This window comes from Nanorana parkeri, unplaced genomic scaffold, assembly GCF_000935625.1.
Source record: "Nanorana parkeri isolate BGI_ZX_2015 unplaced genomic scaffold, ASM93562v1 scaffold2250, whole genome shotgun sequence".
Classification (NCBI taxonomy): domain Eukaryota; kingdom Metazoa; phylum Chordata; class Amphibia; order Anura; family Dicroglossidae; genus Nanorana; species Nanorana parkeri.
The window spans coordinates 108,015-180,103 of NW_017308518.1; the positions used below are offsets into that span (position 1 = coordinate 108,015).

The 72,089-nt window shown below is 43.4% G+C and overlaps 1 protein-coding gene across 1 annotated transcript; it reads left to right on the forward strand.

Moving 5' to 3' along the window:
• The first annotated feature begins 11,442 nt into the window (after window positions 1–11,442).
• On the forward strand, window positions 11,443–55,719 carry LOC108801209 (Niemann-Pick C1-like protein 1). The gene is made up of 22 exons (XM_018573141.1): window positions 11,443–11,612; window positions 13,369–13,504; window positions 13,742–13,780; window positions 25,987–27,315; window positions 30,674–30,888; window positions 31,514–31,614; window positions 32,629–32,801; window positions 33,022–33,150; window positions 34,356–34,538; window positions 36,274–36,388; window positions 37,643–37,770; window positions 37,912–38,049; window positions 38,880–38,969; window positions 41,346–41,536; window positions 45,722–45,837; window positions 48,005–48,131; window positions 49,598–49,653; window positions 49,736–49,886; window positions 51,600–51,831; window positions 52,733–52,846; window positions 54,112–54,274; window positions 55,577–55,719. Exons 1-22 carry the CDS (start codon window positions 11,443–11,445, stop codon window positions 55,717–55,719), a joined length of 4,239 nt encoding a protein of 1,412 aa, XP_018428643.1.
• The last annotated feature ends 16,370 nt before the right edge of the window (window positions 55,720–72,089 follow it).

Below are 72,089 nucleotides of genomic sequence, written 5' to 3' on the forward strand. Positions count from 1 at the left end.
CCCCTCTGGCTGAGAGTCCTGGGCGCCAAAGTTGCCATACTACACCGTGGCATTGCCACGCACTGCCACAGTATATATAAATTAAGTTGTAGTTTTAGGGCAGGTAGAGTTGAGAATTATTGAGAAGGGGGATTTTATTTCCCCAAAATGTTGTCTTCCTGTTCCACCTCCATCTGTTACCACTTGTCCTTGTGCTATTTACTTTGTGCATAATAAGTATACTTTCATGTACTCGAATTTTACAATTTTTGGCTTGTTTGCCTCCAAATTTTTATACAGTATAAGTGTGTGTTTTATCCAGCATCCATGTTCTGGTTCCTTTTATGAAGGCATGCGTCCCGCCTATTCACTATGAAAGCAAAGAATATGTTGCCTTAATGATAAAACATCTTTACAGCACGTATGACTTGATGACATATAGTAGATCAGTGGGAGTAATGACCTCATTAGAGATTAAATGAGAACAGTAATAAACTAAGACGTAACTATTGGTGCAGGGTGGACAGCTGCTCTAAGGCCCATGAATTTAGGGGACCCAGTCATGAATTATGTTTAGTTTTAATTGCCATTGGTTTATACACATGGAAGTATGTAGCATTTATGTTTTCTCCACATCCTTCAAGCAGAACTGCGGTCTATATGTTATACTTCTCACCCTGCATGCTGTGCAGCTTTCTTCCTTTATGTCTGAGGTTTTCCAACATAAAAATGAGAAATAATCAAGTCACATGACCACCCTTGGTCTTTGAATCTTGCTCTAGATTAGCCTGTGGAAAGAGCCAGCACAATGCTGTGGTAATGCCAACTTAATCTTGATTGACATTTAGTAGATATCATAGTAACATAGCATTTGAGGTTGAATAAAGACATACGTCCATCAAGTCCAAACTATTGCGTGCATGCATATGGTTCTGCTGATGTGTGCGTATGTATAAGTCCCTGTGTCATCTCATTCTTAAGAGTACCTGTACCCCTGTATATTACGGTCCCTCAGAAAATCGCCCAAAAGCTTCTTGAATGATTCCTTACTCGTAGCTGAAATCACTGCATGTGGCAACGAGTTCCAGACCCTAACCGCTCTAACTGGGAAAAACCCCTTCGCCCCTTGTGCTGAAATTTATTTTCCACCAATTTTTGGTGGTGGCCTCTAGTCTTTGTTATGGAGTTAATCGTAAAGAGTCTGTGGCTAATGTTGCTATCACCATTGAACATCTTGTACATGAAAATCATGTCCCCCCTTAATCTCATTACTTCCAACGTGAACATATTTAAATTTAGTAGCCTTGTCTCATAGCTCTGGTCCTCCATCTCCCTAATGAGGTTGGTTGCCCTCCGCTGGACTCTTTCCAGCTCAAGGACATCCTTTCTGTGGGCTGGTGACCAAAACTGGACCGCATACTCCAGATGAGGCCGAACCAGTGATGTGTAAAGTGGCAAAATTATTATAGACTTGTCCCTGCAGAACATTCCCTTCTTAATACAGGACAGGACTCTACTTGCTTTGCTTACAGCAGCCTGGCACTGCGAGCTATTATACAGTCTGTTGTCTACAATGACCCCCAAATCTTTTTCTATTTCTGACTTCCCCAGTGGCATACCCATAATTGTATAGCCCATTTGCCTATTTTTAATCCCAAAGTGCATTACTTTGCATTTATCGACATTAAACCTCATCTGCCATATATTTGCCCACTCCCCTATTTTATCCAGGTCCTTCTGCAATGTTATACTATCTAGGTCCGTTCTATTACCCTCCCGATTTTGGTGTCATCAGCAAACACTGAAACATTGCTATTCACACCCTCCCCGATGTTGTTAATAAACAGGTTGAATAGCATGGGTCCCAGCACAGAACCCTGAGGCACCCCGCTCATGACCCTAGCCCAGTCTGAAGAGACGCCATTTATCGATACTCTCTGTACACATTCTTTTAGCCAGTTCTCTATCCATGTACACACCATTCGATCTATGCCCATGAATCTCAGCTTGTGTAGTAAGCGTTTATGTGGTACCGTATCAAAAGCCTTTGAGAAATCCAGATATACCACATCCACCGGCCTCCCTCCATCCAGATCTCTATTTACCCCCTCGTAAAAAGTTAGCAGGTTAGTCTGGCAGGAACGGTCCTTGCTAAACCCATGCTGATTATCATTTACTATGCCATTATCCAGAACAAATTCTACTAAATAGTCCTTAATCATTCCCTCTAACAGTTTGCAAACTACCGATGTAAGACTAACTGGTCTGTAGTTCCCAGATTGGCATTTTGCCCCCTTTTTAAATATTGGTACTACCATAGCTTTCCGCCAATCACTGGGAACTCTACCAGTCATTAAAGAGTCCTTAAAAATGAGAAATAATGGTCTTGTTATTGTGACGATAAGGGGGTCTGAGTCTGAATATTAAAAATAGAATTTGTTTGTTCCCCCAGTTCAGAGCACCTGCAGGCCTTCATTTAGTGATGTGACAGGCCCCCACCACATTCCACATTCCACATAAGAGATGCTCTGGCTGTGATCTTTTATTGCCCAGTCTGAGTGGAATTCAAACATATCTCTGTAAGCTTTTATGGCGGTCATGGCCGTCGTTAATAAAAGGCATGGCACTAGGCCCTCCATATACTTTCTTATGTATATTAAACCTGTCTTTTTCCTGAGTGTATACTGAGGAGAAAAAAGTATTCAACGCCTCAGCCCTCTCCTTGTCATTTGTGACTAACTTCCCGTTTCATATCTGCATAGACACAATCAGTACCATGCTGGAACAAGCAGAAACATATCTGCATAGACACAATCAGTACCATGCTGGAACAAGCAGAAACATATCTGCATAGACACAATCAGTACCATGCTGGAACAAGCAGAAACATATCTGTAAAGACACAATCAGTACCATGCTGGAACAAGCAGAAACATATCTGTAAAGACACAATCAGTACCATGCTGGAACAAGCAGAAACATATCTGCAGAGACACAACCGGTACCATGCTGGAACACACAGAAACATATCCAAAAAGACACAATCAGTACCATGCTGGAGGAGCAGAAACACAGGCACTACAACACAATCAGTGCCATGCTGGACCAAGCAAAACATATCTGCAGAGACACAATCATTATAATGTCATTGATCAACGGATCAACTGAAAAATGCTCCGGTGTCAGTAGAAGGAAAAAATACCCCAATGTTAGTGATCATTAGCAGGGAAAATGCCTCAATGTCAGTGGTAGCCTGGAATCAGTGGTTGCTCTGGTGTCGGTGGTGGGCTTGCTGGAGCAATGCCCAGTGCTGAAACTCTCAGCATTCCAGAACAAGGTGCCCACAGATTCCAGGGCCCTTGAAAATTTTCTGTGCTGCCCTATGCCACAGGCTAAGTGGCTTAGGGACAAATGCAGCCCTGCTTGTAAAGACAGGTAAACGCATGTAAAGACAAAGGCAAAACACAAAGAGCAGAGGACATATACACTTCTACTCTGTTACTTCCTACAGCATTTTTCTAGCAATACACATGTTTGCGTCCATGTACCTCACGGGCAAATATTTTGCTTGTAGACGTACCATTTCTTATGACCTTAACATTAAACTTCATACTTCACGTGAATCAATAAGGTACATGCCAGCACTGCCAAACTACATTATTTTAAACTAAATTTACCTTTTGCTTGCCACAAATAGAAAACCTAAAGTCTAGGAAAAGATCACATGATCTCTGTCTAAGGCATTGTGGAAGTTTCAAGTCATTAGAGACGGCATTCTAATGTTTCTGCCACATATCCTCTGTATGTTAAACCAGCAATATAACAGGAGATGAGGAAAAGTGACAGGGCCAAAGAGAAGGTCATTTTGGAGCCGTGGAATTGTTCTATCTGTCAGGGTGCACATGTGAAGCTTTTGTACATCTGTCTCTATTGAATCTCACACAAAGCAGGCAGCCTTAGAGGGATCCCTCACCATACACACATCACATCATGGCCGGTTCTCTGCGTGAATGCTAATTATAGAAAGTAGAGGTCAATGTGCGCAATTCTTTTTACCTAATCTGAAGTGAAATGGGTTTATGAGATAACGGGATTGTGAATCAGCACTGTACGTGCTCAGCAGTCAGGGCCAGATTCCTGTGTTTCCGTGTTTTATCCCGGATAAGTGGTAGTAAATCTACTGACGCTGCACGAAGTTGGGGCAAACGTACGCACAGACTGCGCCACCATACTGTGCCATTAATAATAATAATAATAATAAGACATTATGTACAATGTACCTTCTTATGTGTAATGTATCTTCTTATGTACAATGTACCTTCCTATGTACAATGTATCTTCTTATGTATAATGTATCTTCCTATGTACAATGTACCTTCCTATGTACAATGTATCTTCCTATGTACAATGTACCTTCCTATGTACAATGTATCTTCCTATGTACAATGTATCTTCCTATGTACAATGTACCTTCCTATGTACAATGTCTCTTCCTATGTACAATGTCTCTTCCTATGTACAATGTCTCTACCTATGTACAATGTCTCTTCCTATGTATAATATACTGTATCTTCCTATGTATAATGTCTCTTCCTATGTATGTAAAATGTATCTTCTTATATATAATGTATCTTCCTATATATAATATATCTTCCTATGTATAATATATCTTTCTATGTACAATGTACCTTCCTTCCTATATATAATGTACCTTCCCATGTATAATGTACCTTCCTATGTATAAAGTATCTTCATATGTGTAATTATGTGAATGTAAATATGTCATTGTTACACCCCATTCAACCTTGCAGTGCCCAGAGCATGCTAATAGGAGGGGAGAGCAAAGTGACTAAGAAATTAACCCATCAGTCTGATACTTCTTCTTTGACTGTGCAGTCAAAGGCGGGGGGGGGGGGGCCTAAATGGGGCAAGACCTGTAAGTGTAATTAACTGCAGCAGAGAAAAATCAGGTCTCTTGCCCTTCCGGGTAGTGCTGTGCTGCATGGCAGAGCTTGTAAATCTCGGGACTGGATGGACAGACATGCAAATCATTTTGCAGGTAGACCACTTCTATATATGTATTTCATCTTTGTTTTAATAGCTGAATTTGACTTGATATCAGCTGCTTGTAATTCCCTGTGCAGCAGCGCTCAGAGAGGGGGGTCTGGAAGCAGCTCAAGGTGCCAAACATTTGTGCTGCAGTGCAAAGAGCATGCTAATAGGAGGAGAGAGCAAAGTGATCAAGAGATAAGCCCATCAGTCTGCAGCTTCTTCTTTCACTCTCCAGTCACAGCATGGGGAAGGGACAAGACCTATAAGTGTAATTTACCCTGCAGTGCCCAGAGCATGCTAATAGGAGGGAGTGCAAAGTGACCAATAAATGAGCCCATTAGTCTGCTGAAAAATAAGGTCTCCTGCCCTGCCAGACAGAGCTGTGCCTCAGGACTGGATGGACAGACTGGATGGACAGACATGCAAATCATTTGACAATATGTGTATTTTGCTGTTTGTCAGCTTAATGCTGTCCTTCCTACAGGTTACCTTGAGCATTCTTTGTGTATCTGAGGCTGGAGCTGGCAGAAATGATAAGGTGAAGTCTCTGCGTTGAGATAAGACAATGCAATAGATAGCCAGTGAGTGTTTGTGTGTGAGGAAGCCGTATCCATAGAGTGGAACATTTCCCTATCATTCCCATCGGCAATAACAGAATTCCTGGAACTGATAAGAGTCACCCCACATAGCGTCATCTTCCCAGACGGCCAATAACGTCTCCAAGATCGGAAAGCCTCATTGATTCCCCGCCCCGATCTGACACATCATAAAGAAAGGGCGAGCAATGCTGAGTAACAGTTCTTAAGGAAGGATGGTTTCTATTGACAATGTTGGTACTCGGTGCGGTGGTACCGACAATTGCACATAAAGAGCAATCAATAGCAGAAAGATGTCACCGGCCTTGACCTACAGCGCAATTCTTTATTACTAGAATTAATTTCACCTATAAGTATGACCAGCGAACGCGCGTCTATATCATTCATCAAATGTAACTGTGATATCCACAATGAAAGAATCCGAAAATCACACATCGTCCATCCAAATGTGTTCATCAACTCTTCTGCCAGTTTTTGCCCTTTTTTGCACACATGTTAAAATACAAATTTTAGGCCTGAAGATTACAGAAACCCCCCAGAATTCTATATTCCCTGAAAGCCGAGGCCATGGAGAATACAATGACGGCATTGAATATTAGCGCAGCTGTTTATCAAACCCAAAGTGTATAAAATACACCTAAAGTGACACTAAACTCAGCAGTTTAAGTAGTATTAAAGTCACTTTTTTTTTATTTTTACACATATCTACTGCTAGCAAGCAGCAGATATATGCAAAAACATCAAAATTAGGGATGCACCGTTTTTTTGGTATTCAGTACGAGTACCGATATTTTGCTTTCGGTGTTCGCCGATACTGAGTACCAACCGTTGCTTCCGCCGGCATGGAGCCGGCTTCCCTGGCAATCAGGAAGCCGTACGGTGGGTAATGACATGCCGGCTCGATTGTGATTGGCCAGGAAACCGGCTTCCCAGCCAATCAGCATCGAGCCAGCTTCCCGGCCAATCAGGAAGCCTGGCGACGAGTAAAAATTTACTTTTTTATTTATTTTAATTAGGGATGCATTGATACTAGTATCAGTATCGGTGCCAAATACTGATGCTCGCCCAAATGCTCCGATACCTTTCTCAGATACTGGAACTTCCGGTCAGAGGACAGTGCCATAGGGGAAGATAGAGCCGGCTTCCCGGGTAATCAGGAAGCCGGGTGGTGAGTAATGACCTGCCTCCAGGCTTCCTATATGCAAAATAGCATATTCATAGGGGAAGATAGAGCCGGCTTCCCGGGTAATCAGGAAGCCGGGTGGCGAGTAATGACCTGCCTCCAGGCTTCCTGATTGGCGGGGAAGCCGGCTCCATGCTGATTGGCTGGGAAACTGGCTTCCCAGCCAATCACCAAGGAGCTGGCTGTTTGGCCGGCTAGATGCTGATTGGCTGGGAAGCCGGGTTCCCAGCCAATGAGCATGCAGCCGCCTTCCCCGCCTATCAGGAAGCCGGGAGGCGGGTCATTACTCGCTGCCCAGCTTCCCGATTACCTGGGAAGCCAGCTCTATCTTCCCCTACGGTAGTGCCGGTCGGAGGAAATCTTCCTCTCACCGATATTACCGAGTGGCCATGCAGGATGATGGGGCAAGCGCATGCGTAGTAAAGATTATTGGAAGGGAGAAGAGGACAGACACAGTGGAGGTGAATGCACGCAGTCATGAGCGTGCACGTCGGACAGACACTGTGGGACCTGAGGAGTCTGCGCTGGATCAGAGACCAGCACCAGCGCTGGAGGGACTCTTGAAAACTAGTGTAAAGAAGAAGATAATCGGATCAAGAGGTATCACTCAAGGTGAGCCCTTAAAGCAGCATTGGGGAAGGTGGGGGTATCTTTAATGTGACTGTAAATCTTAAAAATACATTGAGGCACACTAACTAACTAATGACAAAAATGTATCTTATTTGTGTATCACTCAGCTGTAGATCCTCCAATCATCTCTGAATTGGTGCTGATACTGTCCTTCCTTCTGGAGGGGGGCTACTTTTGTTCCCCATGGTCCCTGTGTGTGTTGTAAAGTAGTCACCGCTCCAAGCTCGCTCCCGGGATGGACTACATGAGCAAAACTAAACGTGAGATTGTAGATCATCATAGAAATGTGACATAGGAAACACAGTCAGGTAGGAGAGGGGAGCAGTGACAGGCTGCAGAGACATAGTCACATAGAAGAGGGGAGCAGTGAAATCATGCAGAAGAAAGGGGAGGGGTAAGAGGCTGCAGAGACAAGGCAACAAAGAAAAAGCTGGGTCAGACTCAAGTATAGTTCAGAGTCTTTAGACCCATACTTGAGAGGGGAGAAGTCTTCAGTGTTACCAAAAACTATATTGAGGTTTGTATGGTCTGCCAAAAAATATGGCTGTTCTTTGTTGTGCATGCTTAAAGTTTTAGTAACCCCTGTGTGCTGATGTGGGCATTAATGCTTCTCATATTCCTATAATGGGAATATATAAATAGCACAGTAGGCATCAAGAGTGGCATGGTGCACAGTTATGCTTGTGTAGACATTGTATGTCTCATAGTGTAGGTTCTAGGAATTACCTTGGCTGTGTTCCTTAATGGCAAGGAGCCAATGTAGTTCTATGCTCGAGTCATTGGGCCATGTCCTATCAGCTCTTGAGCTCTGCACCCTGAGATAATCTGATGGGATCTGTTATTGGGTTCAAATACCAAGGACATGGGATGGTACACCTCATTGACACCCATCATACCATACAATAAATTTAAATAAAGTAAAACACAACGATTGTGGAATAACTATAGGCCGCGGCCCCTCTATTGGGTTTTAATCAATTTAACCAATAAATAGACTTTAACCTTTATTACCAAACAGAACCATTGTTAACCATTAACAGACCAGCATGCTTAGTCATCAAGACTCAAGCAGCAATAACTTACACCAACCAAATTACTGTTTACCAACCACTGTCCACCCACAAAGTGGCCCCACCACCGCGGTCTGGACAATCATATTTTGCAAACCAGCACCGATAAATGGTAATACCAATGTCTAAGAAAAGGTACGAAAAAACCTTGAATTACACCCTCCAGTCCACAATGGCGAAGCAAGAACCACCGCCACTGAGCAGAGAATGCCACACAAATCAATAAACATTGTATTGTAACCTTATTAAAAAATGAAGACCAGGCTTAGAAAAAGCCACAACAACTCTGGCACCAGTTCAGACAAAAACAACCGAGATTTTGGTCAAAAGCAACGTTGAGTGGAACCCTCACTTAGAACAAAATAGCATATTCAATAACCAGCTTCCCCCAAAACATACCCATTATGCATCACCGGAGAACAAGATTCCCTGCACCAGGTCATCCTATGGCTTACTGGCAAGCCCAGAAAACATGAATGCCTGACTAGGTATACTATACCATTTTCTTTGAACCAATAACAAAAGGAAGACATGCAACAGTGCAAATAGAAGGATGGATATAATCTAGCAGACTCCCATCTACCCAGACACCGTATACAGGCCTGATACATTCCCAACTCAGCAGTTACTGCAAAAAGTCAAGAAAAGTGAACCAATATTTTGCAAAGCTAAGGCCTAAATGAATCAATGGGTATGTGTTCGCTCACTTCCCGATCTACTGAGCCGACCTGTGACAGTCTCATTGTCACAGGTCGGCTAGAACTATGAGGTGAGTGAAAAGCACTCACCTCATAGTTCTCCTTTAACTGCATAAATACCCCCCAGTCAGGGGGCGTGGCGGTGCATTGTATTCAATAAAACCACTTCCACGCCCGCCCGCAGTACAATTGAACGCCTCGCAAAACTTTGCCAGCGTTCCGTTCCACTGCAAACACAAAAAATATGCAACGCAAAGTTTTGCGAGGCGTTCAATTGTACTGCGGGCGGGCGTGGAAGTGGTTTTATTGAATACAATGCACCGCCACGCCCCCTCTCGCCCCAAAACGCGGGGGGAAGATTCACAGTGATCGTGGTGCGTTTTAGCAGCTACCGCTCTGGAACGCACACGCTTTCGGGGTGAACAAGGCCTAACTGCAAACGCAAAAAATAGGGCAAGCATTGAATGAAATGCACCGCCACGCCCCCTCTCGCCCCAAAACGCGGGGGGAAGATTCACAGTGATCGTGGTGCGTTTTAGCAGCTACCGCTCTGGAACGCACACGCTTTCGATGTGAACAAGCCCTAAAAGCAAGCAGCTGGCTTGGTGCCCAAGGCTGAATAGGGGCCCGACGCTGTGGTGGGGGTGGGTAAAGCCTTTGCAGACGACAGCAGCTGTCCTCTGTAAAGGCTTCCCCCACCACAGCGTCGGACCCCTATTATCACAGACGAGTGGACGAGTGGATTTTTCGAGCCCTGGCTATCTGGGTCTATTGGTTGAATAATCTAAGCACAAACAGATCCTGATAAATGCAAGACAGGAATCCTACCAAGAATAAACCAGCAAGACATAAATAACAAAACATGAATTAACCCAACACTTTTTTTTTTTTTTGAGGGACACCTAGAAGTAGACATGTGCACCAGCAAAAAATAGTTTCGTTTCGTTTCGGATTTTGCGTTATTTCGTTTTTCAGGATTCGGGTCCGAAAGTCAATTTGTTTCGGAATTCGGATTTGGATGAAATTTGTTAGCGGTAATCTGTACAAAATTTTGTTTCTAGTTCGTTTCGTTTTCGTTTCGTGCGTTCGTTGCAGCAAAGTGACATTTAAGAGGGAAAAAAAGTTGTTTTTTTCTCAAATGTCACTTTGCTGCAACGAAATTCCGTCCAACAAACGAAATTTCGTACAGACTACCGCTTTTGGAATCGGAAATTCGGATTCATTTGCATTTGCATTATATCTGTAATTGGGAATTCGGATACATCCAAATCTCAGAATTTCCGAAATTTTGTCCGAATTTCGATTCGGAACGAAACAAATCGCACATGTCTACCTAGAAGTGATAACCGAAAATCAACAAATAGAGAAACCAGAAAAGGACCAGCAATCCTCCCTGCAGTTGTGTCTTTGACAAGTCAGAAACACAACAACAAGCCACTATTCTACAGACTGTACAATTTACAACCTGTAAATGATTTATTCACAAAAAGGAAGTAAAAAACATCCTCAGAAAAGCCATTAATATAAGCTGACTGATTGGTCGGTTTGGGTACATAGGTCATCAGACAGCACTTTGCCAAGATCACTGAACTCAGTGCCTTTTGGAAAACACTTTCTACCAAACAATGCAAAGCATATTTCTGAAAACAATAGACTACGATTAGAAATTGTGAAGCGTCACGGAGAAGCAGTAAGAAGGCAGGTCTCTGAAGCCCTAGAAGGGATCATATAACTAATCTGGGAACCCCAGGTCATGTGAGGGTACACTGCCAACCTCTGAAAATCTCAGGCAGTATTGCGAAACACATTCCTGAATGACTGTAAAACATCTACCATGTACTAAAACTGACCTACAAATAACTTGAGCCAGATTTACCTAACACTCACACACACATTACAATCTGATTGTACAATCTTCTCTACCACTAACTATTCAGTGCAAGGGCCTGCCTGACTGGATACAGATTGATGGGATAGATTAGGAAGGTTCTCATGTTACACTGTCTTGGCAAATCCAAAGTCATTACGATAAAGCAAGGCGAGAATAACTACACATTTTCACCTAACAATTGTTACAACCTCTGACCATCCGTCAGGGCCGGCCTTTGGGGTGTTCGAGCTGTGCAGCCGCACAGGGCGCCATGGCAACAAGGGCGCCCGGCGGCCGACACAGCTCGCCCTTGGGGCCGCTACAGCCTTCGGCTTCTCAACTCCTCACCGCTCGGCCATCCGACATGAGATCACTCCCTCCTCTGCGCCCCCCTCCCTTCAGTGCTGTCCACGGATCCCGAAAAGAAACTGCGGGGGGGAGCGCTGCCTGCTGTCAGGATGGCCGGGCGGGAGAAGAGAAGCTGCAGCTTTCAGGACGGCTGAGCGGTGAAGAGAGCGCAGCCGCTGTCATCCTGTCAGTTTCAGGATGACAGCGGCTCTGTGCGTGGCCGGGCGGAGGATCGGTAAATATAATTGATATTTACCGATCCTCTGTGCAGAGCAAACACTGGAGTGATCGTCTTGTGTTTGTAAATAACTGGGGACACATAGCACTATGTGTCCCCAGTTATGAATGAACAGGATGTGATTTACATCACTTCCTGTTCATTCATGATTTTATGAATGGGGAGAAGCACTCACTACAGAGGCTCCTCCCCATTCATAAACTGCTTGATAGTAAATATTTTACTATCATCAGTTTCTGAATGAATGGGAAGCCTCTGTACTGAGCGCTTCCCATTCATTGAGTGCTGAGGCTGCAGAAAAAGAAATTGAGGTCTCTGTGTCCTCAATTTCTTTTTCTTTTTTAAAAGGGAAATGTCATGTGTCTGTTTAGACCCCTAATATTGTCCAGAAGCCCCCCCAACAGTAAAAAAATAAAATGAAAAAAAAAATAAAAAAAATAAAATAATAAAACATTTACAAAAATATTATTAAAAAGTGAATAACATGACATCATATGATACCGCACATGTTGGGTGCCGCCATCTTGGTGTATAGCTAGGTATACACCAAGATGGTGGCGCCTATATCGGCGTGTGACGTCACCTGACGTCACGCATGCATGGCGTCATGTGACGTCATGTTCCCTGCCTCCAAGATGGTGGCACGTATTCGCAGAACGCGCCGGTGGCCAACATTCTCAAACAAATTATTATGTGGCTGAATACATTTTTCATATATACAGGCAAATAGTAGTTCATTCATTTTACATGTAGTCTGGGTTTTGTGTTCTGTTTTTTACTTTTCTAGTTACACTTACTTGAAAAAAGGGTCGGCATTACAACCTGTCACTTTGTTTTTATAGACTCTATTTTAGTTTGACATTTATTGTTTACCACTTGTTTGCCTTCTGTTGTTTTATTTAATAAGAATACTTATATTGTGCCTAAAAGTTTAATAGCTTTGAATAAATGTTTTGTTTTTATCATACTTTTAAATATGTTTCTTTGGGGATTAACAAAATGGGAGTCTTTAAATGGTGCGGATATTGGAGAAATGGGTGTGGCCACAGAGGAGTGTGGTCAGTGAGGGGCGCTGGAAAGCTTTCTCGCACAGGGCGCCTAAAGGCCTAAGGCCGGCCATGCTATCCGTATACTGGACTTCTGTCCAAACCATTACATCACAGCACCAGCTACAGCTACAACAAATGAAAAAACAATAACAAGAATTCACAGGTTACTAACATGAAAGAGAAGCACTGGAGACATGAGGGTAAAGGGAAAGGGGTGGCTAAAGGCTGACTGACAGACTACACCTTACATAGGGAGGATAATGGACACAGAGGGAGAATGACCCAGTGCAACAGACAGTAAAGACAGGACACATTCCCAGCCCTCAGACCTCATCTCACCCCTTTGTTGTGATGAAGTCAGGGTCTACTTGGAGAGAGGCAACTCCTCTGACGCTCGGGCTATCAGGCCAGGATAGCAGCATGAGATCCGCTGCCTACCCCGCTCACTGTGGCAGGAACACTGGCGCTGTGGGCGTCTGATGGAGAGTTGGGCCTTCTTGGCCTTCCTTGGTAGCTTCTCCCCCTGTCGTTCTGTTACTTCAGGTTTGCGGTCCTACACCCCTGGTCCCTGACAAGTCCTAGTGGCAGCCCAGTCCCAGATGTGATGTGACACTCAGGCACTTCTGGTCTGGCCTCACAATCCTCCGCCCGGCAGTCTCTTGGAGAGTGATGACCTCGCAGACAATTATCTTGACCATGCAGTAATGCAATGCTCAGATCCTCCCTTGTCACAGATGACAGTCCTAATGCTGCTCCCAAAGGTCCCGCTACAAATCCTTGACCGCCTGAAGGTAAATGAAGAGTTTTCACGGCTGACCTCAGGTAGGCTTCAATGCTGTACACAGGGTATCGCCGACACATCAGGACTGGGAGACACAAATGCAGGTGAAGGGTCCACAGATGGAATGGAAGAGGCAACTGTAGCTAGTGAAAACAGCAGAGGAATAGTTAAAATGTCTGAGCCGGTCCACCCATCAGGAGAATGGAAGTAATGCTGACTTAAATTATTCATTCTGGGCTGTAAGCAGGTGAAAAGATCGAAAAGGAATTATGAAGATAATCCAGAGGTGAGTCCAGCTGGCAGTTCTGAGGTAAATGCTGACACTGCCCACTGACAGGAGTGACTATAGAGAGAAAAGGGTACACTCATTGGTCAGCTGTTTTCCCGCCAAAACTCTGTCACCAATGCTGTGCTCAGCTGACTGAAGGTCTGTCCAGCAACTGAGGTAAATCTTCCTAGCAACAGCAGGCAGCTTGTAACCTGAAAGACAAAGCAGAAAGAACCAGCAAAGCAGTCCCAGAGAGACATGTACATGACAGTCACCCGCACACCTCTATTAGAATATAATTAGTATTAAAAACACATTGGTGATAGCGGCGACAAATCCCATGGGGCCACTTCTCTGTTTTTGCTTCCATGGCGCTAACATTCTTAGCTAACAGAAGGAACAGTGCCATTTGAAGGCCAATGTCTTGACCAGAGCAAATCCTTATTAGTAATAATCACTGGGGCTTGTGTGTGCAGTCCCTCTTATATTAGACAGATTGTTGTCTGTTCTAACATGGGAAACAACAAGACAATAATATACTCACCAACACACCAGCTGTTGCTTGATTTCCATGCTTTAAGTTTATGTGCATTTAAACTGAAACATACCATTCCTGTTTTGGCAGAAAATTAATACAGGGTGCACCCATGACATAGGATTCCCAAAGCACTATTGGTTTTCAAACAACAGAGCACAATAAAAGTTGTCTCTCTCAGTTGCCGTGTCTCTGACACCTCTATTGTAAAGAAAAGAGAGCGGAAGTAGATACTGCTGTTCCTCATTGACTTTGATGTGTAAACTTTAGCCTGAGCTAATATTTATGCGTATCTCTAAACTGATGACCTTTAGGCCCCATTCACACTGAGCGATTCGCATTTTGCGTGATATTGCGCGTTTGTCGCGCGATATCGTGCAAATGCTTGCATTGAGCAAGCTAGAATTGCGGCAAAATCCGCTCCAAAAAGGGTCCTGCTGTAGCGACGCACGACACGCGTCAGCGACGGACAGAGCCCTATTGCCATGCATTTGAGTGTGAAAGGGGCCGTAGGGGCTCTTAAAGCGTAGTTTATGGCCTTTTTAGGGTACTGAATTCTGTCGCCGTTTTACATGCGCACACAATTTTTAACCTGGGCATGTTGGGTATCTATTTACTAATCAGAATCCTCATCTTTTATATTTTACAAAAAAAAAGAATGGGTATTCTATTGTGTTTTGGAGCACTAAATTTTACTTAAGTGCATTTTTCACAAAATGTTTGGGTTTGATAAAGAGTTGCGCTAATATCGTGCAACATAAAAATTTGCAACTGCCACCATTTAATTCTACAGGGTTTTGGCTTTCAGGAAATATATCATGTTTGGAGGTTTGAGGTTTCAGGCCTAAAATGTGGATTATAACATGTGTGTGTAGCGATATCTCCCCGCAGGGAGCCGCTGTTTGACCGGTCCACATCTAGTCGGTCTAGGGGTTGATTTCCATCTGCGCCCATTAGCACTAACCGCCCTCTTCTGCAGCCCATAAATTGATGTCCACTTCAGTAGTATGATGCTAATTGAATATTTTATTGAACATCTTCTGTGGAAGAGAGGGTATAGCGGTTCTAGGTGTCTAGGGTAATCATCCTCAGCTCCAGACTCACTGGATCTTGTGAAAGTAGCCATGCAGCTCCACAATCCAGGAAAGAAACACTGACCATGCTCTGAAGTCCACATAGATCCAGGTCACTTCAAGAGCCTGTACTGGTCCTGGTTCTTTTCTTCTCTCCATCTTTCAGGCCTCCTCCATGTTGGAGGCCTCAGGGAAACATCTTCCCTCACTTCAGCCACTGCCCACCCCCAGGCCTCGGCCTAGCCTGGGGGGCAGGCTGAACAGGACCCAGCCCTAATCCATGGCTGATCCAGGCGAGAGAGAGAGAGAGAGAGCACATGGCAGCTCCCCCCAATATATGTACACTCTGTCAACAGGCACCACTGGCTGAGTGAAGCCCAGTAATTGGCTGCTGTACTGTACACATATTACAGTGTCTCCTAATTGCGACTACAAATCCAGCCAGGCTGTCTACAGCCCTGGCTACCACTAAATGCATAGTAGCCACATCACAAAAGGTGATGGGCGCTACATATGCAAAAAACAAACAAAAAAAAAAGCATTGGCAGCGAAAGGGTCCCTAAGGGGTTAAGTCTGCCATGCGCTATGTATATTTGTATATCATGGAAAACCCCTAGGAAATGATAAAAAAAACCCCTTACTTTCTTTCCCAGGCACAGGAAGTAAATTTAACCCCTTCATGACTGAGGCCTTTTTTTCATTTTTTGCACTCATGTTATATTCCACATTTTAGGCCTGAAAATGACTTAAAACCCCCAAAGACCCTATAGACCCTATAGAATAAAATGGTGGTAGTTTCAAATTTTTATGTTGCGCAATATTAGCGCAACTCCTTATTAAACCCCAACATTTAGTGAAAAATTTAATTAAATGCCCCAAAATACAACAAAATACCCAAATTTTTTTACAATTATTATTAGATTTTTTTTTTTTATATTTTAAAAAACTTTTTTTTTAACTTTATTTTGACTGCTATCATATAGGGGGGCTTACAAGCCCTCCCATGTGATAGCAGATGGTGGTGACAGGTACTCTTTAAGGTAATGCTGGGGGTCCAAAAGACCCTCAGTGTCACCTTTACACTGGAAATAAGCTATTGAAGTGCAGATCTCACATCAATAGCTTATAGCTGGGCTCCAGGAGCCCAGAACTGACAGCCCAGGGACCGGAAGTGATGCAATCTGCATCGCTCCCGGTCCCATAGAACGGGGAGGGGATCGATGAACGGAAGTTCGTCGACCTCCTCCCCAGCTCCCCGCGGACACCAAGGAAGCCTGTGCCGGGCCCATAGGAGGGGCAACGGAGCCCGGGAAGCACGGCGGCGGTGTCCGGCGGGAGGGGCGGCCCCTTCTACGGGACACAGAAGCGATCTGGCGAGAGGTAAGTCGCCAGAATCGCTTCTGTTGTAAAGCCGACAGTCGGCTTTACAAGTTTAAACAGAGTCCCGGCGGGAGTCTGTTTAAACAGCCCCTATGCTGGCGACGTACACTGTACGTCGCCAGTCACAAAGGGGTTAAATCACTTGAGAGTGAAAGGAGAGTTGTTACTGGAAAAGGCAATCCCATTGAAAGACTTCCTCTCACCGACTGATCTGTTGAAACTGTAAAATTAGGAATTCGCCGTCACTTTTTGTTCTAGTGACAAAGGCCTCCAGGGCACAGAGAGAGGGTGTATCTCCCCAGAGATGTCACAGACAGCAATAAAAACGTGGCTGATGTTCTAACTTCCACACCCAATCCAAAACTAACAAAAAGTTTAGGCCCATAGATGTACTTTAATTCCCCATGTTCTTCTATAGTATACAGATATACAATACATAGGCCTTTATTTAAAGGAGAAATCCAAACTGTTTTTTATATTTTTAAATAGAGTGGATAAAGTTTGGAACCAACTTAATAAATAGAACCCTTTACAAGCATTAGTTGAGTCAGTGAACAATAGCGTGCCTTAGTCATATCGTTTTCCATTTTTACACTCAAGGTTGGAATACTAATGGAACAATAAAACCATTAATGGTTATTATATGAACAAAACATGTTCATGTTTACTGAGCAGGACTTACAGTGTCAGTGTGATCCCTGCAATGATTTTCACGGCTTAACTGTTTTATGTCTCAGACCTCAGATCAGCCCTAATATATGAACCCTTACACCTCAGATTAGACCCAATTCAAACACTTTCAGGCATCAGATTAACCACTATTCCTGCATCTTAAGACCTCAGATCAGCTCCAATTCCTTCATCATTAAACCCCAAATCAGCACCAGTTCATGCACCTTCAGGCCCCAAATTAATCCCAAATTTATACACCTTCAAACCTCAGATAGCTCCAATTCTTGCACCTGCACACCTCAGATTAAAGGAGAACTATGGGGTAAGTTTTTTCCCCCTAGTTCTCCTCAGGGTCACGGGAGGACATAAACTAACGTCCTTCCATGACCCAAAGCTCAGTATACCGCGAGCTACAGATTGCAGTATACTGAGACCACCGCAGCCGGAGCGGATCCCGACATTACTGTCGAGATCCACCCAGCTGCGTGATTGACAGCTGGCTCTGCCTATCTACAGGCAGAGCCAGCGGTACCCTCCCCCTCTCCCGTTGGTTCCTCCAGTCAGCGCTAGAGGATCGGAGCGGGGAGCGGGGGAATCCCTGCAGGGAGCTGTGAGTGACAGTCACGGCTCTCTTCAGGGACAGGATCGAAAAGTGAGCGAGCGAAGGTATGTGTTCGCTCACTTCCCGATCTATTGAGCCGACGTGTGACAGTTTTATTGTCACGCGTCGGCTCGAACTGTGAGGTTGAGTGAAAATCACTCACCTCATAGTTCTCCTTTAACCCCAATTCCTGTTGATATATGCAAAAAAAAAGCTGAGGCTTTAATAACCCTTTAAGCCACCCAGATTAGCCCTAATTCCTGCACCTTCAGACCTCAGATCAGCCCCAGATCCTGCACCTTCAGACCTAATATCTGCCCCAATTCCTGCACCTCCATACCTTAGCTTACCTTAGCTATGCTTTCCGTAGCCACCAGCAGGCATACACTTGTACTGGGAAGAAGGCCAGCACCTGAACATCAGTACAGTAGAGAGGTGGGTGGTTTGTGGATGAAGAGGCGGCCAGACTTCTTAAATGACATCCTAGTGAGTTGTCAATTAAAGCTTATGTTGGCGGCACTTCAGAGTTGCGTGCGTGCCTGCCCAGTCATACCTACTATAGGTTGGTGACCTCTACAGTATAGGCTGCCCGCAGGATCTCTGGGATAGAGGAATCCATTAGGAAACCAGGAGACCTAACCTTTCCACACTCTATCCAAACCAATTAAAAATGTTTTTGAAATGGAAAAAAGTGCAGTATCTTGTATCATTTAATGAGCTATGGCCTTTTATTGGATTCATTACTGACTGGATTTTGATTTATTAAAATTTGTAAATAATTTGGTAAGCTTTGAAGGATTTTTTTTAGAAATCAGACATTATAAAAGTGCTGTGCCATACTGTCAATTTCCTACATGTCATAATGTTTTGTAGCATTTAAAGTGACATTTAAGGCAATTTTTTTTCCCCTCACCCCAGCATTAAGTAAAGCACTTACCTTAAATGATGTATTTTAATCCGATCATCTTCTTCTTTCTTGTAGTTTTCAGCCTTCTCTCCAGCGCTGCGGCGAGTCTCCGATCCTGCGCTGACTCCTCTGAGCTTGCTGACACTTCCGATCCCACGGTGTCTGCATGCAGGTGCACGCGTCCATATACTTACCTTGCATCTCTCCTCGTCTCCCGGCCGAAAATGTGAACGGCGCATGCGCCCGCCCCACGATGCTTTGCGGCCGCCCGAGCAGTTTCACATTTTCGGACGGGAGCGTGCGGGGAAGACACAGGTAAGTTTAAACCGCTGTTAAAGCGGGTTTTAAAAAAAACAACTTTTTGCATAGCTTGCTAGCAGTTGATATATGCAAAAAAAGCAGAGGCTTTAATAACCCTTTAAGCCACTGTTTACTAACTACTAAATTAACTTTCCTTATGCAGTCTGTATTGTTCATGGATTGTAGTAGATGAAGATGGCTCAGTGGCTAGATTCCTTTGTGTCCTGATGCAAGCTGTCCAAAGGCACTTTTTATTATCGGGTATTTCATTATTATCTGAACAACAGCAAATGTACATTATCTCACACCGAGCACCAGTGGCGACTCTAGGAACAATATATAGGGGGGGCACATAAGATACCACAGTCAAAATGGGGGGGCACTAATAATTTTCACCACTAAAAAAAACAAAAGAAGTATATATGAATAAGGCTGGGCACACACCTTACAACCATCGTAAGACTTTTGTCTTGCGATGGTTGTAAGGTACTTAAAAAAACCTTTCGATCTGCCCATCTTGGACAGGCAGATCGTACTTGCGATGATCGCAAGCCGCGCCCCCCTGAGAGGCGGGCTTCCGATGACCGCAATGCCGAACGGGTAGTGTGCGCTTGTGCACACCGGCCCGCCTGGCTTTTATCTTACGAACATGCTACTCACCCGCCCAACATCGTACGATGCTCGGCGGGTTTTCAAACATGTTCGTAAGTTTAAAGTCGTGCGACCTTACAGTAGTAGAGTCGCACGGCTTCCACACACCTTACGATAATCGAACGATTGCAGGATTTCCCGCAATTATCGTACGATTATCGTAAGGTGTGTGGGCACCCTAAGATTACAAAATACGAGAGTGCTGCAGTATGCGGTGATGCCTTTTTATTGTACTAACCTAATACTTAGAGTTTTTCTTTCTTCCTCAGGTATTGCTTCAGACTTGAGAAAGAGGAAAACTCTCAAAAGCGTTTCAATTTCAGCAAACACCAGGGCTGTGCAAATAATCACCTATAGCGATGGAGGACTACAAACCGCAGCAATACATTATACAGAAAAGCAGAATACCGCCAGCTATAGAGCACTACAAATCCCAGCACAACATAGAGCAATGCAGAATAATAGTATATACATTTGCATCATACCCTGTGCTGCTGCTCTACTCTGGGGTTCTGGCCTAATGTATTGGGCAGAGCTTGTCAGGAGGGGTGGGGAGGGTCTTAGTAAGGGGAGATGTGCGGGTAGCAGAAGCACTGTAAGCAGGCATTGCGTGGCTCCCCAGAAGGCTGCCGCAAGGTCCCCAGCCAGACCCAGGACACCCAAGTCAATTTGAAAAATGTAAGTGCTGGTATCGGTTTTTAGTATTGGGACATAGGTCAGTTATAACGCAGAGTGCATTGGTCGATAATGTATCGAAGAGTGCGGAGGTCAGTAATGATAAAGGTTCTTTAATTGGCAAAAGATTTCAACAGATGTTAATGTTAGATGACTTAAATGTTTATTTTGATTGGTTGGACTTTGCCCATTGGCCTTGGCTTTATTAAATAGAAAAATGCTTGGCAATCGTATTATGTTCTGATTTCTTCTCCCCTCCGCTATTTCTGAGATGTGCAACAGATTGGAAAAATCTATAGAAAAAATGAAGATAGGAGTTCAAAGGTCCCCGTAATTATAGACATGTGGGTGGCTTCAAATGATAACATTTACATAACTGACCTATATAGGTTGCTAGAGAACTATATTTCATAATCATCTCTGATTAGAAGTATGCAAGCTCTGAGACAGGACCTAAGACTCCGTATATGTTTGGTTTTTATTGGGATCCTAATAAAATGGCAAATTGACATCTGAAGAAGAATTCAGTTTGGATCACAGGTTACTGAAATCCTCCAACTCAGGAACTTTCTACAATGGAGATAGGAACCAGCACTTTTTGAACTCTGTTGGACACCACTGCAGAACCATAACTGGTGACAATGACAGCCTTTCACAATAAGCTGGATTCAATAATGTCTCACAAGTTGATAAAGTGGTCTGACAGAGGACCTGAATGGTGGAAACTGTGCCTAAAAAAGCGAGCAGAGAATAAAACTTACCAGTTATGTCTCCTTGCAGCTGATCTTTTGCTCATTACTGACATGTCTTGTACCACACTCTCTTTGTAGAGGCAGCCATCTTGTTAGGGGAGAAGGTGCCTTAGATTATTCCACACTACAGACATACAGGTTTGACGTACAAGACATAGGAGTGCCTAGGCACAGGGAGTGCACTTTGTATAGGAGAAATCCAAGACGATATGTAGATAGTTTACTGCATAGGCACCATGACCATTGCTATATGTTTCCTTTAAGATAGCAAATCTTCACTTTTTGACTTCAGGTCCATAGAGAATGCTGACACCTTGCAACCTTCTGGCACATGGCAGAGAAATGCCATGTGCCAGAAGGTTGTGTTTTTTTTTAGTGTTTTTTTTTTTAATAGAGCAACGGGCTTTAGATGGTTTCTGAGGGTTTTGGAATCTACTTTCAACTATCCTGGACCTATTCTTGTACCAAAAAATGTCTCCTCATTAGTCTAATATTTTTCCTTTTTTTTACAGAAAGAAAAAAAGAAGAGACAGTGAAAAAAAGGACAATTACAAGTTAAAAGCAAAATTACACAAAGAAAATAATCAAATACATGAAAAAGGAAAAAACACAAAGAACACTAAATGTCATAAATTACACTTCCCTAAATATTAGGGATGCACCTATACTGATACTAGTATCGGTGCCAATACTGAGTATTTGGGCGAGTATTCCACTAGAAAATGTTTGTTAAAAGTCACATTCACTGCTTAATAAATAGAACCCTTTACAGGCATTAGAAAATCGGTGAGTCAGTGAACAAAGGGGGACCTCCCTCTTACTGTCAATGTTGACGGAGTGCCGAGGGAGCATGAATTGGCTAGGAAGCCGGCTTCACTTGTTGTTAGGCAGCCTGGTTTCCTAACCAATCAGGAAGCCGAGCGGCACTTAATGACCCACATCCCGGCTTCCTCATTGGTCAGGCTGCCTGAGAACAAGTGAAACTGGCTTCCTAGCCAATCAGGAAGCTGGGAGGCAGGTCATGACATGCCGCCCGGCTTCCTGGTTGGCTAGGAAGCCAGCTTAATTTGTTGGTAGGCAGCCTGGCTTCGTAACCAATCAGGATACCGGGGGGCATGTTATGACTCGCATCATGGCTTCCTGGTCAGGAAGCCACGCTGCCTAGAAACAAGTAAAGCCGGCTTCCTAGCCAATAAGGAAGCCTCAAGGTGGGTCATGATCCGCCTCCCGACTTCCTAATTGGGGCACCGGTACTAGATACTGAAAAAACGGTATCCTTGCATCCCTACTAAATATAAACTTCCCTCCTTCAACACAAAGTACCCTATGAATAAAGCAAATGTGGTGTAAGCAGCTCATAGGGCAGAATGATAGAATGCTTTTTTGCATGTGCTTGTGTGGGTTTCCTCTGGGTACTCCGGTTACCTCCCACACTCCAAAGACATACTGGAAGGTTAATTGGCTCCTGTCTAAGGGGGCCCTGTATGTGTGTGCAATAGGGACCGTAGATCATAAGCTTCTTGAGGGCAGAGTCTGATGTGAATGTTTGTATGTAAAACGCTGCGTAATTTGTCAGCACTACATAAATACCTGTAATGTAATAAAGAAGAACTCTGGGTAAACATTTTCTTAACCCTTGCAGTGAGGCTACGCCTGCACTGGCAGGGTTAAGTGCTTGTTTTTATCTAGGGAGCTAATATAACAAAGTTATTCTCTCCTGATCCTTGGAGCTGGCTGACTGTTAGAGTGCTCCCTCCAGCCCATCTCCTCCTCTGCTCCAGCGATGGACTGTCCCTCGTGGGGCATAACTACAGATCATGGGGCCCCATAGCAAACTTTTTATGCCACGGCAACCCCTTAAAATCTAAATCAAGGACAGGAAGCAGAAGAGCTGGCTGCATGGCCTCCTCCTGTACATCTGATGTCAGCTCTTCTTGATTGGAAATGTCATAGCGGGTACAGAGTCAATGGCAACTTCTGCAATCTTTAATGTGGTCCCCTTCCACCCCCAGGCCCCATAGCAGCCTTGTGGGCTGCTATGGCTATTGTTAGGTCACTGGTCCCTGGGCGTCCATACATCAAATACAGTATATTGGACTTAATGATTCACAGGACCTCCTGGAGCGGAGGCTTCAGGTACCGGCTCTCCTGTCTGGATGACCACACACAAAGTGAGGAAAATTCTTCCACACACTGTCTAGAATTTAAAAAAAAGTTTGGCTGGACTTGCACATGTAGGAACTTTCTCTGGTCAAAAAAATTTTCTATAAATGAAACATAATCACAAACCTTATTAAAGTGAAAATTAGCCAAGTACTAGATTTCCTACATAACAATATCATCCTATTGTTTCTCTGTTAAAAAAGTACCTTTTTTTTTTCCTTTTGCTTCTAATTGCCATGTGCGTGTGCAATGTTGTCGTTGACCTAAGTGTTGTAGGTCTTCCTCAATGTACTACAATTGAATTGGTCTGAGCCAGGGAATATAACTCTCCCACTATGCAATGTTTTCTTTGCTCAGCTGATAAGCAATTTTGCCAATCACCATGGCATGGGTACCCCAGGTAGAGGTGGAGGCACATGGTCTAAAAGGGTGCCTGGTTTTGTGGAGCTGTCTTCTCATTGCACTTATAGCAGTTAACTTTGGTTGTACTTACTGATTTTAGGTGCTCCAAATTTTACATGAAAATGAAAGCTGTCATTAGATAGAATTTACCTTTGAATATATATTATTTAGAATTCACCATTTGCGGTTGTAGTTCCAGTTCCTCCAAGGCACACTCTTTTCAGTGATGTTGGGATGAGCTCAGTATAGATTGTTTAGTTTCACTCTGAGAATGCTGCAGTCCGGACTGCCCCCTACCACCCTCCTCCTCTTCTGGTTAATAAAAAGCAGGATTTATCACGTCTATGACTCCCAATTGGCTCCTGTGCAGACCTAGAAAAAAGACAAATCAATACTACTTTGTGAGTCCTGCCTGTTGAGTAAAACATCTCAGCTCCTGGCACACATATCACCAGCCTTCCTGCCACCCAGACCCTGCAACTTCTTTGGAGGGGTAGAAGATGCTTACAAGGCTTATCACCGTGGTGGTCCTGGGAGCACTGTTCCCTCTTCAGGTTAGTAATCTCTGATCTGGTCTGGCTGAGCTTCACAAAATCTAAATCATTCTTGAAATCATGGAACTCTGGTAGCCCACATTGATCTAAATTTTGACAATTCTGATGCCACCCATTTGGTGTGAAACTACTTGACAATAAATACAGTAGATCATTTCCACCTGTCAGATCCTTCATTGTGTAGGTTAGAAGATTTTGCTGGTTTCTATAGATCTTTTCTTACAGTGCTCATATAAGTTGCCACTTCAGAGAGTCAGGCTGACATGTACAGTACAGTTCTTCTGTGGTGGGCCAAAAGTCTCATCTGAGAATCGTCAAATGCTTGGAGACTCAGATGAGATGTCTTCATGTATAGGTACTTCCATTCCCAGTCTTCAGAATAATACACTTATTTTAAGAGTCTGGAAAATATATTCAATTTCTTTAGTTAAATATGTAATCCAGGAAAGAATAAGTCCAAAACCATCTTAGCATATTTGCTGCTGCACATGAAACCACCGCAGGTTTGGGAGTTTATATCTTGGCTGTATTTTATGGAATACTTTCTCAAGAAGGCTAAAGATTTTTATAATTGCAGCATTAGGTATATGATCAGGACTTATTCTTTCTTGGGTTACATGTATCTACATTTTCCTGTTTACTAAAGTTCATGGCACCCACGTCAGACCAGGAGAGTGAGATGGATTGGTGAGAGCATTAAATGATTACTCCATTTACCTCTGCCTGCTTTGGACTGACCAGTGAGTGTGGTTTGCTCGGTTATGCCTCATATTTTGGCTTTTGTTGACTAGTTAGTAGCATATACTGTCCTAAGCACAACTTGATGTACTTTTTTTGTAACACAACATAGTCTGCAAAATATCAGTTTGTGGCAGAGTGGTGCGTACAGTCTATATTCCATACAGTGTCTGTTAATGGGAAGATGAAACGAGAATCCAGCAAACATGTTGAGAACGTATACATGTAGATTTATAGCTTAAAGACAAAACTTTTTTTAGATTCGGATAGAATGGTGAGGGGTTACAATCACTGGCCGGGGTTTTTTTTTTTTTGCCATTTTTGTCCCCTTAAAGGAGATTCACTCCCTAATTGTCCTGATCACTAATGTTACCAGGAATTAAAGTGATGGGCGTCCAAATTTTGAACAACCACCAACAGGAATAGAAGGGAAATTTTCTAACGGGGGACACTGGTTCTCATCACATCTTTTTAAGATGGGATTTCCTTCACATTGCAAAGATATCTTCTCACTTGATGAAGAGCCTACAGGACAGAACGTGAAGGAAAAACTCCCTAATGGGACACAAATGGCGAAAAAAAACCCAACAGTGGTTTTAATCCTTCCCTACACTATTTAAAATGAAAAAAGTTTTACCTTTAGATATACTTGAAATGTATTTTCTATCAATTATCATTATTTTCTTTAATTAAGACAGTCTTCTCTCTCGTAATTTCAATCTGTAATCACAAGTTCACGCTGCTCTACCGCTGTTCACATGTCACAGTGCTTGCACAGTTTACTAAGCCAGCTCATATTTGTGTATATTTTGGTTCTGCAGGTTGTAGGGTACACCACAATAAAGCAGGAGGGGTTTTGTAGCCTGTACAACGAATGCGGCAGAAATCCTGAAATTACCAACAGCCTGATCCCACCTATCATGCCTTGTTTATCCAACACTCCAGCCAGGAAGCTCAATGGAACTCATCTACTATATTTCCAGGAGGTCTGTCCGATGCTTTACAATGGAGATGACAATACTTATGCCTGCTGCTCTATCCCGCAGCTGGAGAGTATCAAGAAGAGCTTTGCATTATCTCAGGTCATTCTAAATCGATGTCCATCTTGTGCCCAAAACTTTGCCAATATCCATTGTCAGAACATTTGTGGCCCAAATCAAAGTTTATTCATCAATGTCACACGAACAGTTGATGTCATTGTAGATGGGAAGCCTGAGAAAGGTGTGTTGGCCCACGAATGCTACTACAAGCGAGAATTTGCAGAAAAATCATTTGACTCCTGTAGGAATGTACGATTGCCCTCCACAGGGGGTTTTGCCATTTCTACCATGTGTGGGAAATATGGAGCAGAATTTTGCTCAGCTCAGCGGTGGTTTGACTTCCAAGGGGATAACAGCAATGGACTGGCACCTTTAGCAATTGATTTCATTTTTACGGAAAATGACACTGTGGTTGGTGGTGGCGTGGAACCCCATAATAGCAAAGTATGGAGCTGCAATGAAGGCCCGGGAAATGATCCAGATAATGCTTGCACTTGCCAGGACTGCAAAGAGTCATGTCCTAGCATCGCTGGACCTAAACCTCTGCCTGACCCATTTAAGATAGGGTCTGTTGATGGGTACTTAGTAATAAGCAGTGCCCTTTGTGGAATCTTAATCTTTTTTTTCATCATGTTCCTGATTATGACATGTGCTGTTAATAGCTGTGGAAAAAAGAAAAGGAAAGAAATACCACATATCAAATATTCTGATCTAAACTGCTCAGAAAAGATAAGCTTAAAGACTAACCGCTCCATGGAGAAAGCCTTCCAGTGGTGGGGCACCCGCATAGCTTCTTACCCTAAGACTGTCATCTGTGTCTCATTAGTTCTGGTTGTGGTACTCTCAGCAGGTATGGCCCTGATCAAGCTGACTACCAATCCAGTGGAACTGTGGTCTTCTCCAAACAGCAGGGCAAGACAAGAGAAAGACTTTCATGATGCACATTTTGGACCATTCTTTAGAACTAACCAGCTGATTATCACAGTCAACGATCGGTCTTCATACATCTATGACTCTCTCTTTTTTGGCACCCTGAACTTCAGCAGAATCCTTTCTCCAGATACTATTCTTGAGATGATGGACCTTCAGACCAAGCTGCAGAACATTTCGGTAAGTAAGTCAGTGCAACGTGTTGTGATTGATAATCCCTCTAAGCCTACTATAACATTTAGTTATAATATATAGTTAATGCCGCTTTTGTGCTTCACATGGATTTGTTTAGTAATCAATAACCTTTTACATTTTTGGAATCTCTCTTAAGGTGACCAAATTCTTGAAGTATTACAGAAAATATTTTGATTGTTTTATCTTTTAACACTTTTGTTTATTGACTAGACTACACTACATTGAACATTACTGAGGTGCCTTCAGCCTCTTCTATGGTGACTATGAACCAGCGAATGGCAGAATCTCTCACAAATAGATTTATTTATTACAGATGTTTATATAGCGATGACAATTTATGCAGCACTTTACATAGTTGCACATTCACATCAGTCCCTACTCTCAGGGAATTTACAATCTAAGGTCCCTATCTCACATGCATACATAGAGGGCCAACTTAGAGAGGAGCCAATTAACCTACCAGCATGTCTTTGGAGTGTGGGGTGAAACCGGAGTACCCGGAGGAAACCCACACAAGCACAGGAAGGACATGCAAACTCCTTGCAGATAGTGACCTGGCTGGGATTTTAACTGGGGACCCCCAGTGATGCAAGGCAGAAGCTAACCACTACGCCACTGTGCTGCCCTAGATCAGCTTTGATGACCTAGCAATATGAGTAACAAATTCTTTCTTCGTTCTTAGTACTTACAGTCTTTCTGCAGGCACTTAAGAGCAACACATGAGTGTGGCAACTTAGGAGTTTTGTGGGACACTTCCTAGCAAAAATACTAAGAAAAAGAAAATTAAGCACAACGGTGATAATTCAAGGTTTGGGGTAATTTGTTTAGTAATGCAGCTAGGCTTTTTGCACCTTGACGACAGAATTTTCATATCCCCTTTCTGCTCCATTCAAATTTTTAACAACTCCACTTTTGGGGCATACAGTTTACCACACATGGTTTGTTAAGATGAAGCATCAGGGGTTTGGGAGAGTTATAGCAGATCTGAAAATGTCACAGTCCTGAAAGGCTAGGAGTGTTGCCTGTTAACATATATGGTAAAGTAAATTCCTTATTTATGTTCTTTAGTGACCTTAAAAAAACTTAAATTGCAAAAGAAAAACGAAAAGCATTTTTAAACTGACAATAGAGAACTGTAAAGTCACGAACACTATATGGTGCTATGACAAAACACTACTGGTGTCCCTTCTGCATCTCATACCATGTTATCTGTTAAAACAAATGATGGTCTGGCAGCCATCAAGCACTTGTGGGGTAGGATGTTGGCAATGTAGGAAAAAAAACTGCAGGTGATCTGATGATAAGAATTATGTAAATCTTGGGAACAAAGTTCAAACAAAAAGAGATTGGCCTCCCCATGAAATAACTGGGACAAAGACGAAATAAGAAAATTATGTGAGGCAGGACTCAGAACTAGGGGATGTATGTTAGCAGTTCAGCTCTATTTACTCATCTCATAGTCACTGCACTAGAATTTAGACAATAGTGAGATTCATTCATGTTTACTATAATGAAATGACTATGACTAGTGATAGCGCTACTATCTGTGTACACGCATTGCTCAATAGTTTCGCTCAGTAGCTAACTGTATTGTTTGGTTGCAGTGAATAAACAGTAGCTCCTTGCTGTGCAATAACAGTGAATAAATATACATTGGACTGGCTCCCCAGTAATGCAGATCAATAAGCAGAAGTGACTAAATGTAGTTGAAAACATATCACAGTGTGAGTCACCTGTGCAAAGTGCACATTAGTAGCTTAAAAGCTCCATATAATGCTATACATTTAATTGAGGGACTCGCTTGACATAAATTCAGTCAGTCCTTGAAATAATAGGCTGCATGTATCATGCAAGAATGCCATTTAGTTCAGTAGATACGCTACATTATTACATGGCTATTGACAGTAGTAACAACAATATTCAGGCAGATATGGAAAAAAAAAAAATAGATGTTTGTCTGCATTAAAATATACGTGATTTAATGTTTACATGCAACTACCTTAATTACCCCAATTGATCTCAATATCAGTCCCTGTAACCCCTGGGCAGTAGCATAAGCAGCATGCTGATAGAATGAGAGAAAAGAGTGAGCAGAAAGATGGCCTCTTCACTGTACTGCTGCTCCTTCATTGTCAAATTAGTAAACTGAGATCTGAAGATCCTTGACCAGTCTGTGCTACTGCTGAAGTTGAGGTCAAGGCAGCATCTGGCTGTGTTATAAGGGAAGGGATGTCTGGATTGAGCTACAGGTTACACAGGATTACAAATCTTGTGCCTGGTGAAAAAGTTCCCATATGCATTCTGAAGACATATTTAGCTGTTTGTCTGAAATTCAGTTTTAAGGAAGAAGATTATAATCTCATTGGCAACTGGAGGGGGTTAATCAAAATGGCAGCACCCAGATTTCATCTAGAATTATGCTTATTGTAATAGTTTAAGACAGAGCTGTTCATACACAGTCCACAAGCTAATCAGGGGCAAAATTAAGCTCTTGTGTTTTGTGTTGAGGGTCAAACTTTGGGATGATTAGGAGTGTGTTGCACCTGCTTGAGTGAGTCATAATGCTGGGTCTATGATGACCTGTTCTATATAAAGGCTCTATAAAGCTCTGTTCTACATGTAGGGTTTATGATGACCTGTTCTACATAAAGAGTCTATGAAGTCCTGTTCTACATGTAGGGTTCATAAAGACCTGTTCTACATGCAGTGTCTGTAAAGACCTGGTCTACATGTAGAGTCTCTTGATGACCAGTTCTACATGTAGCATCTATGATGACCTGTTCTAAATGCAGTGTTTGTAAAGACCTATTCTACCCGTAGAGACTCTTGATAACCAGTTCTACATGTAGGTCCTATGATGACCTGTTCTACATGTAGGGTCTCTGTTGATCAGTTCCAACTGACCAGATGCCATTTATAGGTTAGACAAATCCTCTTCTACCCAACTGAACAGTTAGAAAGCTCCATTGCATTACTATATCATATAGCTATAGCAAATTGATAAATATAAGTACTTGCAATCTTTTCTTAGCCAAGGCTCCATCTTTAAAATGGTAGTAAACTGGAATTTGTATTTTACTTATGTCATATACTGTATGTGTAGCATGTGTGTTATTTGTATGTTTAATAAAATGGACCACCCCACCTAATATTTTGTGTCGGCCACAGAATATTCTTCACTGTAGTTCTGCATAAGTATGTGAATACGATTTGTATGCAAACATTTTTAAACCAAAACTGTCAATAAGAGGTATTTTGGGTACTCAGTAAGTGTCTTACTGGCCAAGTGTAATCATTCTTCCACTATGGTAGATAATGGTTTCCTGTCTTTTTTCCCTTGCAGGTGTGGTCAGAAAAGCATCAGAAGACTGTGAAACTGAAAGATGTTTGCTTTGCACCCTTAAACCCCTCCAACCCTTCAGACACGGACTGCTTTGTGAACAGTCTGGGGCAATACTTTCAGAACAACAAGACTCGGTTTAACATGGAAGTGACACAGACAATATCTGGAGAAACGAAAAAAGTGGGGTGGAGGGACCACTTCATGTACTGCGTCAAGTGAGTTGGGGTACACATAATGAGTGCCACATAAAAATAGCCAGATCAACACTATGCACAAAATTCTCCCTAATCTGGATTGGATGTATTGATGCCTTAACATAACCCAAGCATATACAGACTTTATTTTCTGTACAAATACAGACATTGTAATGGATCCACATATATTGGTGCTTTACTTGCTCCCTTGTTGCATTCATGCTGAGCTTGTTCACTGCAAGTGGAGTGGAACTCAGCTGCCACATAAGATTTAAAGAACCCAATATACAATAGAATCAGAATCAAGTGTGAACCTCAGTGCAATGTAAATACATCTAATCGTAGATGGTTTTCTGGTATATTCATATAAAACTGGTGCTAACGATTTATTGTTGTAATCTTCTGGCATCATTAGAACATGGACACTCACCTTTTGAAAAAAGCAGATAGGTGTTAGTAGTAGAGTGTTAAAAATCTTTGTATATATCTGTAGACTCCCTATAGGCTTATTTGGGGCAGGGGTGAAGGCATTGTGCTCCATGGCTCCTAACAGGCCAGAAATATTGAATGAGGGTGTCGGGGTTAGAGATCAGTACAAAGCCCAGTCTGATTTCAGCTTTCCTTTTCCCTTGAATTTTCTTTCCAGCTCCCCGCTGTCTTTTAAGGATGTTACGGATTTAGAGCTGAGTTGTATGGCGGATTATGGTGCTCCTGTCTTCCCATTCCTGGCTGTGGGTGGCTATGATGGTAACAACCTCTCTTTATGTACCAGCATTTCACAATACACTTATATATTAACATTATGAAGACCTGTCAAACCTAAAGGATTTCATAGCTGAACTGGAAAGTGAGGTGAATAGGAGAATGTTTCCAGTTCAGCTTTGTTGTCCTAGATTGTTCACTTCTCCTGCCTTCTCCAAACTCTTCACCCTTTTGTGAATAACCCTGTAATAGTTTGGACACTATATAAATACAAAGAGATTTATAAGATATCTATAAGATATTTATCTATAAGATATTTATCTATAAGATATTTAAAAAAAAACACCTTGTAGTCATTTTTAAAAAAAAATGGGCATTATGGGCAACGGTTAGAACTTCTATATTGTTGGATGTGTCCTTTGCTGCCTTTCTGTACGATCTGCCCATCTTGGACAGGCAGATCGTACTTGCGATCATCGCAAGCCCGCCCCGCTGAGTGGCGGGCTTCCGATGACCGCAATGCTGAACGGGCAGTGTGCGCGTGCGCACACCGGCCCGTTCGCCATTTGTCTCCGGAGCATGCCACAAACCAGCCGAAAATCGTAAGATTTTCGGCTGGTTTTCGAACATGCTCCTTAGACAAAAGACGTGCTACCGTACAGTAAAAACGGTTGCACGCCTTCCATACACTTTGCGATTATCGTACGATCGCGGGATTTCCCGCAATTATTTGTGCGATAATCGCACAGTGTATGGGCACCTTAACAGTGCAGCAGGCAGCAAAAAAAGCCAGCCAATGGCAGCCAATCAGCTTCTTGCTTCAGTTTGTTCAGTTAATATTTGAAAATGAAAGAGAGAGGCTGATTGGTTGCCATGCACAGCTGTTTCAGATTTTCTCTGCTCCGGTTTTGATAAATTCCCTTCAGTATGTACATAATTCTCACAGTTCCAGAGAGGACATCAGGAAAACACCTAGGTCAATACATCATAGGATGTCCCTTTTTTAAACCATAATTCTCTTTTCCTAACAATATTTCCCTGTCTCTGTGTGTCCTGCAGACAGTAAATACTCTGAGTCAGAAGCTCTGATTCTGACCATCTCACTGAACAATTTCGACCGATCCGACCCCCGGTTTGACTATGCGATGCTTTGGGAGGAGGAGTTCCTGAAAATCTTGAAAGAGTATAAGAATGACCCCAAGAGTAACTTTACTTTTGCCTATATGGCAGAGGTGAGTGGTGCCATAACGTGACCTTCTTTATGTCCTATTTGTATATTTTGTGTGCATCTTCTCCAGATCCCGACCACCTCTACTTTGTCATTTGCTTCCTATTCCTCCGTTTGGTCTGGATCTTACTGTGTTTGCTCAAATTTTTCTGTCTTTTCAATTTCTACCTGCCCTGTTCTATGGAAATGCAATATTCTGAGCCCCCTGTTTTATCTTTCAACAGCGATCTCTGGAGGATGAGATCAGTCGAACCACCACTGAAGATATTCCCATATTTGCCATCAGCTATCTGGTGATCTTCATATATATATCACTGGCCTTGGGGGAGTACAGTAGCTGCCGGAGAGTGCTGGTGAGGAAAGAGTCTAATGGAAATAATATCATTGTATTTACTACAGCTGAATATTTTTGGTTTGCTTTAAACTATTGGCCTGTGGCAAGCACTCTTCATCTACTGAAACATAAGTCACTGCAAACTCGGTGTTTCAAATATTCTACTGGCAACAACTATATTGCATGTACAGGACAACAGTCACACTACCTGCAAATCCAACATCCTTCAATCACAGCTCTTGTGATAATTTAATTCCTTGCAACAAATACATACCCCACATTCTCTACTGCCACGCTCCCTGCAAGCTCCACAATCACACCTTTTGTGCTTCCAAACAGGACAGCCTTATGTTCTGCAATACAGTGAAATGTAAAATTATACAGCCATCAATGCAGAATGGCACCGGCTATAGAGGACTACAAATCCCAGCAATACTACATACAGTGTACAATGTGGGCACTTGCCAGGTTTAAAGATGGCCGCCGCGATTAGCTCTTTAGGATTAGAATCTTTAAAAACCTAATGTGCAGTGGAGACCCCCCTGGGGACACCGGAGGCCCGTACAGAGCACCTCAGGTGAGGATATAAAGTATACGGGCCACGGCTTCCTCCGGTGCTGCGGGGGCCTGGCCACCTCCACCTCCCGCCATGCACTTGTATGGCCATCGGCCGATACACATGTAAGGTGCCCGGGCCCCTAAGGCTGCCCGGGCCCATTACATGAGTATCTGGGGTACCACCCTGACGCGGCCCTGCTTCCAAATCACATATATTATGAATGCACTCAATGCAACCACCACAATCCATGGAGATCAACTAGACTTCCACACAAGTGTTCCACCCTGAGGACTTCAAATGTAGTACATTTTCAGCTCTTTTATTTTTTTGCAAAAAATGCAGTTCAAAAATGTAAAGTTTCTGTCTACATCTTGCTATGTTTCAAACCAGTGAAGGTTCCTTGTCAAGCTAGGAGTTCCCTAAGCTTGAGTGCATACCCAGCTTGAGAAAGACCCTTCACTTGTTCAAAACATAGCAAGATGTAGACGGGGATTTTACATTTTTGCACTGCCTTTTTTGCTCAAAAATACAAGAAAAAAAGAGCAGTTTGATAACACCAACCAGCCTCCTATAACTAATAGAAAAGGCTGCGTCAACCATTTTGCTTAAACCATTTAGATTATGAATGTTTCTTAGTTCTAAATGTTTTTTTCCTCTTCCAATAGGTGGACTCTAAGGTGACCCTGGGCCTTGGTGGAATTCTGGTTGTCCTCGGAGCCGTATTGGCATCAATGGGTTTTTATTGCTACCTCGGTGTACCATCCACGCTCATCATTGTTGAGGTTGTGCCCTTCCTGGTTCTGGCAATTGGAGCAGACAATATCTTCATTTTTGTTCTGGAGCTACAGGTACAAAAATGCTTCTAAACCAACTATGGTGAAAATGGCAACTAGAATATGACTGGTTACTTCCACGTTTTTATCATCCTAGTTCTAGTAACACTATTAGTATTTAGTTACATCCAGCTAGACCTGTTCTGCGGTGTTGAAGACAATTTGTCAAGTGGCTTCCTTGGTTCAGCTGAGTGTCAGGAACATACCCCTGATTTACAGGTGAAACTCGAATAATTAGAATATTGTGCAAAGTTAATTTATTTCACTAACGCAACTTAAAAGGTGAAACTAATATATGAGATAGACTCATTACATGCAAAGCAAGATAATTCAAGCCATGATTTGTCATAATTGTGATGATTATGGCTTACAGCTCATGAAAACCCCAAGAACCCCAAATCCACAACCTCAAAAAAGTAGATTATTACATGCAATCAGTAAAACAAGGATTGTACATAGAACAATATCGGACCTCTGAAAAGTACAAGCATGCATATGTACTCAGTACTTGGTTTGGGCCCCTTTTGCAGCACTTACTGCAATTACTTTTGCACGATATTCTAATTATTCGAGTTTCACCTGTATATCTATTTGGGGATGGGAAGTAATTTAAAATGTCTATAAAGGGTATAGAGACAAAAACAAATGCACATTTTTAGGAGAGTGGGGAGAGGTTAGAACTTCTGACAATGTCCAGTCTTTCTTTCCCGTTGATGCCTGCACCATTTCTTAATCTGGTGTCACAGGGGCAGGAAGTGAGAAAATAATTTCCCCAATGGATTCACAGAGAGAAAAAAAACTTGACAGAAATGGTGACTGAACTGGAAACTCAGCTGTGCATTGAGAAATATTGCTCTCTACAATATTTATCTCTAAAAGATAACTGAAAATTGTATGTGTGTTATATATATTGTGGGGTATAGCTCAAATGGGAGATCACCTTCCCTGGGAAAAAGGCAGTCCAGGCAGCAAAGTCCTTAGTTTATCTGACTTGCAGTCAGTTTTTTTATTTAAAAGGTTGCAATAAAACAAAATAAAACAGAAAATAAATCCTTGCCTTTCAGGCTCTGACTAAACAGACAGGTTTCCTCTCTACCAAGTGGTGAGCTGCTTAGCCACCTCACAAAACAAAAGGACTTTCAGCAACCTTCTAATCACAACCATCCAACTTGTAGCTCTCTAAAGCTGGCCATACCCCTTACAATTATCTGCAGATTTTCTGTGGTCAGATGGAAAAGGTGCAACAGATTCCTCCATCTACACTTAACTGTGTGGATGGAGTAATCTCCACCTGGGCCAATCTGTTGCACTTTTTCCATCTGACCACAGAAAATCTGCAGATAATTGTAAGGTGTATGGGCACCTTCAGAATGCTCTCTGAGTCCCAGGCCAGAGCAACATCATGCTTCAGCCTTCCCTTTTTATCTCACCTGGATAATCAATTAACAAGCAATTAACCATCCAGGTGAGGGACACAAAACCCGAGCTGGATTATTCAGACCCAAAGTCAGCCTGAAAACCTGGTCTGGGTTCCGTTAGTCTTGTACATAGGATAGAAAGCGAGGGGAAATATATCGCCCCTCAATGACTTTCCCTTTGCTTATGTCACAATATATATATATTATATTAATATTAAGACGTCTTTTGAATGACGGGTTAGCTAAGTGAAATGTTGGTGTAGAAATGAATGCACTAAACTTTACAGCAGTGGTTCTGGTCATTTTAATATCTTCCTGTTTTTCCCTTTCAGCGTAATGGAAGAAGGGAGGGAGAACGACGGGAGGAGCATATCGGGAGGGTCCTTGGTTATGTGGCCCCTAGCATGTTACTCTGCAGCCTCTCGGAGTCCTTGTGTTTTTTCCTAGGTAATACATTTAACTACCACAGGAGACAATGTTAAAACTGGAATGAATGAAGAAACCAACAGGACTCCTGGATTCCAAGAATGTCAGACCTTTTTTTTTTTTACATCAAATCAGGACTCACAACATATGGCAATGTTTCTTTGTTACTTTGTTTTGCCTCAAGAAGGAACCATTGTGCGTTCCGAAAATTTGCCATACATTGTGGTACCTTAATGGATGTCAATAAACAAGGTCCGACATTCTTGGAACCCAGGAGTGCTGATGATTTCTTCGACCATTACTGATTTGTTTGTGGCGCCATCCCCAGTCGCTACAGCACCCACTTCCAGCTTTTGGATTGCTTACCGATTTGGAGTGTGATGAGTTATGGACTGAAATGTTAAAACTGGATTACATTTTACATAGAAAGTGCAGTACTACTATATGGTAGGTCATTAAACACAAAGCGCAGAGCACTAAAGTCCCCACCACAGTCATACATACATACTGTACACGTACACACAATGGGGACAGTATATACAGTATGTGAGTAAATTAATTTATATTTTGGGCTGTGGGGAAAAAATGCGCACACACATGGAGCATATTTATAAAGAAGTGAAGGGACATTCTCCAATCATTCATTGCATTAAAATCTTCCTGGTTCATGTAATTTTAAGTGATTCCTTGCAGGGCACCTGCAGAGAATGTTAGGTGAATGTCACATTCACTACTTTATGGGTTTGTTTTTGGAATTTAGTGCTGTGAGGCACTTAGCCACTAGTATGCAGTCCATATTATTTTTGTGTAGCTCTTCCATAGCACAGACAATCATGTAATCATGAGTAATCTGCATCCTACGAACCAGTGCATTAAGTTGGCCATACTCTGTTCGAATTACGGTCAGGTCCTGCTGCACTGGCCAAAATGTGAGCTGTGTGTGGTCCTGGTGGCACCATCTGGCTCGACAAAAGTTGAATATTAAAGTTGATATATTTTAATTAAGCTTTTTAGATCACATCAATCACTGAACATACATAAAGTAAGTTACAATAAAACCATGCATTACTTCAAGGTCTAATACAGGACTGGACAAATCCCAGGAGACAGGTAGCCAACACTCCATAAAAATTACAACTTTTGAGGTTTTCTCTAGTTTTTGTCAATGAAGCTGGCTCCTAAAAAAACCCCTGCTGGCTCCTGGATTGGACAGACTCCTGAATTCCATTCCAATTTGACCACTACTTGTCTAACTTGTATCTGTTCTGGTCCTAGGTGCGCTCACACAGATGCCTGCTGTCCGTACATTTGCACTGAACGCTGCTCTTGCTATTCTGTTTGACTTCCTGCTTCAGATCTCCATGTTTGTAGCTCTGGTGTCTCTAGACATGAAACGACAGGAGGTAAAGTCAGGTTCCTGGATTCGTGGGGTGGAAAGGAGGATATTTCTTCCTGGTCTTCTTTCTATAAACCATTATTCTGTTTCCCTGTAGTCTGACCACGGCACAAAAAACAATTCTGATCCATGTTTTCTTGTTCTTCAGGCCTCAAGGTTTGACATCTGTTGCTGTATCAAGAGCAAGGGTGAGAAGCCAGAGAAGAAATCTGAGGGGTGGTTGGTGTGGTTCATGAAGAAGGTGTATTGTCCCATCTTACTGAACTCTGTCAGCCGAGTTATAGTGGTGAGTAGATCTTCCCACATGTCCAACCTCAACCGACAAGGAGGAATGGGCTACCTCCAGGCATAACTTCCCTTAATGTATGCACTACTTTATATGCTCCAACATGGAAGCTCTCATAGACTAGAGTTAGGAACCATACATCACAGAGCAGCCTTGACAAGGCAGTGTGACTTCCACATATATTTGCAAATCTTCCTGTTATATTTTCAACTGCACTTGGGTCTATCTATATCATGGGGTGCTGCCTTGTAATGGACACAAACTAATACTTTATGTGATATTATTGGGGGTTGCATTAGGTCACCCACAAGTTTTAGGAACTTTATGTATTTAAGTAGAACACAAAGATTAGGCAGAACCTATACATGTCAGGGAGTAGAAGTGAGATTGCTAAGAAAATAACTGCAGGCTTCTAGATGGGATTCTTCTTCTAAAGGGAAAACAGTCAACAGGCCTACACTGAACAACTAACAACTCTGGTGATGTACCTGAAAGGTGCTGGTGTCACCCGCCCCTGTAAAAGTTTCTGCATTCAATATTCAGGTTACACCTGGCTTCCAATGCTTTTCTGAGGACCATAGTGATATCAGTTACACAAGCATCATGAATTTATTGAGTTGTACTCAATCTGGTCCCAAATAAAAATAGGACTGGTGTACTTTAGAGAGCCAGGTGGAATTTTGGTAGCAATCACTAAGCAGTTACATAGAATTAGGGAAGGTGATAGGATCAACAATTGGCTGCACACAAAACATATTTTAACAGCAGGCAATAGTTTTGTTTTTGACTTTTTGACTAAGGTGTCTCTTTAATATCTCCTGTCTCCTCAGATGGTGGTGTTCATCTTTATGTTCTGCTGTGGGACTTACTTTATGATGCATTCTCGTGTGGGTCTAAACCAGGAGGTGGCTGTACCTCTGGTACGTATTACATTTCTACTTTATGTGACATTTCATCTTCATGTAAATAAGACTAGAACTAGGAGGCTTAAAGGAACCATACATGACTCTGTAGGCACCTCTCGGCTTGACAAACTTGGATTAAAAAAGGAGTTGGGTGGAAAATTGTTGGCCAAACAACTGATTCAGTCACTTTCTGAATACAATAGACATCAGATGAGATTCCTTCATTCACAAGAGAAATCTGAAAGAGAGAAATCTAAGCGTGTATGGCTAGAACAATTCATGCCTTGACTTCAGGTGGGGTTTATTGGCCATAAATACCTATAAAATTCCAACTGTCACCTGTCTAGTACAGATTGGTAAATGAGCTGACACTTGCTTAGCCCCTCTGCACCCCTTTTGTTCCTTGATAAAGACTTTACTTTAGGACCATAAGTGTTACAAATTAAATCAACCGGACTTATTAGGAAGAGAACTACACCCGCCTATCCTTTACAGCCAGGGAAGGTCCCATCTTGGCCTGTGTTGGGATTGCAGTTGCCATGGTGCTGCACATGTGGTCGGCTATGACATCAGCCATGTGAGGGCTTGAAAGTTCGGTTGACAGCTGAAATAAGCACACTGAGGAAAGTGACATTTGGTATGCCTTAAGGCCGTGACACACTGCAGGCGAAGCAGCGCGGAGCGGTGGCGCGCTGCCTTTGCGAGCAGTGTGTCATGTCATTTTCTCCTGGGCACCTCAGCTGGCGAGAGCTCGCGGAGCTGAGCGTGCCGAGATCAACAATTCCAACTTCAGCCAATCGGCTCGCACGAATAAACCAGCGCGTCGGTATGCGACAGCTGGCTGGTTGTTACGGACGAGCCGATTGGCTGAAGGTGCAGTCAATCATCTGACTGCAGTCAGCTCACACACTGCACGCAAAGCTCCGTGCCGGATAGCTTTGCTTCGCTCTGCACGGCTTCGCGTGCAGTGTGCCACGGCCTTTAAGGTTCCATTCACACCTAGGCGTCTTGCTGCTCAATGGTAAGCCAGACTAAACACTCAAGACAAGGAATCCCATCCATTTCTATGGCCTCTGTTCACATCTGAGCGTTGTATCGCAAGCAGAAAACAGGGGCCATAGCAGTGGACAGGGGCCAAAGAAATGAATAAGATTCCTTGTCTTCAGGGTTTTGTTGTGCTTACCGTTGAGTGTCAAAACGCCTAGGGGTGAACAGGGACTTAATGTAATGTATTTGGGAGACATTAAATTGATGGGACTAGTTCTTCTTTAAGGCGTAGCTATGGGCAAAATAAAAAAAATACAGCTATAACGTGGTCTGCCACCAGCCATAGCACAACAGTCTGCCCCCGCCCTTAAACATAGTTTTATTACCTGTTGATCCTGGCATTATTTCTCCATTTTCGCTAACAGACCAAAGATGTCCATCAAAAGTCACAGTTACTGGGGTTGAGACGAACCATTCATTGACAGGGGTGCTTATAACAGTCAGCTTTTATTCATATGGTTTATTTTTTTCCAAAGGAAAGAAAAGCTGTTGCTGTGACTGCTTCAAAATTGTCCGCTGGAGTTTGGCTTTAATTTCTGTGCCTCTTACTTAAGTCTATAAGGACCACTCTGTCCACAGGGTGACAATGCTGCTGTATGGTTTAAGTGCAGAAGGAACAGTGTTGTCACCATATTACAGAAAGTAGAAAAATAATGGATCTTTTGGCAGGATCAACAGGTAATAATACTATGTTACCGGCAGAGGGGTGAAGACAGGGGCTAGGTGGACCAAACCAAAAACCGTTGTGTTAACGCTAGCGACAAACTGCATCTTATATGACACATTTGTTTTGCCCATAGTTCCACTTGAGGACAGGAACGCCACTTACTTTACCTTATTATGATTTCTACGTAGTCCACTGCAGCCACATCTCAGAGATCTCCTCACATGTCCAATGGGTGTCACCTGCCTCCTATTTGGGAAAACTTTTTAGTAGTATACCCATCACCAGCCTTTGATGGGTATTTGGGAATATCTCTTCTGAATTACAGATGGGTGAGCAGAAGGAGTCCCCAGATTACAGACAACGGGGACTAGGTTGGAATAATGCACTACAGCTCTACCTGAAAAACAGAAGATCTGAGCAGGTCGACTGTGTTTTCTGTATTCATCTCAATGGTTCAAAAAAAATGACATCATGTGAAAGAGTAGCTGATACTCATGCATGGGAACTTTCTAGAACTGGCCCCAAATTCCAGCCAATCAGTATGATACAGAGCTTCTAACGGCAGATAAGTGAATCTGTTGCCTTGTCCTGCATGGAAAAGCTTGTGTTCACATTAAACGGGTTCTTATTTGTGCATCCTATTATGTGCTAAATGCCCTATTTACCTTTTTCCCCAGGATTCCTATGTGGTGGACTATTTGAATCATCTCAATGAGTATTTCGAAGTTGGAGTGCCGACGTACTTTGTCACAACACCTGGTTATAACTTTTCCAGCCTAGCCGGAATCAATGGCATTTGTTCTAGTGCAGGATGTGACAATAATTCAATGACGCAGAAGATACAGTATGCCACTGACTATCCCACACGGTAAGTGTCCTGCACAGCTTCAAGACTTTGGTAACCATACTGGTGTATACTATGTAGTCCTAATGTTCAGTACTGGCATATGAAATGGCTGGGTTTGTTTTAACAAAATGAAAAAAATAGAGTTCATTACAATTTGGATGTTACAATAACAGCAGCCATAGAAGGAACATATAACATTGTCCTTATATAATCCTTGGTTCTCAACTGGTGGGCCGCAACCGCGTGTTCTGTGGGTCGCCGCATGCCTTCCACTTGTCTAGGCGAGAGGGTCCTTTGCCTCCCCCTAGCGCAGCACTGTCAGTTTTGCGCCAAGCAGCCATTCAAAATATGCTGCCCAGTGCCGAGTGTCAGATTGAGGTGGGATCACAACACAGCGGCCCACACTGGACCCCGGGCTGAGCATCCACTCCAGTTCCCGTAAGGTAGGGAGACTGGGTGCACCTGAAAAAAACAAAAAACTTTTTTGGAGTTTGTGTGAGATTGTGTCTGTGGTTGTGTATGTATGTCAGTGTTTTTGAGGGCACCTACCATGCCTTCTGGTGTGGCAGGTGTGTTGCGTTGCCATGCATTTGAATGACACCCCGAATGCACCTCGCATCCACAGTTCGTACGCCCGCACCAGAACAAGCGATACCCTAATGCCGTGCGTTCCATTGCAGTGTGACTTGGGTCGCAACTTAATGACCGAGGACAAATGTGGGTCCTGACGTAACACAGGTTGAGAACCCCTGCTCTAGATCACATTGAAGTAGATGTAATTGTATCATTATTAATTGCCATGTTTTTTCCGTGAAATACTGTTTTCAATCTTTTTTTTACATCTTAATGCTGCTGGTCTCTTGCTGTCACTTTAAACTACTTGTCACCACAATATCTTCATGCACTTGCCCCAGGCTTCAGTTGCAATTTTATTGCTCTGCACTGGCAACCTGATAGTGACATAGGTGGAACATGCCTCGGCAAAATGTTTTGGCATGTCCACTTTTACTCTGCTCCAGAGGAGCAAGTGACAGGGTGGCAATGCAGGAGCAGAACTGGGAGACAGTTGTCAACCCATAACAGGAAATAAAAGTAATTTACCGGCACACACTTGAAGGGTTTTTAAAGTACTGATATGTTTATTCAATACCCAATGTCACATACTGTCATACGGTGCTAAAACCCATAACAGGAAACGCCTGAACATGGACCTTTGTGACTTGGTCACCTATTATTCAATTATTAAAATCTGACATTTTAAAGCTCATATGTAACTGGGTTTGAGCTACTTTTAAAGATTAATTGCAGTTTATTCCTTGCATAAAGTGAACACGGCCTACCTGCTTAGCCCTGGTGACCTGAGAACCTCGGCCAGACAGCTTTTCCCACACCCTGGAAGGATTCTTGCTGTCTCTCCTAAAAAGAAAGCTTCAAACTAAAAAGACAGTTTCACAGGAGATGTTTTGGGGAGTACATTACCAATGAGCTAAACCAGAGCTGGCTGTATTACAGAGAACTCAGATAATTGAGGTAATGGGCTCTCAGCTGCAGTGTTTGCTGAAAAGCATTAGTAGCTTGCTGACTGCTCCACTTGCTTCTACTTGTTGCCTGGTCTAAAGACCAAAAGAAATACAGTAGACATCATTTGCTCTTGGTTGACTTTCTCTTTTGGCACATAGAGGGCCAGTGCCAATGGGCTTTAGTTCACTTGAGAATTACTTCTCAAGTCTATGGAAACGCAAAAGCAGTTGAAGCAGTGCTAGTACACCCACAATGAATTCTAAATGTTCTCAGAAGCATAACAAATTCATATCAAAAGCTGCATTTGCCTATTGAAGTCTGTCAACTCAGGCCCATAGGCACAGTGTTTAGAACTCAAGAGAACTTTCAGGGCTAATGAAAGGGGGGGAAATGTAATTAGATTTAACTATGAAGACCCTCATCCTTGTCTTAGGGCCAAGGTTGGTGAATTCAGCATGCATGTGACTTCAGTTTGAGATGCTTCTGAGATCATTTAGAAATGATTGCAGGTGCAGTTGTCTTGCAGTTGACCTTCTTCAAAGAGAACAAAAGGCCATCAACACTGGCCCTTATTCAGCAATCACGTCTTCCTCTCTAACGCACATTCCTGACCCTTCCTTCTTGGGTGCAGGTCGAGGGCTTTGTTTGCTCTGATGAAGGGGAAGTTCCCCGAAAATGCATTCAGCTTAGTGGCAGTAAGACTCACTACGAGTAGAGCTCCTGGACATTCATACATTTGTGCAGCGGTTCATCCAGTGAAGACTACAAGTCTAATGTGTCACTGTTCTTGCTCCATTTGAGAGTATAAGTGTTTTTATAAATACAGTTTTCAATAAAAGGATTATTGCACTAGGTCAGGCGCCCGGTGTCTTCTTTCTTTCATGCAGGTCGAGGGCTACCTGTCTTGTTTATAAAGTGCACCCAAACATGGCTGCAATCACCTTTAACCTCCATTTCAGCCTTCTTTAAAGTAAAAGGTGTGCTCCCCTATTAGTTACAACACTTCTAAATCCTTATTGTGCTGTCTTTTTTTTTTGAATAGCAATTTTTTATTTTGTTAATAAAATACAAAGATACAAGACATTTACAGAGAGAAAATATATGATAGTACATATATCCAAAGTGGTGCAAAAGTAGTACATTTGCATATCCATCCCCCAATCAGTATGTGTCATACAGGCAAAAAGAAAATCATCACATCTGCAGGAATGAAGGCATTCGAAAAAGTGTAGCATCTAGCAGCATATGGAATTTTAGACTATCGAAGAAAAGAATCTAGGGAATGGTAGATAACCAAATTTCCAATAAGGAAGTAACGTGTCTCAAGAAATTGTAAAACCTGAAATATGCATGAAATTATAAGTAAACAGTATAATTCAAACACAGTATACAGTAAAAAAATCAAAACATATCCCTATTTCGTCTGAATCCACTCCAAGGATACAGCAAACCGAAAAACACTTCCATAATTCTATACCCGTTCCCGAACACCCCCGGGACCTTGACCCAGTATGTGGATATACCTGAGGAGCATGGATCATGACCATCATGTGAGATAGGATAGGCACTAGATAAGTCAAACCAAATGGACCTGGAATGATTCATCCATGGCATTTAAAGAATTATATCTTCCATAGCATTCCAAGCTTTCCAGACCTTCTTATAGGTTGGTAGGGTATTGTTCAACCGTGCCGTTAGGTGTTCCATACTCTGCACCTCTTTGATCCATTGGTCTAGGTCTAATTTAGAGGGAGGGGATGTACATTTCCAGTGCAAAGCTATAAAACAGCGAGCTGCTGTCAAAACATGTGAAATTAGTCTATCATATTTATTGAATTGTGCTGTCTTTGCCAACTTTAGCACACAATGAAGCTGCTCAGATGTATATGCCCTTTTACTCTGGCTAGGCTGGAGTATTAAAACTCCCACAGCAGCCAACCTGAGAACCTTTACTACAGAGACTGTGTCCTTGATATTTGTGTTGTATCTTTGTTATTCTATGTTCTTCCTTCACACTGTGTTCTATCTGCTGTTCACACCCTGACTCATCAGTTATCTCCCAAGATGGCCCTGTCAACTTTGCACATAATTACTGCTCTAATCTAATCATGCTACTTAATTATGTACAATATATAAATAGTCTTTGGACTTCACGTCAGGCCATCCAGTTTAAACGTTTGCATGCTACCCTAATGCCTTCACCTTGCACGTTCCATATCGTGACAGCAGAATTGTCTTAATCTCTACAAAGTTTACCATGCTATTGGTGGGGCATCTAACTGATTCTTTATCTACTGGGTTAGGCAGAGGTGCTGTGGGCTGTGTTTAGAGCTCCTTGTTAGATTGGTGCTAAAAATGTGGATAATACGATTTAAAGCCCATATCTGGGTAAGGCTGATATGAAAGGTGCTTCATTTGAACACTGTATCTGTACATATATGTGGTTTTTGTTCACTTGCTTTCATTACCTTTTGTATGATATGTTGCACATGTGGCAAAAGTCTCAGATTTACCCATCACAATACATGGCCTGCTGCAGATTGGATTGCCTGTAGCCAAGATCAAGAATTGTCAGTAGTCCATCCTGCCCATGCATGGCCAGCCTTTTAATTTAAAATGCATTGCCCTAATATGTTAATGATCTTGCCCTGACTCATCATTCTCTGGCATTTTTGTCCCTGATAGATCTTACTTAGCTGTCCCAGCATCCTCCTGGGTCGATGACTTTGTGGACTGGCTGAATCCTTCATCGGACTGCTGTAGATTGTTACTAAACGGGACCTTCTGCTCTTCTACTAGCAGTGAGTACTATTATTGCACCAAGACAGCGTCACTAAAATGGAGAGATAATAAAAAATCATAAACGCTTACTCTGATTTATTTGCATCAAATAATTCACATATTTTGTTCTATACTGTTGCAAATGTTTGAAAATTCTAGTTCTCGTTTGATGTTAAAGGCGAGAGGGAGAGAGAGGTAATAGATGAGGCATGAGATGCTGGTGTCAAGCAAACAAGAGAGTGTAGTAACTCACCATGAGGTTTGCTTCCGTGTGCAATCAACGGCGTTGGGATCTCTACGATGGGGAGTTGATTGTAGTTTCTCCTTTCGAGTCCTCCGTGTTGGCTGCAGTCTGTGTGCTGACTGGATGGGCAACTGTAAGGGTGGAGGTGTCGTGAGTGCTGGGGGGGTCTCGTTGGTTCAAGGATAGCTGGGTGATATTGTTTAGTAAATCCCTTACAATCTGCTCTAGTACCTGGTCTAGGATCTACTCCATCATTTACTCTGCCATCTCCTACAGTACTCCAGTGTCTGCTCTAGTATCTCTTGTAGTACTTGGACTAGTGTCTACTCCATTTTCTTCTCTAGTATCTTCTGAAGTACCTGGTCTGGTGTCTACTTCAATATCTGATCTATTACTTTCCACATTACTTGGTCTACTACCGGTATCTGCTCTACTATTTCTTCTTGTCCCTCCTATGGCACCTAGTCTAGTGTCTACTTAAGTACCTGCTCTAGTATCTCCTGTTGTACCTGGCCATGTGTCTACGTTATTATCTTCTTTAATACCTTGTATGATATCTGGTCTAGTATCTACTTCATTATCTGCTTCAGTACCTCCTATAGTAACTGAGCAAATATATGATCCAATAGTCTATGTATTGTATTAGAATGCAATGTTTAGCACTAGTCCTAATGATCCACCACAGATTTTGGCTACTGCAAAGTCAAAGTCTGTCTGCAACACTATCAGGGTTATTCACAAAGGGGTGAAGAGTTTGGAGAAGGCAGGAGAAGTGAACAATCAAGGACAACATAGCTGATTTGGAAAAATTCTCCAATTCAGCTCACCTTCCATTTCAGCTATGTTGTCCTAGATTGTTCAATTCTCCTGCCTTCTCCAAACTCTTCACCCTTTTGTGAATAACCCTGTGTGTGTATTTAGGACCATTGTACTGGACAGACATTCCTTTTGATAACCTATCTAACAGTACCTGTGCATAGAGGCTGTTTAGGCACCCTCTCTCTCTTTATATGCCCTCTTTCCTGTCACAGCTCTACCGCAATCTGTAGATAGCAGCTTGTAAACTTTGTGTAAAAATCAACATTATCTTCAGAAGTCTGAGCAAGTTTAGCAGCCTGTCGAACCAACTGGTGACAAGACTTAGTAACAGAATAGAACAAATACTATCAAATCTCCAGTTGATATCCAGTCCATACAGATTTTAATTGCAAGCCTCGATGAAGAGGGTATCTGTGGGCCCCCAAAACACATTGGCTTCACCTTTCTGAAATTCATTGGAATTAAATTGTATGTGGACTATTAAGCAATGTTTTGGTTCTTCTCTTCTTATACTTACTGTTTTTGCACACCAAGGAAACCATGGACATGTAGACACAGCCACACTGGAATGTAGACACTGCCACACTGGACTGTAGACACTGCCACACTGGAATGTAGACACTGCCAACCCAGTAACCAGATTACCCTTATTAGTAGATAGTAACACCAATAGGACAACCTTACGATTCCGGCGCTACCTTTCCACGTCCGAATTGTACCCACGCAGACGCACTACCTAGGCACGATCAGCGTTCCTGTACTACTGACTCCTATAGGTAAAGTCAGTTTTTACAGACAGTGTTTAGGAAGCGGCAAAACAGGGAAGGGAACAAGAAGGAGCTTTATGCACAGGTACTGTTGGATAGGATATCAAGTAATTTTAACAGGGTCCGGCTCTTGGCAACCGGGTTTGCTCTGGCTATAAAGGGGGCGGAAGGCACACTCCAAACACTACATGCCTGCTGCCCCCCCGTGACCCAGAAAGATGCCACCTGAGACCATGGCCACAGGCTGCCTCATAAACCTTGGAAAAGCCACATTAAACCATGGCATGTAAAATCTTTTAGCTCAGGAAGAGAACATCTCTGAGCTGAGCAACTGAGCTGTTACTACTCTATTTTCAGCACTACCTGGATGTATACGGAGGTGTATGAGAACTACGAATGGACCGTTACGACCGACAGTAGACGATTTTAATCACTACTTGCCCATTTTCCTGCAGGATTATCCCAATTTGAAATGTGCCAAAGGGTGAGTCACAGTAGCTGGCAGAATAAATAGCTAAATGTCCTAATAGGTCTTCTACTAGAAAATGGCCATCCATTGGCTTTTATTGCTGAGGATGCACCATAATGTGTTTAAACTTTCACAAATCTAGCTCTTTGACGCTCAGGGTGGCCAGACTGTGTTATATTGGTCCTGTTATTGGGTGTTGCATCCTTCTGAATCAAGTGAAGCTCAACTGCATATTACGTTCACAGTCTTCTATTCAATAAATATGTGTACTAAAGCATCTCTATACCAAAAAACAAAAATGGAACGTATTGCCGTTTTATAGTCCTTAGATGTGGTGACCGCGTTAGTTTTATTTTTTCAGGCTTTTTTTTGTAAAAGAACTCCGGGCAGAATTTGTATTAACCCTTGCAGTCAGTCTGCCCTGCACTATAAGGGTTAACTGCTCATTTAGGTGTTAAAAAAACATTATACTCACCAGAACTACTGAGCCGGTTCCCTGCTTCTCTGGTCACTGAAGTCTTTCTCCTCCTACTCTCCCCTTAGCATTAGAATGTTCCTCAGCATCCTCATCTATACACTTTGTATAGAATGTGATGATTTTTGGGACCTTAGACTGCTGTAGAGGAGGGGGAGGGAGGCTGCAAGGACCACTCTAAAGCTCCATTCACAGATAGCAGTAGCGTTTTACTTGTGTTTTTTTGCACGGGAAGCCGCGAAGAACGAAACCAGTTCAATTAGCAGGCACTGACAAGGACACTATGGAGCTGAGTTATAAATGTCCTGCCCAGCGTGTAGCTGGGTGAATGCCATTCCCACTAGATGGAGCAGCGGAGCTCCATTTTTTAACTAACAAAAACCCCAAAACATTGGTTCCTCTTCTCATCCCCCAATGGCAGGGGTGGAGCAATAATCCTCTGAGACCAGGCTATGTGATGACGCTGCCCCAGGAGGTGGGCCCATGACGTCCTGGACATAGAGGATGATTTTGGCCATCATTTAACCTGGATAACTGAAGACATCTAGTGGAGAAAAAGGGGTACTGCAGGGAAGAATTGCTAACCACTAACCCACTGTGCTGCCCCAATATAAGAGTTTCCACTGAGGAACACAGCTGCGTGGTTGTCAGCCCTTGCAGCACTGAGGGTCCCCAGTTCAAATCCCGGTCAGGATCTCTCTGCAAGGAGATTATATGTTCTCCCTGTGCTTGTGTGGGTTTTCTTCAGCTGCTCAGGTTTCTTCCCACAGTCCAAAGACATGATGGAAGGTTAATTGGCTCCTGTCTAAATTGGCCCTCTATGTATGCATGTGAGATAGGGACCTTAGACTGTAAGCTCCTAAGGGCAGGGACTGATGTGAATGTGCAACGATGTAAAGTGCTGCGTACATTGTTGGTGCTATATAAATAACTTATCAATATTATACATAAAAAATGAAATTGCATTGTATCACACATTGTATAAACATAAATTATGCTTCTGCAGGGGTCTGGGTGCTTATGACAATGCTGTCAAGTTCAATGACCGAGGAGAGATCATAGGTAAGAGGGATCTTCTTCCCATGTATGATGTCACTGGTGTCATGTTGGTGTTATTAAATGGAGGTCTATTTTTTTCCCACAGCCACCCGTTTTATGGCATATCACTCCCCTCTAAAGAACTCTCAGGAGTATACAGGGGCTCTGATGCAAGCTAGAGAACTGGCAGCGAACATCACCGAATCATTAAGAAAAGTTCCGGGTACCGACCCTAATGTAAACGTCTTCCCATACACGTGAGTGAAAGCTCTAAATTTACTGACATGCTATTTGTCCTATGACTACTGGAGATCAGGGAACCAATTAACACAAAATGTATATTTGACTTTGATCATGCCAGTTTTATTGATGAGAATATCTGCAGACATTTGGCGGTTTACACCAAAGAGCTCCATTTTCATTGTCAACACAAAATAGAGTAGCTAAACCCAAGAACAAACATTTAAACTAAAGTGCGGTGTGGAAAAATGAACCCTGGAAGTAGGGCGCCCCACCGCACTGCATGGGTTAAATGCTGGTTAGCTCTAGGGGTAGAGGAATAAGGAGTATTACGAACCTTACGTTCTCTCCACCTGTGTCTCCGATCCCCGGAGCCTCCTCTCTAGCATTCTCCCAGCCATGGTTACATGCTTGCCTCCTTCACATACAATGCAGAACTAACAGTCTTGTATTTTATGACTTTGAGGGACTGTCCACAGAAGAAGTTGATTGTTAGAATTTAAATACACTTCAAGTAGTCCCTTTCATGCTCCGAAGCATGCTATCCTATCCTCCTCGGAGCTTGCCTAGCCTGACAGAGGAGGATCAGGCATAACCCCCATCTAAAAACCTTGTCAAGTGGTCAACCTTTTTTTTTACTTCATTAGTTTTTCCTTACTCTGAAAGATGCCAAGTGCTGTCAAGTGCACCCAACATGGGTGCTGCTTCATTGCCATAGTGTCACGTTCATCTCTTGTGACAGACTGCATTGGCTTATGACCAGTGGTTACCACTTCCTGACAGTAATTCATCCCACATCTCAGTGTATTTTAGGTGACCAGAAACTCTTTTATCTTATACCGTTTAAAAATAGCAAAACGTGAGCTAAACCTAAAGGAACCTAATGTCCTAAAAACATAGGATTTATTGTGTAGTTAGGCCCCCTTAGCATATGTGAAAGGGGCCAGCTGGTTGGGTCTCAGGATTTCCTCGTGAGACTGAGGCAAACAGCTGTGTTCGCCACCATTTGCATGTAAACTGACACGCTGCAATTAATAGTTTAAGTCCTGGGGCTATCGTGCTGCAGGTAATTGCAGCATGTGCACATTAGACTCACCCACTTGGACCCATTTGCACGTGTGAATGAGGCCCTAAAGTATAATGTCAGCTAAAATGTTATTCTAGTTATTGATAGAATGGGGAAAGGGTTCCAGCCTGTCCATGTCTCATTCATGCCTGTGGTTCCAATGGGTAGATTTCCATCAGGAAGTGGAAGGAAATCTTTCCAAAGTGAGGGCAAGTCGCACTGTTGATAGTTATCACCTCTCCAGGTATCCCCAATGGAAATTTTTCACCACACATCCTGTCTTCTCTCTTGTTTCCTGTCCTAGTTACAATATCCCCAAATGGGGACACATATACCAGATGAAACCTTACAGAGAATCTTAACCTCTCATCTATCCTAAACTAAAAAACAAAACTCTGGCTAGGTTCTACTAAACACATATATGTAAATGAGGTCCATTTGTAAGGATGAAAGTACAAACCCTTGGACTTCCTCTGAAAATCAGGGACAGTTAAGCTCAATGCACTTTATATATACCCAAACATGTGATATTATAGCTATGCTGTCCTTGTGTTTATTCATGTATATTACCCATGCATGTTTTTTTTTTATATTGTGATCACCTCACTGTTCCTTCTTCTTCTTGCTTTTTTTTCTGATCATTTCCCATCTGCTTTTCACGCAGGATTACATACGTTTTCTATGAGCAGTACCTGAGCATTGTTCAGGAAGGTCTCTTCACACTGGCCCTCTGCTTGCTGCCAACCTTTGCCGTGTGCTGTATTCTGCTGGGAATGGACTTACGTTCGGGTCTCATTAACCTAATTACCATTTTCATGATCATCATAGACACAGTTGGTGTTATGACCCTGTGGAGCATTGATTACAATGCCATCTCTCTTATCAATCTGGTAACGGTGAGTGAAAGTTCTTTCATGCTCCTCTCTCATACATGTCCTAAGTCAAGCCAATATCTCCTAAGCTTTACTTAAATGTGCACCAATAGAGAGGCTCAGATACTCCTTTCTTAGAGAATGTACTGCTCCAGGCTCCTTTCAGCAATACTTTTGGTCATGTGGTATCTACTGAACAGAACCCTAAGCCTCCCATTCATTTGCACTTAAAATATTGGATGCCTTTGGTTATGTGGGACCCACTAAAGGTACCTAGAGCAGCAAATTTTCTGCAAAAGTGAGTATTTCATCCCCTCTATTTATTTAGCTATCCAAGAAAGAATGCTGACAGAGTTCAATTTTAAAATGTGAGTACAGGTCCCCTATTAGACATCCTTCCTCTAAACCGGGCAAGTCAAACTGGCATTTATTGGGCCCATGTGGCCCCTTGTTCCTTCTCTGTGGCTCTTATTGGTTTGAGGATAATAAAAAAACAATGTGTGTCCAGTTTTTCTCCAGTTGCTGAGTTGCACTTCATTACAAAAATTGCAGCTAGATATTTGGAAAATGAAATAGTTGCAAATGTTACTATAACATTGAAGTGGAACTAGACCCACCAATTTAATGGTCTCCCAAAACAGGTACTTTCAAGGCCAACAGTCAAGGTTGCCAATGTTCTTATTTTAGCTCTCAACCGAACTTACAAGCCTTGAAATGGCTGGTGTCATAGCTGATCACATATGAGGCACCATGGCAACTGCAATCCAAATAGAAGCCAAGATGGCACCTTCCTTGGCTGTAAATGATAAGAGGTTGTACCAAGTGCCCCCTCTCACCAAGTTAGTCCTCTCACTTCAACCCCTTGTTTCATCTGAGTTTTAGAACTTGCCTTTTCTAAATTTTAAACCTCCTCTTGTCTTCACAGGCCATTGGGATTTCAGTGGAATTTGTTTCCCACCTTACTCGATCTTTTGCCATGAGCAGCAAGCTCACCAAAGTGGAACGGGCAAAAGAAGCCACTATCTACATGGGCAGTGCCGTAAGTACAGGAGATAAGCAATCACAACTCAGCATCAGCTTAGAGAGGACTTTGTAGTTAATAATAACCACCATGCCACGAAAAGCTCTTGTGTGACTATGCCCCAGGTCTAGGTTTTGTAAATTACAATGGATGCGTGGCAGAACCAAAGCTAGGTAACAGGTAGATAAAGGCAATCTATCACATGGGTAAATAGACTGCTCTGGACATGTTTTAAATATGAGGCTCCCATTACTGACTGTCCTAAATATACTGGCTGCCTCTGGCTTCAATAGTTTTTGAGTCACTGACCCAGAACATTGGTGTCAGAAAGAAGTCTTAACTCCTGATTAGTGATGAGCAAACTGGCCTGCAATCAGTTGGCATGGATGATTGCTGAACCCAGCCAGAAATCCGGGTTCCGCAAAAGTCCAGGTGAACTGAACCCAGGCCTGTATTTGTCCTAACAACCAATAACGCTGTGCATGCATAGGATCATTGGTTGCTAGGAGGCTACTGGCTGGGCCACACAGCGTTATTGGTTGCCAGGATGCGGGCCGGAGCACCATAACAGCCAATTATTCTGTGGACCCGCCAGTGTCTTGACAACCAATGACACTGTGGCCCTACACACCATCAGTGGTTGCTAGGACACAGATGTTTGGTGGGCAAGTCAACTGGCCAGAGCATTTGCCCATTTATTTAACTGTGAACACCTTGCATTCAGGTCGAAGTCATAGTCAACCTGAACTCGAAATTCATCCCTACTTCTGACCTGTGCATGCTAAGATGGTGGCTAACCCACAGCATCATAGGGTGGTATGGTGCACCCTCCTACATTCTATCAGCCATTAACACTATCTAGCCCAGCCACTAGCATCCTAGCAACAAATGATGCTGTGTGGGCTGCACAGTGTCATTCGTAGCTAAGACACAGATGTAGTTCGGTGGTTGAGCGAACTGGCCAAATCGTTCACCCATTTGGCAAATTGTGAACAGCTTGGGTTCGGGCTTAACTCATAGCCAAACCAAATCTGAAGTTCATCCCTACCCCTGACCTTCATGTTTGTTCCAGGCCTGCTCTTCAGAAAGTATTAAAGCCATTGAAAGAGCATGACAACCAAGCAGCTAGCATTTTAGAAGGAGGGGCCAGCAATGCAGCCTCCCTATTCTGTCAGTCCAGATTTTCTTTAAGACTATATACTGTACTGACTATACTGTCTATGGGGTGCTGTATTAAGGAAGATGCACGGGTATCTTATACTTTTGTCTATCTTCACAAACAGGTGTTTGCCGGAGTAGCCATGACTAATCTCCCAGGGATCATTGTTCTGGCCTTCGCGAAAGCTCAGCTCATCCAGATCTTTTTCTTCCGCCTTAATTTGACCATCACTCTGCTGGGACTAGTACACGGCCTCATATTCCTGCCTGTTGCACTCAGCTACTTTGGTAAGTTGGCCTGGGATCAATGTGTGTCTGAGAGCAATGTTTCCTATACTAAGCCTGGATTCAGTTGATGTTGGAAAGCAGCTGAGGATATGACTCTTACCAGTCAAGATGTACACATGGCTGAGCCATTCTTGTTTTAATGGAACACAGGAAGACTGAAATAGGAAATTACATCAATACCATATAGTTCTACAAGGAAGAACATTACATTATACAAGGATAAAACATATCACACACTACCACCTAGTAGCAGAACCACTAATAATATATGAAAATGGTTGTTGCACCAATGTCTGTATTAACAGTGTGCTAACAGTTACAGAAAACAACAACATTGGGGACATGTATGAACTGTTGTTCCTCCATCCAGTTAGCAGTGGCCAGTGTGTTAATTGGGGCACTTATGATAAGGGGTAAGACTTGCAAGGGGGTGACGCATTAATGTCAGGTGAAATTACAGGGGCCATAGAATGGTGCTCATGTAAATGAAGCATCTCAAGAAGACCAGACAGATTCTTACATTTTACCCAAGCCAAAAACTAAGGGGTCGGGGGAAAAAAGCAGGCCCACCTATAGACTTGCAAGACACGGAACTTGCAGCAAAAGGCTGGTATGGGGTTTATATCTTGGCTTTCAGGTTGTTTTTTCCTCTAGTCATCTGTCTATCAGGCATGGCTGCTGAGATATGCTGCCTGGCCAAAAAAAGATCACCACCTCAATTTAGCTAAGCAAATACGTCAAAGCCTTCCACTGGATAATAAGCCTAGGTTCAGCAACATTATATGCCCAGCAATGAGGTCAGCTGCCTACCGAAATATATTGAATTACCAGGTTTTTTTTCTTCCCTGATGGCACATTGGGCAGATTCCAAGATAACAATGTCTGGATTGACCAGTCTCAGATTGTGAAAGAGTGGTTCAGGGAGGCACCTTAGAGAAGAGTCATATGGCCCTTAGAGAAGGGTCATATGGCCACTTAGAGAAGAGTCACATGGCCCCTCAGAAAAGAGTCATATGGCCACTTAGAGAAGAGTCATATGGCCACTTAAAGAAGAGTCATATGGCCACTTAGAGAAGAGTCATATGGCCCCTTAGAGAAGAGTCATATGACCCCTTAGAGAAGAGTCATAGTGATAAGTATCCTGCAAGAGTATACAGTGGATGAAGGATCACAGCATTCCCATCATTTCACAAAGATGCAAATGAGTAGCATATTGCAATCCCCTCACCCCTGCCAAGTGTGCTAGTCCTCCCTTACCCACATACACAGCCAGATCTGATCTTTGTAATTATTTCCATGCAGGCCCCAATGTCAGCCGAGCGGTGTTACTGATGCAACAGGAGAAAGAAGAGCGAGAGAACAGGCTGGAAAACGGTGTCAACGTATATACGAACATGGACTTCCAGGAAGATGAGAAGAACACAGAGGAGAAAGACAAATCTTAGAAAAAGAACAAATCTCGAGACGACTTTTGCTCTACAACAAGGGCTTCTTGATTACCCCATGAACTAATTCAAGATGGCCGCTGCCATGGACTACCGACCAGCACACAGCTGCAATAAATGAATGACGGATAACGGCAACTCCGCAGGAACTACAGAGACCATACTAGATGTCAGGAGAGGTCTTCAGATGTTTCCACAGATGATTTCACTCTTCATTTAGACATGGCCTACTGATTCACAGCTGTATACTGTATATATCTAGAAACCAGGAGCGGGATCCCCACTCCGGGGGGTGATACTTAGAGGGGATGTAATCATTTTTTTCTGTTACGATTTAGAAAAAAAAATTGTAAAATAAAATAAAACAGTATTTTTGCATCTCGTTAGTTTGTTTTAGCAAGTGATTTTTGGAATTAGGAATTGCCAGAGAGCGACTATAAAATTCCAGTCCAACCGGCTCTCTGAAAAGATTTTTTAAAGTGGAACTTCAGCTTTCTTCACACATGTGGCTAATTTTTTAAGGTTGGTTCATCTGACAGCTGCAAGCAGTCAGATCTGCAACTTACCAGGCAGGGGGCAATAAAATAAGGCCGTATGCTGCTGGATGGTGCGCAATCAGTGAGGGGGAAGGGTGCTGGTGGAGAGTGATGCTGCTTAAAGCCAGGTGGGGAGATGTGTAAGGGCTCTGCATCTTCCCGCCCAGCTCTTGGCAACCTGGGACGCTCTGGCCGGCGTCACGCTGAGCTCCTGACAAGCAGTGACATCAATGGTTGCCAGGAGCTTGGTTGGACTCCTGCAAGAGCGTCCCAGGTTGCCAAGAGCTGGGCGGGGAGATGCAGAGCCCTTACACATCTCCCTGCCCAGCTCTTAGCAACCTGAGACACTCTGGCCCTCATCCTGCCTAGCTTCTGGCAATCAATGACGGCCCAGGTTGGCAGGAGCTGGACAGGACGCCGGCCAGAGCAACCTGGGACACTCTGGCCAGAAAGGGGGTGGCAGGCACACCGAAAACATTGTGCAGCAGAGCGGCCATGCCCCGACGTGTCCCAAAGAGGTGCCACCGGGGCAACAGACTGCCCCAATATAAGGAAGGCCCTGGCTGTATAAATGTGCCAACACAGGCCTCATATGACTTCATCTTCCATTTTGGGTCATTCACTAACCCAGTGCATATCTGTCAGCCTGAGAAGATGGTAGTTGCCCATACACAGATTATGAGCACAGCACCGACAGTTAATAATTTACCATTTCTCCTCTAAGGGAGGGGAGTTTCCCCGAAAATAAGACCTACCCCAAAAATAAGACCTATTACTATTTTTGGGAATTGCTAATATATAAGACCTACCCTGAAAATAAGACCTAGTTGCGACCATTCCCAGGGTGGTGGCATAAGGGGGAACTTGAAGAGCCGCAGGAGAGGCAGGAGAGGATCAGCGGTGCCAACGAAGCCAGCGCTAGAGGAAGCGAGGCGGCAGCGTAGGCAGCAGAGCCGTATAAGCCGATGCTTCCTCTATAGCGCCGGCTCCGGTCACAGGCGGAGTGATACCAAATGCACTACGCATGTGAGGAATCCATAGTAAAAGCGCGCTTCGCTCATTCTGGCCAGCGAATTACCAAATTGCTCTTGGAAAGGTACGGCACCCCTGATTGCCCTGATCACCATATTTTTCTACATGAATAAGTGTGGATTGTTGTACATTTAAAAAAAATAAAAATAAGACCTACCCCGAAAATAAGACCTAGTGTGTTTTTTTTAGCTAAAAAAAATATAAGACAGTGTCTTATTTCCGGGGAAACACGCTATGTGAAAAAGAGGCGCTAAGAATCCCACATTGGGAGTGACTCTGTCCTTAGAATGCTCTGATGAGTCGGCTGCCACATGGACAAGGAACTCACAAGCAGGAGGAGGGAGTCTTCAGTGATCTCAATCAGCAACAGACGGGGACATCACCACAACTTGTCCAAAGTGTTTTTTTTTCATTTACATCAACGGGAGAGCCGATGCATTTTGGGGGTCCACAAGAATCCCCCTTCATCAGGGCTGATAAATTGATCTGTTAAAGTAGGACTCCGGGCAAGGGTTAGGTGCTCATTATGTTCTATGGTCTAAAATAAAAAGAGATGTACTCACCAGGCTGGCTGCTAGACCAATCCCAGCAGCCTCTTCTTCCCCGGGCTCCAGGGGTCTAAACCCCACTGACATCATTACAGCTTATGCGGATCCATAAATACATGTTAGTAAGGAGATACAATGTTACAATTCAAGAGACCGCCGGAGGCAATGAGCATATAAATGTAACCATTAATACTCCGGGAATAGCAGTCCTTACATTTATATGCTCATTCTCTTCATGTGCCAGACAGTGACTGCAGCCAATCAACTGCAGTCACTGTTCGCGAGCAATTGCACAGTTTTATAACCTCCTCTCCTGGACTTACATGGCTTACTCTGATTTTACTGCACACTGTGAGCTTCTCATAATGTACATTAGCAGCTGCAATATGTCAGATAGAGATATGAAACCCACCATGTTTCCTGGATGGAAGGGATCCAGCATCATCTAGCGCTTTCCTCCCCAGCTTGACTTTCCTTGGCCCGCCCCTTTCATTCATTGGGTTTAGTTCATTGAATCATGTAACTATGTTGATGAGGTGGGAAAGGAAGAGCCAATTAAACAGTTCACCTCATAAGAAAGTGCCTCTCTCTCTTCTGTCGGTTCAGATGAGATCAGCTTCTGTGAACGCACTGCACATGGGTGGCCCTCAGGGAAAGAATGGCGCCCCCTAGTGGTAGAGCTGTTTGTCTTAATGCCTGGTCCATTCCAGTAAGGCCTGGTTCACACCTGGGCGTTTTACAGCACGTTCCTACGCGCTGTAAAACGCTCAACATGTGAAAATCAATGATTGCCCATGGGCATGGTTCCCACCTGGGCGTTTTATAGCGCGTAGGAACGCGCTGTAAAACGCCCTACGCCCATAGAAGTACAGGAGCTTCTTTGGGGCGTATTTGCCGCGGGTATTCATTAGGATACAGCCGGATAGCCCTCGGAAACGCACATTTGTCGCGCGTTTCTTTTACCACAAATCGCGGTAATAACGCGTGGCATGAAACGCGCGGCAAACGCGCATATTCCGTATTCCCAGGTGTGAACCCAGCCTAAGACAATAGAAGTATTTCTAGCAGGATTCTGGAATTGTGAAAATGGTCTGCAGGTATGTTAGTAGTAGAGAGGCATTGTTCTAAAATCTGATGATCTTAAAGGAGTTGTAAGGTCCCAGCATCTCCTCTCCTGTTATAACTTCAGCATTGTAATAGGAATACATAATAGAGTTGTTTCTGATAATACAATCAAAGCTTCTAGGTAGTGAGCGCTGCCTTTTGTCTGCCCATCACTTCCATCAACTTCCTGGATTCCCAGTGTGCTTTGCGTCTCTTTTCCCTGCTGCTTGATGTGAAGCAATCTCCATTTCTCAAGACTACATATCCCATCATGCATTTTTTCCAGCAAGCAATGATAATGTTACATTGTTCAGTCATTCAGAAGGCAGGCTCTGTGAGACTTATGACACAAAGAAGTTCATATTCACAGGGCTGAGTGAAATGGTGTCAGTGTATTGAGGAAGTCCATCCTACGGGCATCTTTAATAAGTAAGTTTACAAACTTCTAGATGGATCTGGTCATTAGGAGTGGGATGTACCGATACCAGTATGGGTATCAGTGCCGATACTGGGCATCTTCACAAGTACTTGTTAAAATGTCCCATACCAAAAACTTATACCGGTGCTATATTGATTCGCTTGCCTTAGGTCCCGTACTTGATGGAGACTGCACGGCAGCCTTCTTGGGAAGCATGTGGCACCTGTTTACAACGCTTTTGCGAGCCCACACATCTCCTCAACTGAAACCCTCCACACATCTCCTCCTGAGACCCTCTGCAACACTCCCGAGACTCTCCACCTAAGACATCAGGTCGGCACCACAGAGTATGTAACAAATTCATATACTATTATACTTAATTGCTGTATAATGTGATGCTGAGATTTGTAGTCCTCTATACCCAATAGTATTCTGCATTCCTGTCAAATGCGTTGTTGGGATTTGTAGTCCTCTATAGTTGATATTATTCTGCATTGCTGTATAATGTATTGCTGGGATTTATAGTCTTCTATAGGTGATGGTATTCTGCATTGCTGTATAATGTATTGCTGAGATTTATAGTCCTCTATAGCTGATGGTATTCTGAATTGCTGTACAATGTATTGCTGGGATTTGTAGTCCTCTATTGCCAGTGCCATTCTGCATTGCTGTATAATGTATTGCTGGAATTTGTAGTCCCTCCACATCTTGGAGTCAGTGGCAGAACTACCGGGGGCACAGTGGTTGCAGCTGTGACCAGGCCCTGGCTCCCCACCACTGTCCTAAAATCATATAGTCTGTATTGTTTTAGAAAAACTGTCACATGACACTAAATAGAAGGTACCGGTAATTGATATCAGCGAGTACTTGAGGAAAAGTATCTGTACTCATACTTGGTCTGGAAAAAATGGTATTGGTGCATCCCTAAAATTCAGTATAGAAATACATATTGATTTTTAGTTTGACAATAGATACCCTATAAAGAAGAACTCCAGGTATGCAAAATATTACCTGCTCGTTTTGCTCTAGGGGCTGAAAAAAAAGAAGATTCCCAAAGAAGATATATTCACCTGATCCTCAGCCACCCCCCTCTGCTCTGGCTGTGGTATGCCTGGCTGCTAGACTGGTCCCTTCAGCCTCTTCTCTCCTGGGCTCCAGCGGTCTAAGCCCCGTTGGCGTCCTCCTATCTAATGCAAGTGTATGGACTCAGGGCCGGATTTACTCTCTCTGCTGCCCCAAGGCCAGGTTCCTCAATGCGCCCCCCTATCCGCCAACCCCCCCATGGAGAATGGCAGACCTGCAGGCTGCATACCAGTGATCTTGGCGACATCACCAAGATCACTTGTACAAAACAAGCAGAGGCTTCCCTACTGTACATTTAGCTCTGCTTGCCCAAAGCAGGACTAAATGTAGAAAACAACTACCCGCCCGGTGCCCGGAAATGCATGTTCTGCGCATCGGGAGATAGGAACTCCATACTCCTGTTGCCCCTCTACTCCCTGCTGCCCCAAGGCCGTGCCTTGGTTGTCCTTGTGGGAAATCCGGCCCTGTATGGACCCCATTACACGTGATGATGTCAGCGGGGCTTAGACCACCCCGGCTGAGGGAATCGGTCTAACTTTTTCAGTTTGAGCCCCTAGAGAAAAATGAGCATTTCACCCTCACAGTGCCGGGGTAGCCCCACCGCAAGGGTTAACTTTTCACATTCCTGGAGTTCCTCTTTATGGTGATGCTATTGTGTGTTGTGACTGCGTAGCGTGAAATTTCATTGCGTAAAAGAGAGCTCCCTCTAGTGGACAATGTACAAACCTCAATACATAATAAAAGAACAAACGTGGAAGAGAATTCATATAAAAATATGTTACAATGTAAAAATATGTTACTGATATTATAAGTTACATGAAAACAAATTAAAGATTCATCAAAATAAAATGAAAAGCTGCAATATGAATATTTCTGCAATACATTTCCTTATGAGATCTTTATCTGGAATCAGAATATGAAATCTGGTAGTGCTCCTGCTTATACCAATCACACAATTATCATCACTGGGATTCAGAACGAAAGGAAAATTGATCACGACCAAAAGACAATTTTGTGGAGCCAACTATGTAAACTATGTATCGCAAAGGATGGTGCATGCACGATTGTTTTCAATCACATCGCACTGGGACAAAGGGCACTGCGGTACCACGTGTTCCGATGCGGGTGATCACACTGCGGGCGGGAGGCGTGTCTGCGGTGCTCTCTCCCCTAGTTTCCCGGTCTCCAGAGGGACACGACAGAGTTGCCCACTGTCTCCAGGTCTATTTGCCTTGGCGATAGAGCCAGTTGCGTGTGCCCTTCGTCAATGGCCAAATATCAGAGGCCTAGGTATTGGAGCACTGGAGGAGAGTGGCCCTTTAGGCTCACAACATAATTCTTTTTTGGCTGATATGGGTCCCTCTTTTGCTGAGTCCCTTCGAGTGATTCAGACTTTCTCAACCTATTCGGGCCTGACAATCAACTGGAGTAAGTTTCAGTATCTTCCCTTGGACCCCATGGCCTCCCCCTTGACTCTGTCCTCTGCTCCGTTACAACAGGTGCACACCTTCAAATACCTGGGATTGCATACGGTATATCTAACGCAGTGTGAGACTTTATAACACTCTATGTCTACCCTTTGATCAGTGTTTTGGAAGCATTTCCCCTTATCTCTTATTGGTAGGATTAATCTCATATAAATGAAACTTCTCCCCCTCCTACTGTATATTATACGCAACTCCCCAGCATGGATCCCAAGGAAGATCTTCAAGACCATAGATAAGTTGCTCTCTGAGTTTCTTTGGAGTGGGCAAGCGCGTAGGATTAAACTATCGGTATGGCAGCTTCCGTGGGGGGAGGGGGGTTTTGTGGCCCACAATTTCTACCTCTTTTTGTTGGCTGGGCAACTCACTTTTGCTCATAGGTAGCTCACGGAACAGACCTCGGACCCTGCGGTTACCTTAGAGGCAGCCCTGGTTGGATCCTATGAGGCCCTTAGACACCTAATATTGCAAGGCAAGAGCTCCCCCTATAGACGAACTCTTCAATGAGATCTGTTATTCAAGCTTGGAGTGTGTTGATGTCACAGCTGGCTCCGCCCAGTTGTTAGACTAGAAGACTCTAGCAGGTGCTGGCCAATTGGAAACAGTTGGGCGGAGCTAGCTGTCACTGCTAGCTCCGCTCAATTGTTTTGTTGTTTTTTTTAAATTTAATATTTATTTACATTTTGAAAAATATTTTTTCAACTTTTTTTTTTTCAACTTTTTTCACAATTTGCTATTCTGCTCGGTACCACGACGGTACCGAGCAGAATAGTGGAGCCGAATGCCGCTCGACGCCATTCGGCTATTCAATCACTGCCGTTCAGCCCCTATGAGAATAGGGGCGAATGGGAGTGAGTGAGCTGCCGGAGCTTCGGCTCAGCTGATCAAGATGTTGGATAGGCCGAGTCGAAGTCCTTCTGCACTTCGGCTCAGCCGAACCGGCAGAGCTGTTTGGTTGACCGAAGTGCAGCCAAAGGCAGCCGATGTACGCTGATTTCAGCTGATGTATGGCTGAAATCAGCTGCACTGAGCTGTAATGAATAGCCGAACGTTGTTCGGCTCACTTCACTTTGGCTGGGTTATTCAGTCGGCTACCTTCAGCAGCTTTGTGAATAACCCCCTTACTCTACAGCTGATTGGGCCTTGCGTTCACCTTTAGCTTTAGCCTCTCTCTCCAAAGTCCTGAAGGTTTGGGTTACGAATATTGAGGCGGCACTGAGGCCAGGCCTTGACAACACTCAAATTGTGGCAGCTCTAGAAGAATTGAATTTGTCTGCAGACTTCTTAGCGGAGTCTGTAGTAGAGCTAGTTCACCTTTCCTCAAAACTGATGGGCCATTCAGTCACAGCGAAGAGGGCGTTGTGGTTGAGGCACTGGACGGCTGATGCGACCTCCAAACAGGCATAATGTTCTATCCCTCATAACGGAAAAACACTGTTTGGCAAAACACATGAAGACGCTATAAAAAGAGTAACGGAAGGCAAATCTGGGCTTCTCCCTCAAGGATACAGATGAAAACAGCAGTCCTTTCGTAATTAGGGTTCCCCAACGAGGCAATGACATACAGACCATATGTCTTTGCATCGTTTGCAAATTTCCAGATTTCAATGAAGAGAAGCACAGTCTTCCCTATGGCGAGAAATCAAGTTGAAGGCTGGTCAGGCAACAACGTCCTCAGGCAAGCAATGCTGACGGTGCGCTCACCTAGACTTCTCCGGTAAGTGCAACACAGTTATCCTTCAGGGGCGTATGGGTTGCGTAGATTTCTGATTCTTTCGGATTTTTTTTAACCACTTCCCGTAGTTCACGTAAATGTACGTCCTCCACTGGAAGCGGTTATACCAAGAACATGGCTGCTCCTGCAGTAGACGATTGCTGTTTAAATACAAGTGATCCGGCACTTGTACGGTGTGGCACTGTGCCCCCCCCCGCGGCTGCAGGTGCCCGCAGTTAGCTTCACGGGTTCATCTGTCCCTCGTGTGAGCCCAGGCCCGGCATGGAGGGTCTTCCCTGACAGATCGGAGGAGAGATCCGCGGCTTCTAGCCGTGGATCTCTCCTCCGATCACTGGACCTGGAAGTGATGTGCATTACATCACTTCGGTGTCACACAGTCTCCGGCTCTTAGAGCCAGAAATAGACCTGTCACATTATATTTGCTATCACATAGGGGGCTTGTTATCCCCCTATGCAATAGCAATAAAGCTGAGTGTAAAAAGAAATTGTAAAAATTAAAGTAACATAAAAAAATAAAAAATGCAAAAACACTTTTTTGTAAGGCACCCTGCCCCCCGCGTCCACGAACATACATCGCAAACATATGTTGTATGCGCCTACATGCAAAAACTAAAATGTTGCCACACATGTTATATATTGTCGTGAGCATCGGAGTGAGAGCAATAATTCTTGGGCCATCAATCACTGTTAGCGCTAAACTGATGAGCCGTAAAAGCGTTTGAAGCATTGCCTATGGGAAATGTTGGTTATTGTAGTTTTTGCGGTTTCACGGATGCACCCAGTTTTAAGGCTTGACATGTTCTTGGTATCTATTTGACCGGCGTGACCCCTTCAAAAAAATTGGGTATTTTATTCTGTTTCTGTGCACTAAATTACATTTTAGTGTATTTTATCCTAAAAATACTTGTTTGATAAACATTTGCGCAAATACAGTGTAACATAGAAAATTGCAACTAGCATTTTTCTATTCTACAGGGCCTCTGCTTTCAGAAAATATATCATTGTTTGGGGGTCTGAAGCTGTTTTCTAGCCAAAAAATCCTAATCGTAAGATATTGCTCCGGACAGCAAGTGGTTAATGAGCGTGTAATTTGTGTGTTATGTGTGTTATGCATGTGTTTTAATGCGTGTATAAATATTTGAATATGTGTGTTTCCCTATATTGCCTGAGGCAGTGATGCTGAACATTTTTTAAACCCGAGCGCCCAAAGTGCAACGCAATACTAAAGTTATTTTCAATGTTTCAATGCAAAATAAATTGATTTTGCGTCGCAATTTGGACACTCAGGTTCAAAAACATTCGCCATCACTATCCTAGTCTGACAGCAGCGCAGACGAGTGCCCAGAGGTAGCGGGGGAGTGGCCGTAGATACAGGGAGGGCGGACCTACCGCCCCTGTGGCTGCACGAGGGCTCGAGGCTGGGGGGACCCACTGAGATCTGGTCCCGGGGCCACCACTGAAAAAATGGTGCATCTGCCCCTGGTGAGAACTTTTTGGTTTTTAAAGTTTATTGGCACTGGTAAGAAAATGTATCCTGTATAGGGGCAGATTGGGTTCATGTCAATATCTGATTGGTTGTCGGGGCGACTGTTTACTTTTCTTTTCTTTTTTTTAGATTTTACAACCTGTTTAATTTTATGTTATGTTTTATGCGTCTCTGCTGTATACTAGTCAGATTTGATTGTTTGGTGTGGTTTGTAATAGACGTGTGCGCGGCAAACATATTTGGTTCAGACGAAACAAATGAAAATGAGAAACATTTTTATTTGTTTTGTCAAAGGAAACTAAATTTAATGCTGTTTTGGATTCGGAGGCAATGAGCCTCTGAATAAGAAACCGCACAAAAAAATTGCAGATCGAGCGGCGGCCATATTGGCCGCCAGCGTGTTCTGCACATGCCGCCATTTTGGAGTATATCTTGGAATACACCAAGATGGGGGATCCTGAACATGTGGGCACTGCCATCTTGGTGTATACCTTGGTGTATACCGGAGTCCAGCACGTCACTAAGCCCGGAGTCCAGCGCGCCACTAAGCCCAGAGTCCTGCGCGCCACTAAGCCCAGAGTCCTGCGCGCCACTAAGCCCAGAGTCCAGCGCGTCACTAAGCCCAGAGTCCAGCGCATCACTAAGCCCAGAGTCCAATTCATATACTGTTCTGCATTGCTGTATAAATGTATTGCTGGGATTTGTAGTCCCCCTACAAGCGGTGCCATTCTGCATTAGAGTGTAAGCTCCTCTGTACAGAGACTGATGTGACTGGCTCAGTGTTCTCTGTACAGCACTACGGTACATGTCAGAGCTATATAAATGTATAATAATAATAGTGTGTGACTGTGGGAGGACATTAGAGTGTGCAGTGACTGATGTGACTGGCTCAGTGTGGTTTTGGTGGGGGGCCTAAAGCTGTGTAAGGGGCCCCAAAATTTCTGATGGCTGCCCTGCCAATACATATTTATTTTATAACCCTCCTGCACATATTTTGTTTATAACCCTAATACAAACTTTACACGGTGTCTTTTTTGCAGAAATACAAACCTAAGCTAACTTATCAGGATTTATCTGAGGAGACACTAAGGAGATAAAGGGTCTCTATGGTCAAAAACTAAAGATAAGTCTATATATCTATATTGAATTTCCAAAAGTTCTCTCCCGCTCCTAATAACCAGATCCATCTAGAAGTGTGTAAACTTACTTATTGTAGCTACCCATAGGATGTACTTCCTCAATGCACTGACACCATTTCACTCAGCCCTGTGAATATGAACTTCCTGGTGTCACCACTCTCACAGAGCCTTCCGTCTGAACTACAACTGGGCGTCTGAACATTGTAACATCATCACTGCTTGCTGGAAGCAATGCATGATGGGATATGTAGTCTTGAGATATGGAGATTGCGTCACATCAAGCAGCAGGGAAAGAGACGCAAAGCACACTGTGAACCCGGGAAGTTGATGGAAGTGATGGGCAGACAGGAGAGAGCGCTCACTACATAAATCTAGTCATTTTCATTTTAGGTCTTTTTTTAAATTTTTCAGTTTCCAGAACAAATGTTGTATTCCATTTGTTACCTAAACAAAGCACCTTACATTATCTGTTTATATAAGTTTATGATACATGGCCAAAAGCAAAACACATTGTATAACATACAAACATAAACTGGCATTTATCTTTGTTTCCAAGGTTGCAATTTTTTTTTACAGCTACCAAATCACCCTAATAAAACGGTAATTGTTATTGTTGGAGATTGCAGCCATTTCATCTGAAGTTCAGTGTCATTTTATGCTTCTGATTGCCTCTCTCAAGGACACAGCTCGCACAACCTGCAGCAAGCCGGTCATTGCAAATAAATCAGCCAGCATGCCTAAGTTAGAGTTATCTTTCGTATCTGTGCCCTGATTGGTGCGTCCCCAGAACTTTATCCTCGTCTTGTCTTTAGAGCTTATTGATCTTTATAATGCTTTTTTTTTTAAAAAGGGTATTACAAACTTATGTCTATGTACAATATCTCCCAGAAGTGAGTACACCCCTCACATTCTTGTAAATATTTTATTATATCACTTCATGTGACGACACAGAAGAAGTAGTGAGTGTACAGCATGTATATCAGTGTACATTTGCTGTCCCCTCAAAATAACTCAACACACGGCCATTAATGTCTAAACCGCTGGCAACAAAAGTGAGTACACCCCTAAGTGAAAATGTCCAAATTGGGCCCAAAGTGTCAATATTTTGTGTGACCACCATTATTTTCCAGCACTGCCTTAACCCTCTTGGGCATGGAGTTCACCAGAGCTTCACAGGTTGCCACTGGAGTCCTCTTCCACTCCTCCATGACAACATCACGGAGCTGGTGGATGTTAGAGACCTTGTGCTCCTCCACCTTCCGTTTGAGGATGCCCCACAGATGCTCAATAGGGTTTAGGTCTAGAGACATATGCTTGGCCAGTCCATCACCTTTACCCTCAGCTTCTTTAGCAAGGCAGTGTTCGTCTTGGAAATGTGTTTGGGGACGTTATCATATTGGAATACTGCCCAGCGGCCCAGTCTCCGAAGGGAGGGGATCATGCTCTGCTTCAGTATGTCATAGTACATGTTGGCATTCATGGTTCCCTCAATGAACTGTAGCTCCCCAGTGCCGGCAGCACTCATGCAGCCCCAGACCATGACACTCCCACCACCATGCTTGACTGTAGGCAAGACACACTTGTCTTTGTACTCCTCACCTGGTTCCTGCCACACGCGCTTGACACCATCTGAACCAAATAAGTAGTCTGCTTGTCTTCAGCAAACTGTTTCCGGGTTTTCTTGTGCATCATCTTTAGAAGAGGCTTCCTTCTGGGACGACAGCCATGCAGACCAATTTGATGCAGTGTGCGGCGTATGGTCTGAGCACCGACAAGCTGACCCCCCGCCCCTTCAACCTCTGCAGCAATGCTGGCAGCACTCATACGTCTATTTCCCAAAGACAACCTCTGGATATGACGCTGAGCATGTGCATTCAACTTCTTTGGTCGACCATGGCGAGGTCTGTTCTGTGTGAAACCTGTCCTGTTAAACTGCTGTATGGTCTTGGCCACCGTGCTGCAGCTCAGTTTCAGGGTCTTGGCAATCTTCTTATAGCCTAGGCCATCTTTATGTAGAGCAACAGTTCTTTTTTTCAGATCCTCAGAGATCTTTGCCATGAGGTGCCATGTTGAACTTCAAGTGACCAGTATGGGAGAGTGAGAGCGATAACACCAAATTTAACACACCTGCTCCCCATTCACACCTGAGACCTTGTAATACTTACGACGAGTCACATGACACCGGCGGGGGAAAATGGCTAATTGGGCCCAATTTGGACATTTTCACTTAGGGGTGTACTCACTTTTGTTGCCAGCGGTTTAGACATTAATGGCTGTGTGTTGAGTTATTTTGAAGGGACAGCAAATGTACACTGATATACAAGCTGTACACTCACTATTTTAGATTGTAGCAAAGCGTAATTTCTTCTGTGAAATGATATAATAAAATATTTACAAAAATGTGAGGGGTGTACTCACTTCTGTGAGATACTGTATATAAAATAGAGATACACAGCAAATATAAGTCATGTGCAGACATCCCCAATCATCAGTAGATGACCAATGAATGAAGCTGGGCTGTGAAGAGTAGGAGCTGAGTCCTGAAGATTAAATCTGTTTTAGCCCCGGTTCACATTTGAGTGTTTGGTTGCATGTTTTCCGAAGCGCGACAATGCTCAACATTTTCAGTGGTGCCCATTCACACCTGAGCATTGTGTTCCAAGTATACAAGTTTGTTTTTTTAGCAGTATCACGCATTTTTGGCAACACAGACTTCGAAGAGAGTGCCTAAAAAAGCTGCAGTTATCATGTAATTTTGCACCTATCTGTCTTCTCCTCCCAGTAACAAGCTTGACTGAAGTGCTTAAAAAAAGTGTAATCAAACATGCAAAAAATCTTCAAAATCGCCTGAAGACTCACACTCAGCTCATGGCCGGTGCAATGATTTTTGCCTACACAGGCGAAATTAGATTTTTGTGCCCCTCCGGCGCCCTCAGTTGGCTGCCTATACATCAATATGCCAGTACTAGCCCCGACCACACTGCTAGGGCTAGTACTAGCCCCTCCCTTTACCTGAATTGCAGGGTTCTTCTCCACACAGGCTGCTTGTTTTTTTGTTAAGTTGCGCAGCTGTCCGTGGCTGCCATCGTTTTTGTATTTTATTAAATGCACGCATCCGCGGGGGTCAGGGACTTGATTTTTCGGGGGGTGGGGGGGATTTTTAGTTTTAGTTTACCTTTTTTTTGCATTTTTAATTTTCATTTATTTAACTTTGTATATTGTTTTGTATTTTTAATTTATTTAACTTTATTTTTTCAACTTTTTTTTTTTACTCCATTGCTCGGAGCAATAGCCAGCCTGCTATTGGCTATTTCAAATTGTCAATCAGTCAGTGGGCGTGTGCAATAGCCAGCCTGCTATTGGCTACTGCAAGTTAAAACCAAGAAGCTGAAGACCAAGAAGCGTCCAGTCAATAATGATGAATAAAGGGGTTCAGCGACTTCTAGCTCACTGCCCTGCAAAAGAGACCACTTCCAAAGAGACCTTCAAATATGCTGCCCAGGACACTGCCATCCCCCTAGCCCTAGTTAAATGTGGCGTAAGCCCCACAGGGGAAGAAAACCCAGCTGCCGAATAAGCAGCCTGGATCATCTTGACTATCCAAGCAGAGGTTACTCTTGGCCTTCCCACTTTCCCTTTTTTTGGACCTGAAGAAAAAACAAAAAGTGTATTTTCTTTCCTGAACTCTGCTGTTCTTTTCAGATAAACAGAAAGAAGACTAATGAGATCCAATCTCTCCCATCAAAGAGAGTCTGATGGAACTTCCTGGAAAGACAGAGCTGGTAGAACCATTTCCCAGTTCCCAGTTCAGGTGAAATTCAGAAGTTTCCTCTGGTAGAAAATCAGGAATGGGTTGCAGAGCCACCTTATCCTCATGGAACGTGCAAAAGGACTCCTTTAAAGAAAAAACAGTGATTTCGGAAACCCTCCTGGCTGAAACAATCACTGTAAGGAACACCACATTCAGAGTCAAATGACACATTGAACACAATTCCGAAGGAAAGAAAGGAGGATCCATGAGCTTCTCCAAGTCCAGCGGCAAGTCCCATTTCGGTACCATACTCTTGAGAGAGTTAATTCAAACAACCTACAGGAATAATCACTGTACATTTAACCAGAAGAATCGCAACATCGTAGCATGTTCAGGGTTCCCAACGGAGTCAATAGGCAGGACAGCCAGTTAGTCCACTTAGGGCATGTTCCTGTAACATTTCTAGGGAACCAGTAGTCCTCACTACTGATTTTGGCAGGAAGACTGTAGCTTCATCAGTTCCCTTATAAACAGAACCTGTTTGATCATCTCCTCCCTGGTAGATGTTCTTGGTCTGCCATAACATACCATGTTGGCACCAGGAAAATTGAAAATTCACCATTCATTTATCATACTTACCTATAATTTTCCTTTCCTGGTGCAATTCATGGCCTTGTGGGAAATCCGGCCCTGGCTGCTGCCCCATGTATGCTGCCATGGATTGCTACCAGGAAAGGAAAATGATGGGTAAATGTGATTTAAAGGAGAACTATGAGGTGAGTGCTTTTCACTCACCTCATAGTTCTAGCTGACCTGTGACAATGAGACTGTCACAGGTCGGCTCAGTAGATCGGGAGGTGAGCGAACACATACCGGCGTTCGCTCACCTCTCGATCCTGTCACGGCTCTCTGCCGTGACAGGGGAGGGGCTGGATTCCCCCCTCCCCGCTCCGATCCGTCAGCGCTGACTGGTGGAACGGACGAGGTAGGGATCGGGTACAGCTGGCTCTGCCTCTAGATAGGCAGAGCCAGCTGTCAGTCACGCAGCTGGGCGGATCCCGGCATAATTGTCGGGATCCGCTCCAGCTGCGGAGTCTCAGTATACCGCAAGCAGCAGCTCGCGGTATACTGCGGCGTCTCAGTATGCCGGGAGCTACACTAGTTTGTGTCCTCCCGTTACCCTAAGGAGAACTATGGGGAAAAGCCTTAACCCCATAGTTCTCCTTTATTTTCCCTTTTTTTGTTATGGGAAACCTACTGGAAGATTTCCCCTCTATTCGTGTTCTGGAGACAGCTCAAGATTCTGGATTTACCCTCATTTTCATTCCTGGTGACATTGGTAATTAGGACAATTAGAGAGAGTAAATCTCGCTAACTGGGGCACGGACAGCAACATCATACCACCAGGGCCAGGTTGGGGAAGAGGTGGGGCCTAAATTATAGAGCCATGGTGTTTTTTTGTGTATATAAATGTAGTTGTACTGTTAGGCAGGTAGAATTGAGAATTAATATGAAAAAGGATTTTATTTCCCCAAAACTTTATCTTCCTGTTCCACCTCCACGTGTCCTTGCGCTCTTTACTTTGTGCATAGTAAGTATACTTTCATGTACTCGAATTTCACAATTTTTGGCTTGTTTGCCCCCAAATGTTTGTGTATTATCCAGCATCCAGTATGATTCAGCATTCCATGTTCTGGTTCCTTTTATGAAACATGCATCCCGCCTATTCACAATGAAAGCAAAGAATATGTTGCCTTAATCATAAAACATCTTTACAGCACTTATCACTTGATGACATATAGTAGATCAGTGGGAGTAATGACCTCATTAGAGATTAAATGAGAACAGTAATAAACTAAGACGTAACTATTGGTGCAGGGTGGACAGCTGCTCTAAGGCCCATGAATTTAGGGGACCCAGTCATGAATTATGTTTAGTTTTAATTGCCATTGGTTTATACACATGGAAGTATGTAGCATTTATGTTTTCTCTACATCCTTCAAGCAGAACTCTGGTCTATATGTTATACTTCTCCCCCTGCATGCTGTGCAGCT

Excerpts from the sequence above, each read along its gene's own strand:
- LOC108801209 (XM_018573141.1), top strand. The coding sequence starts at position 11,443 with ATGAGATCACTCCCTCCTCTGCGCCCCCCTCCCTTCAGTGCTGTCCAC. Across the intron at positions 37,771-37,911 it reads TAGACATGAAACGACAGGAG|GCCTCAAGGTTTGACATCTG; the intron begins GTAAAGTCAGGT and ends CTTGTTCTTCAG. Across the intron at positions 49,887-51,599 it reads GTAAACGTCTTCCCATACAC|GATTACATACGTTTTCTATG; the intron begins GTGAGTGAAAGC and ends CTTTTCACGCAG.